Source organism: Anoplopoma fimbria, unplaced genomic scaffold (assembly GCF_027596085.1).
Source record: "Anoplopoma fimbria isolate UVic2021 breed Golden Eagle Sablefish unplaced genomic scaffold, Afim_UVic_2022 Un_contig_7523_pilon_pilon, whole genome shotgun sequence".
In the NCBI taxonomy this organism is placed as follows: domain Eukaryota; kingdom Metazoa; phylum Chordata; class Actinopteri; order Perciformes; family Anoplopomatidae; genus Anoplopoma; species Anoplopoma fimbria.
In genome coordinates this window covers 1-72,089 of record NW_026551417.1, presented here as the reverse complement: position 1 = coordinate 72,089, position 72,089 = coordinate 1, and the positions used below count along the sequence as shown (strand labels likewise).

Here is a 72,089-nt window from a genome sequence, read left to right as displayed (position 1 = left end):
GCGAAAGTGGAAGAAAGATCACCTCACTGTTTCTTTCCAAATTTTCAAGAACTCTCTAGCAACTTTCCAAACAGCAGCTAAAGCAGCTAGAGTTATACACTTTTCCAATATTATCAGTGAACACGTCCATCGTCCCAAAATCCTTTTTAGCACTTTAAACTCAATCATCAATCCACAAGCCCCCTCACAAGTCGAGCCATCCACTGACATCTGCACGACATTTATGAAATGTTTTATTGACAAAATCAATCACATTAGGCAGTCTTTCACCCCCTCATCACCAGTCACTTCCCTGCATCACTTAGGCGTTAGGCCTTCAGCTCTTTTTGACCATTTCCTACCAGTGTCACTAGAGGAACTGAGGGACATTGTTAGGGTCATGAAGCCCTCAACTTCTCCTAACGATGCTGTCCCCTCCAAAATAATAAAAGACGTCTTTGACTCCATCGGCCCAAGTATTCAGGTCATCCTCAACTCTTGCCTGACCAGGGGTTTTGTTCCTGCAAGTTTTAAGCAGGCGGTTGTCCAGCCACTGCTTAAAAACATAACCTGGATGCAAAATGTCCAAGAAACTACCGTCCAATCTCTAAATTACCTTTTATTTCAAAAATCCTGGAAAAGGTGGTTTTATCACAACTATTGCCCTTTTTAAACCATGCCGAGATTTTAGAACCCTTCCAATCAGGTTTTAGATCACGTCACAGCACTGAGACAGCCTTGTTGAAAGTAACAAATGACCTGCTCCTCACTCTAGACTCTGGAGAAAATGCCATTTTGATCTTACTAGACCTCAGTGCCGCCTTCGACACTGTCGACCACAACACCCTCTTGTCGCGCCTAGAGCAGTGGGTTGGTATTAGTAGCACAGCTCTTCAATGGTTTTCCTCCTATCTCACCAATAGATCTTTCACAGTGTCTATCGGACAGTTCTCCTCACCCTCTGCCCCTGTGTCCTGTGGGGTTCCCCAGGGGTCAATTTTAGGCCCTGTCCTCTTCTGCCTATACATGCTCCCTCTAGGGAATATAATCAGGAAGCATAACATTGCATTTCACTTTTATGCTGATGACTCGCAATTATATCTCCCTCTCAAATCTGCAGACTCGCTCCAGACCCTCCTTGACTGCCTTGAGGAGGTAAAAGTTTGGCTGGGTAGTAACTTCCTCCAAATTAATAATGACAAAACGGAAGTCATTATTTTTGGACCTTCCAAATCCAAAACCCCTCGCACGGCCGACTTAGGTATTCTCTCCCCCTACGTCAAATCCCACTCCAGAAACCTGGGTGTCATCTTTGATTCTAATTTCTGCTTTGACAAGCAAATTGCTGCTGTGGTCAAGAGCAGTTTTTACCAGCTCAGAGTCATTGCCAAGATGAAACCCCATTTATCACTTCACAATCTGGAAATAGTAATACACGCCTTCATCACATCACGGCTGGATTACTGCAACTCCCTTTACCTAGGACTCCCTCAATCACTCCTCTCTCGCCTTCAGTTGGTCCAGAGCTCCGCAGCAAGGCTGCTGACTGGATCCAGAAAGCGGGATCATATAACCCCCATCCTAGCATCCCTCCACTGGTTGCCCATCCAGCACAGAATTCATTTTAAAACCGTACTTATGGTTTTTAAAGCCCTAAATGGCCTGGCCCCGCCCTACATCACAGAGCTCATCCACCACCACTCAGCACCCAGGTCCCTTAGATCAGGTAGCTTGGGTCTCTTACACGTTCCACGCACTAGGCTAAAACAGAGGGGTGACAGGGCTTTTGCTGTGGCTGCCCCCCGCCTTTGGAACGAGCTGCCGCCTGCAGTCAGAAACGCTCCTTCCATCACCATTTTTAAATCTAGGCTTAAAACACACCTTTTTTCCCTGGCCTTTCCTCCCCTTTTGTGATATCTCGTTTATTTTATATGTTTTATCTATGTCTATGTATGTGGTATGTGTTCCTTTATATGCCTCTTTGCACCATGTACGGCACTTTGGCCAGTGAAAACTGTTTTTAAATGTGCCTTATAAATAAATTTTACTTACTTACTTACTTTAAACTATATTATTCAAAGAGTATAAATGTACAGGTACACAAAAATATAAACCACAAACAACAAATTCGATATGGACTGCGTCCAGTCACTTCCCTCAGTTCAATACCTTCGGAGCTATGCGTAGCTTAGCCTAGCCTCCCCTCAATTGACAAACCCATTCAACCCCAAGCGTAGCTTAGCCTTCCCTCAAACACATTCAAACCCATGCGTAGCTTAGCCTTCCCTCAAACACATTCAAACCCATGCGTAGCTTAGCATAGCTTAGCAACCGATTACCGTAAAACCTCAATATACTCGTTGAACTACTATTTCTAAGCCGGCATGTAAATTACCTCATATATACACAAATAAACCAAATTGTGGGTACCCAACCAGTTTTCCAGTGCACTGAGCAGGCCTGTGTTGAGGCTAGAGAGTGTTGGAGCCTTAAACAAACGGCTACTTCGCTGACGGACTGACGGTTGAAATGAATGGCCGGGCTGGCAACTCTCTCGAACAGTCTAATTTCTCCTTCCCCAGCGCAAAGCTAACTTCAGTGCTGAACTAGCTTTAGATGGATCTCACTCGGCTGCTACAGAACTCTTTATGAGTCATACAGGACAGGCAAACACAATGTAAAACTATCACTGTCACAAGGTTGATGCTACGAGTCACTATCCGTTTCTCACATTAGTTTGAGCATTTGTTTCTCTTAACTTTTTAAAACTCTAACTCTCACTCAGGACACACCGTGCTCACTCTCAGTCTCCCTCTCTCGCTCTTCCTCCCCCTCTCCCAACCGTCGTTAACCTTTTAACTATACATAAGTAGCTTTTAGTTATTAAAACTGAGTTTTATAATGATATCTCTATGACGATTCAACCATATGCAATATCAAACCTCTGCATAGTTTTAAGCATTTTAAATCCTATTTATGAATCAAGGAACTTTTGATATCTATTGCAAGTCTCAATACACATTATATCTGTTTAACCTTAGCTGATCTTAACCTCTCTGATGAAGCAGATAAATTGCCAAGTAGATTTTCACTTATAAGGGATTTGTCTTGGTGTTACTGCTCCATAGTAAATTGCCCTATATAACCCTTACAATTACCACGGTAAAAATGTATATTTGACCACATTACCTCTTAAAGTCGACACCGTGGCGGCATCAAGTTCGTCCATGCTGTTAGCGGGTGTAGCTAGCAAGTTAGCTTTATCATACGTGCTCGGCTGCAACAGTGTACACAACAAATACACGTTGAAACATGGATAATATTTAAAATGTATGTGACTAAAAAACATGAGATATTCGATACAACTTAATCTGCAATGAAATACGAATTCAAATCGTCTCGGACTAGGTGGCTTTATTACGCACCTGTAACGTTCCCTCCAGTGAGCCAGCCGTGCGTGTGTTCGGTACTGCGCATGTCCAACTTTCAACAGATACCGGTAATTTCTCCCGGGCTGGATATAACGTGTTGTCTTGCTGCACTCGCTTTAACGTTAGGAATCTTGCTCCTCCAAGATGATCTGGCGTTGTTTCATATGCTACATTTTTGTGGCATTGACTCTGAAAAAACTTTTGAGTCACATCAACTCTTTACACAGTCGCAGCCCCGACTTTCGCGTGGTTTGTGGCATTGATGGCTGTCCTAGTGAGTATAGAGTGTATAACTCTTATTACTATCACATAAAGCGTACACACGCGCGTCATCTTCTCCAAGTGGACGGGGCCGAGGAGGAAGGATCAGCGTGCCATGCCTTGTCAGGAACATGTGAGAGCAACCAAACTATTGCTAGCAGTGTGGCTGAGGTCTGTCCAACCCAACAACATTCATCAGAGACTGAAGCGGGTTCAAGCATTGTCGCTCCAACGGTATGTCTTTATTTATGGTTTTTAGCTAGGCTAATATTACATTTTGTGGTGGTGATCGCAATGCCAACATTTTACCTGTTTTAATAGAGACGTTAATCTGTTTCAGTGTGGATTTCAAGAAGGTGGAGAAGGTCGTGTCAACGTTGATTTGTCCAAATATGCAACTGCATTTCTTCTTCAAGCCAGAGAAACCCATCGACTTACACAGGTAATTTTTAGTTTAATGTATTCCGTTGTTTTCTAGCAAGCTTAATAACAATAAGCTTATGTCATTAGAACAGTAGTCATAGACTCCTGGAATGCTCTGTCTAAAAGGGCTTGTTTCAGACAGAGGATGAGGGACTGCATAAAGGACCACCATAAGATAAATAAGGATACTTTGGAATTGTGAATCTCTAGTAGACTCTCAGAATACAATTAGAGCTGGAAATGAGCATAAATGATTCTATTTATAACATCAATTCCAACTACAGCCTTGTTCACATTTCTCTCATTTGTTTGTTTATTTGCATTTTATTTTTTTTTCTCCAGAGAGCTGTTAACCAGATGGTGTCCGGAGTCCAGCAATACCAGGCAGCATTACTGGAGCACCTAAAACATCAAATGAGTAACATGATTGAGACACATTCTGGGGACCTTGGTCAACTGAAGAATGATGTAATGGGAGTATTTGACAAGTTAAATGACCCTTTCAGTCAAATTGCTACAACACATTTGCAGGATAAGACAATCAAAGAACTGTTACAGCCAGTTGAACCAGAGATGATTATATCAAAAAATACGGTATGTTATGTGAAAAGTGGAGACTCTAGAGTCCTTACCATTAAACACCATTACTTTTATTATATACCATTGTTGAAAAGTTTGGAACAGCTGTTAATGCATCCAAGAATTCTTGCAATGATTGAACAGGGGCCACAGCCATGCAAGGATGGATTTTTTCAGGATTTAATTGATGGAGACATTTTTAAATCGCACCCACTGTTTTTGAGAGTTCCCACAGCATTGCAAATAATTTTATATACAGATGAAATTGAATTGTGCAATCCTCTTGGATCTCGGGCAAACAAAAACAAATTGTTATTGGTTTATTACACCTTAGGTAACATCAACCCTAAATACAGATCAAGACTTGCTGCCATTCGTTTGCTTGCCATGGTAAAATCAAAAGATATTTCTACTTGTGGTATTGATAAGGTACTTGAGAGGATTAATTGTGACTTGATTGAGCTGTATGATGGTGTTAAAGTTGTCACTGCAAATGGTGAGAAGACAATTTTTGGGGCGCTTATGTCTGTGTTAGGAGACACTCTAGCTCAACATGAAGTGGCCGGATTTAAGGAAGGAGTAGGGTTTGCCTACAGTAAATGCAGACACTGCGAATGCAACTTTAAAGACATGCAGGAAAAATTTAATGATGATTTGTTTGTTAAAAGGACCATGACAAGTCATATCAGACAATGTAGTGACATTGAAAAAGCAAGCACTGACTTTCTGAAAGAAAATCTTAAAACGACATATGGTATTAACAGGAGAAGCAAATTAACAGAATGTCCTCACTTTGATATAATCAATCAAACTCCGCAAGACATAATGCATATTATTCTTGAAGGTGTTGCCCCATATGAAATCAAATGTGTTTTAAAGCATCTTGTGCTTTCAGGGCATATGGAGTTAGACACATTTAACAGTGCAATTATTGGTTTCCCTTACTCTCCTTTGGATGCAAGAGATAAGCCTTGCCCCATATCTGTCAATACACTGTCATCAAATGACAATAAACTGAAACAGTCAGCAGGGCAGATGCTGGTTTTGTTAAAGATCATGCCATTTCTTATTGACACAATTGGAGAGAATGAGTACACGCAAATGCTCCTTAAGTTGTTAGAGATAGTAAAAATTCTGTTTTCACCTATTATTGCTCTCTCAACTCTTTCAAGGCTGAAACTTTTAATAGAGCAACATTTGAAAGATTTCAAAGAACTGTTTCCAGATACAAATATTATACCTAAACAGCATTACCTTGTGCATCTTCCTTCTCAGATTAAGGCTCTTGGTCCTATGGTGAGGCATATGTGTATGCGTTTTGAGTCAAAGCATTGCTTTTTCAAGCAGTGGGCTTTGAAAAGTAGTTTTAAGAATATTTGTAAGTCTCTTGTGAAGCACAACCAGCTATATGAATGTAGTCAGAATGGGCATGAGACACATCCAATTTTTTCAAGTGAAGTTGAAATCGGCCCAGTCTCTGAGGTTAAAAACGTTCACTACGTAGAAGGAAAGATTAAAGACTTCTTAGGAGTAGAGCACCTTCAACATATAGTTTCGGCAAAGTGGATAATTCTACATGGAAATAAGTATACATGTGAGAAAACTTTGGTTATTTCTAATGTCATCAATGGTACTCCAGAGTTTGGACTTGTGAAAAACATCTACATAGTAAATTCTTCACTGTATTGTTTTGAATGCCAGCCTCTCTCTATAAATGAGTGGAATGATCATTATTTAGCTTATGAGGTAGAAGTTCCCTACCTAGCTCAAGCTAATATTTTTGTGGATGCTGAAAAACTTGTTGACTATACACCATATTACTATTTGAACTTCAATAATAGCAAGTACGTTCCAATGAAGTATGATATCACAGACATCAATGAACATTACTCCCTTAATACAAATACTTGAGTCTGTTTTTAGCAGAAATTATTTTTTTAACCACAAATATTTAGACTTCAGGACAGTTTAATAGATGCCACTACATATCTAGAGAAAAGTTTGATATGCTGATTTTGTTTTGTTTTTTTAAACTTGATTTTCTGGGGAGCATTTCATTTAACTTTTTTTTTTCTCCTCCCACTATTGAACCATTTAGATAAGGCCAGTGTGTATGACATACTTTAATAAGTTCATGTATTGTATTTGTGCGTGATTGGGGTTTCAGTGTAGTAACATTATGGCATTGTGGTATGATTTGAATAATGTTCAGATAGACTCATGTCTGTTAAATGAGAAATGACTCAAATTAATGTAAAATGTGGAGATGTTTATGTAACTGAACATTAAAAAAATCCTCTTTGGATTTGTGTATCATTGTATTTTATTCCATTTTGTTGGAGTTTTATTTTGAGTTCAACATTCTGGGAATTCCTAGTCTTGTGATCATGAGGCAAAGAGCAGAGACTCCAGAAAGTCACTAAACTTAAGGCTTTCCTATAAACAAGATATATTTTCTTAAATCAAGTAAGTCTCATTCTTGAAACAAGATGATTTATCTTATGCAAATAACACAGCAGCTTAAAAACCTCTTCAAATGTCAAAAAAGCTTGTTTCATATGACATATGACTCAAAACAAGATGTTTTCAAGACTTTTTTACTTAACAAGATATTCAAGATGTATTGTCTTAAAACAAGTCCCTACATCTTGCTGAAATGGTACGTGTTAGGCATTTGTGTCTTATATTAAGTTTAATGAGATATTTTGACTAGAAATGAGACAAATATACTTGGTAAGATTTAGATTTTTTTTATAGCATTCAAGACTTCCCTTCTGAAGGGAGTAGCACCCCAGACTTAGGCAGCAATGCCAGACGTGAGTTCCAACATTGCATTTAGAAATGTACCATTGTGTGGTGTTCATATTTGACACTTCTTTTGTTTGGAAGACTAATAAAGTAACTTAATTGGATTTTTAACATTTTCAGTGTCAGTCAATGTGATCTTGGCATATGTGCATGGTTCATGCATTCTGTTGCGACTCCAAAATAGAGACTAGATGCATTGAAACTAATTACTACCACATACTTTCTATAGTTACTAATTTCTATGAATTAATGTCATGTATTTAATTATGTATATTTCTGTCCTTCAGCTAACATGCCCGCAGACATCAACACTCCAGACACAGACAGTCCAGCAACTATGGCCAAGTGTAGCACCCCTGTAAAAGGGTTGAAATTATCATTAAATGAATTAATAATCAGCCGACGCTGTGTCTCTTCTTCATGACATGAGTTGATCTTTTTATATAACAAATTCACCATGGCAATAACACATTCACAATAATCAATTTCACATTCTTCCATATACATTCACAATTATTTAGCAGCATCATGTCAACAACACTACTGTAATAACCCGGTTTCCATTTTATCATCAACTATTCCAAAATAACATTCATCAGAAAATATCCGTAGCCTCAATTAAATCAACTGTACCAAGTACCATTGGTTCTATAACTCTGGCATCATACTCACGAACATTAGTAAAGGCACTAGCCCATTAAAGAAGGCACTTAAGTATAGGTTCAACACTGCAATTGTTACAATACCAGAACAAAATAATTAAGTGCAGCAAATGTTCTTAAATGCAATGCTACATCATGTATTGTTCCATTTTAACTGTAATATTATAAATGCATTACTCATCAAACTGTTTTTATCCCTTTTAACCCCAAGTTATTCTATTTATATTTTACATGACCACTTTATTCTTTAAAGAATTGCTCATTCTCTTTTAAATGCAACAGTGCTTTTAGCTTCCACTTGACAAATGTATTTAGCTTGTAGCATACTCATGACCTTCACATTGTACTTATACACAACCAAAATGGATTAAATGCATGTAAACCAGGCCTACACGCCATGCAGCGACGCACCACACTGTATTGTGAAAGATGGCGCCGGCCACCATGTGGTTCTCAAACAATCATCTTTTGAGCTGAATAAACCCTCTAACATGACCATTTCAAAATGCTGATGCCCTTCAATACATTCCCCATTATGCCCAACACATATATAATCGACCGTGAGCCATCTGTTATCAGTATTTACCTGTAAAAGGGTTGAAATTATCATTAAATGAATTAATAATCAGCCGACGCTGTGTCTCTTCTTCATGACATGAGTTGATCTGAAGAGCAAACACACTGCGCCCCCTACAGACCTGATGCAGACCAGAACAATTGGTCGCCGGCTCACCAAAATACACTGATCACAGGATGATAGATTAATCATGTATTGTTTTAGACCATAGAATCCTGTAAACTGTTAGAAAACAAAGTCACAATGATACACAAAATAGGGAAATAATGAGAATGGCTTATGACCAAAATAAACACATTAAATAAATACCTTTGACTCAAAATAATAGCTTGTAAACCGTCAATCAATATTATTATAAAAATCAAAATATATTCAGCCTACTACACACTCCCCTTCAAAATAGATGTCGTCCTCGACATCAGAGAATGAATAACATCACCATTTTTTTTTTTTTTTTACAAACTTTTGTCTTTGAACTGTAAACAAGATATCAAAATAACTCAACCTTCTTCAGAAGCCAACAGCTTAATCAAAAGTCCACAAACGTATGAAAAGGCACTCCGTTGTTTCAACAACAGTCCACGAGTGTATGGAATGTATGTGTATGAACGCATTCGGCTTATTTCAAAGTCCAACGAATGTAAAGGAATGTATGCATGTTGTGTATTGCACTCGGCTTGACGTAAAGTCCAAGAGTGTGAGTATGTGGTGTAGCACTCGGCTTCTCGCAAAGTCCAGGAGTGTACTGTATGTATAATGTATGTGGGTGTGTGGGACATTTAGGCAAAGGATATGAGGAGAGGGGGAGTTTGGAGGTTCTCTTCATTCAGTACCCGTGGATAGCAGGCTGGTAGTCGAAGGGCTGCTCTGTAGTCCTCCCTCCACCCGTCGGTTGCATGGCTCCATACGGCAGGGGCACTGGAGGGTACCAGTACATGATGTTGCCTGGAGGTCCTGCACTGTGGCATACAGGGTGGCCCAGCTGGTCATATGTGAAGACTCTCGGAGGTCGCCTCTCTCTCACTGGTCGCTGATAGTGCTGCGCTGTTTCGCTGTTGTCACTTGGAACAGGTGACGGTGGTGCTGACATTCTTTCTTCCACGACAGGCTCCTCTTGAACATGCATTTCCTCTAGATCCAATATCTCCTCCTCCACCAGCATATCTTCTATGTCCTGAGCATCTTGCTGCTGGGGTATATTTTGCTGCTGACGTTCAGCATCATTGACATCCTCTCTTTCCGTGTTCACAGGTTGCATCACAGGCAGAGGCTCACCCATGGGCCTGTAGTAATATCCATAGTCTTCGTCATCACTCTCATCATCCTCTTGATGTATTACTTCCTTGTCTTTACTGGTCTGAGCTGTGACTTTCCTCTTCTGTTTAGCAGGTTGTAACTGGATCTCCAGGGGCAAACTATCGCATGGCAACAGAAGATTGCGGTGCAGAATCCGACTTCCTCTTCCTTTCCCTTGCTCGGGTATGACTTCATATATCGGCATGTTTTTTCCCACTTGACGGATGACTTTGTGGATACTGTCCTCCCAGTGATTGCGCAGCTTCCCAGTTCCTCCTCTGGGTGTCATATTCCTAACGAGGACTCTGTCACCCTCGTGCAACACGGAACTCCTCACTTTGTTGTTGTCATGGTTCCGCTTGTTCCTGTCACCACTCTTCTTTGCATTTTCTGTTGTTATGTCGTATGCCTCCTGCATCTGTGCTTTCCATTTCCTCATGTATTCTTTGTGGTCAGCAGTCCCTGTCTCCGGAGAGGTCAAGCCAAACAGCAAGTCCACAGGCAATCTTGGGGATCTCCCAAATAAGAGATAGAAAGGGGAGAAGCCAGTAACTTCACTTCGTGTGCTGTTGTATGCAAACATTAGTTTGTTCAGTGATTCTTTCCAGTTAGACTTCTGTCTCTCAGTGAGCGTTCTCAGCATTTGTAGAAGTGTCCTATTCATCCTCTCAACCTGGCCGTTTCCTTCTGGATGATACGCTGTTGTTCTCGAGCCCATCATTCCACTGTTCTTCTGTAGCTGTGAAAACAACTGATTTTCCCATTCACCTCCCATGTCATGGTGGATTCGCTGGGGAAAACCCCACTTAAGGGCGTAATCATTGAATATTTTGTCAGCAACACACTTAGCAGATTTCGTTGTTGTGGCGTAGGCCTGGGCAAAGCGGGTGTAATGGTCAACTATGACCAGGATGTATTCATAGCCACCTTTACATTTGTCCAAATGCATAAAGTCAATGGATACTAATTCGAATGGCTGTGTTGTGACAATGGGGATGAGAGGGGCTCTTGTTTCTCTACAGGGCTTTTTCTGTTTGAGGCAGGCACAGCATCGGGACAGGTAGGTCTCCACCTCTCGCTGCATGTGTGGCCAGAAGAAACGGTCTTGCACAAGTGATGTGGTACGGTCCACACCCTGATGTCCCATGTCGTCATGGAGTTGTCTCAGGACTGTTGCCTTATACTTGTCTGGTAAGACAAGTTGTGTTCTTGTGACAGTCTTTCGGTGTAGTATGCCATCGTCATCCAAACTGAGTTTGTTCCACTCTCTGAGTAGACGCTTGCTCTGTGCACTGGATGACTTTAATTGCCGTCCCACAGGTCTCTGATCTGACTGTTTGTAGTTTATTATGGGGCCAATGTTCGGGTCATCCCTCTGTGCCTGACAGATCTCTGCTCTTGAGAAGGGTGTGGGTAGCTCCTCTTCTGTCCCTACACACCCTAGGGCCATCATCCAACATGCTGTTTGAGAGTCTCTGGTTTCTATAGCTTGCACTGTGGCTTGTACCGAGTGGGAGGACATTTCCTCTGTACAGTTCCCCATCATCTCTTCGATGTCACAGGGCATTCTGGACAGCCCATCAGCATCACCGTTCTCTCTGCCTGGACGATACTTGATGATGAGATGAAAGTCTGCTAGTTCAGCAACCCACCTACTCCCTGTAGCGTTCAGCTTGGCTGTGGACAACACGTAGGTAAGTGGATTGTTGTCCGTGTACACAGTGCAAGAACAAGTCATCAAATAATCTCTGAAGCGCTCGGTCACAGCCCACTTCAAGGCTAGGAACTCTAGTTTCCCAGAGTGGAGGTGGTAATTCTTTTCCGCCTTGGTCAGTGTTCTTGATGCATACGCTATGACACGTAGCTTTTCCTCTTGTTCTTGATACAACACTGCACCTAGGCCTTGGTTTGAGGCATCTGTATGCAAGATGAATGACTTATTGAAGTCAGGGAACCCGAGGATGGGAGGGTTAACCAGACAATCAATTAATCTCTCCAATACCTGTTGGTGCACATCAGTCCAGGTGATCGGCTTATTCGAAGGTACCCCTCTGTTCTTCACTTTTCCTCTCGTCATCCTTGTGTTGCTGCTCTTCTGTGTCGCTGCTCCTGGTTCCGCTTCAAGCAGGGCATACAGGGGTCCAGCAATACGGGAGAAGTCTCTGATGTACTGGCGGTAATAACTGAGGAGACCCATTACTGCCCTGCACTCTCCCACAGTTCTTGGTCTCTTCTCCTTTAATGCCCGCACAGCCAGCGTGTCAGCAGGGTCCATTTTACTGCCATCAGCGGACACAATTCGCCCCAAGTAGCGGACCTCACGCCTGAATATCTCACATTTACTGGGCTTCAGCTTAATGCCGTACTGCCGGAGTCGCCGCAGTACTGTTCTGACATCTTCCACGTGACTCTGAAATGATCTACTAAATACCAGGGTGTCATCTAAATACGGGATGCAGATTTCATCTCTCAGTCCTTCCAGACATTCCTCCATGCAACGCTGGAAGGCGGCGGGGGCGTTCATCAGGCCAAAGGGAATTCTGATCCATTCATAGAGACCCCAGGGAGTAACAAAGGCTGTCACAGGTCTGCTCTCTTTGGCCATGAAGCCCTGATGATATGCTTTCCCTTGATCTAGAAGTGAGAACCAGGAGTTTCCTCCTAGGCCATCCATGATGTCCTGCACTCTCGGAATAGGCTTAGTTTATTAAAGATCCCCATTAGTCTACACACCATAGTGGAGACTATTCTTCCTGGGGTCCAGGCAAAAGATATTACAATACAGATTAAAAGAAAAAAGTGCAGTACAGCATGATCATTGTTGGTGACCAAAACACAAACTTAGTAACCAACATTTACATTACATGTAAATAATGCAAAAAACAAAAAACAGAGAATTAAAAACAAATTATTTTTGTCAGTCCAAAAATACCTTAAATAATAACCTAATCTACTCTAATTTCCTTTCTGATTATTGCTGCCTTAAGTTTCCTTTTGAATTCACCTTTATTCCTGGTTAGAGTCAAATATGAGGGGAGCAGATTCCAGTATGCAATGGCTCTGTACATTACTGTTTTTTTGAGTGCATTGGTTTTGGGTAGAGGACAAGTAAAGTGACCACTTAGTGCCTGTCTGGTATTATATCCATGTCTCTCATCTACAGGCGATAGCTGTAAAGACAAACTGACGGGTTTCTGTGAGGAGTACACATTATTTAGAAACAGAATAAGGCTGCATGCCAGTCTTTCATCCACCCTCATCCATGACAGCCTGGTGTGCATATCATCCACACTACTCCTAACAGAGCAACGAAGTGCTAGTCTTGCCGCTCTGTTCTGAGCAAGCTGCAGTTTGCTAATTTCTTGTTTTGATGCACTAGACCAGATAACAGGACAGTAGTCTAAATTTGACAGAACTAGAGATTGTATGACTAGTCTAATTGATGTATTCGTAAGCAGATGAGCACTCCTTCTTATGGCATAGATACCATTTATCATTCTCACCACTGTCTTTTTAATTTGAGTGGCCCATGACAGTGATTCGTCAATTGTGACACCCAACAGTTTGACTTCTTTAACCTGTTCTACCGTAGCACCCTTTAAAGAGAGGCTTAATTTCTGATCTGTTCTGAGAGCATATTTAGAACCTAATGCCATACATTTAGTTTTTAAGACATTCAACTTCAGCTTATTTTCTGTGATCCATTCAGAAACCAGCTTTAACTCTTGTTGAAGCACCTCATTAACATGTTCAATGCTGTCTGACGATACATAAATAGTTGTGTCATCTGCATAAATCCCCATTCCTGCATTTTCCAATACATATGGCATGTCATTTACAAAAATAGAATAGAGAAGGGGGCCAAGGCAGCTTCCCTGAGGAACTCCACACTGGAGTGTCTCAATATTTGACAGAGAGCCATTGAACTTAACACATTGTTGCCTATTCACTAAATAGCCCTTCAATAACTCAATAGCAGAATCTTTGAATCCATACGCCGATAGTTTCATGAGTAGTAGCTCATGATCTATGATGTCAAAGGCTGCGCTGAAATCCAAGAGCACCACCCCAACAACTGACTTCATGTCAATCTGTTTGAACCACTCGTCAGTAAGACATGTCAGTGCAGTGCTTGTAGAGTAGCTTGCTTTGTATGCATGCTGTAGATCTGAGTTAATGTTGTTTTCTGCAAGATACTGCTGGATCTGCTTAAATATAATTCCCTCCAAAAGTTTACTCAAGACAGGTAGGATGCTGATAGGCCTACTGTTTGGACCTGTAAATGGCTCCCTACTGTTTTTTGACAGAGGAGTAACCTTTGCAATTTTCCACAAATCAGGATAAGCGCATTCCTTAAAACATAAATTGAAAATATGGCCTACAGGCTTCGCAATTGATTTGGCTGATAGCTGAAGCAGCCTGCCGTCAATATTATCAACCCCACAAGGTCTGTCACACTTAATTGTTTGAAGTATCTTAACCAAACAATCAACACTGATTGGCTTGAAATCAAACTCACAATCCTTACCACACATAATATGATTTTGTATTATAGCTCTGGACAGCCCACCACTAACAGGCAGCATTTGATTTCGTAGTGTGTTTACTTTACTGAGGAAGTAATTATTGAAATAATTTGCTATGTCAGAAGGTTTGGTAATAAATTCTCCATTCAGCTCAATAAATGAAGGAGTTTTGGCCATTTTACTTCTACCCATAGCCTCATTAAGTACTCTCCAAAGTTTTTTACTGTCCCCATGGCACTCCTCAAATATAGAATGATAGTAATATTTTTTCTTTTGTCTATTTAGTTTAGTTATTATATTTCTTAGTGAGCGGTACTCTTGCCAATCTGCTGCATTACCTGACATGATGGCAGATCTTTTCAGTAGGTCCCTTTCTCTCATCAATTTTCTCAATTCCTCATCCAGCCAAGGCGCTTTAAGTGAACGGACAGTGAATTTCTTAATTGGAGCATGTTTATCACACACTGCAGAAAATAAATTCATAAAGAAGTCAAGTGCAGCATTTACATGCCTCTTCTCAAGCACAGTATCCCACTCAATATTTTCTACATCAGCAATAAAATCCTTTTCTAGAAAGGTTTTATATGTTCTTCTATGAATCACTGTAGGCCCTGCTTTAGGAACCTTTATTTTCACAGTTAAAGCAACAATATTGTGGTCACTGAAGCCCACAGGCACCGACACAGCTTTAGAACATTTTTCAGAACAGTTTGTAAAAAAGTGATCAATGCAGGTTGACGTGACCCTTCCGTCCCTATTGACATTAATTCTTGTGGGTACACCTATGACTTGAGATAAGTTGCATAATGTGGCTGCATTGCTCAACTTCTTTTTCAATGTACAATTACTGGACAACCAGTCTATATTCATATCACCAAGCATGTAAATATCATTGCCATTATCAGTTACATTCTCCAGCATCATGCATATGTTATCCAGATATTCAGCATTAGAGCATGGTGGCCTATAACAACAGCATGTCAATATAGGTTTCAGATGTGGGATATGAACTTGGAGCCATAAGGCTTCTACTCCAGCCATACCTAGATCTTTCCTTATTTTAGCTGGAATATGATTTTGAATGTAGAAAGCAGTACCTCCCCCATACCTGTCTCTGTCCAATCTAAATATATTGTAACCTTGAATTGAAACAGCTGCATCCTCTATGGCTTCTTCCAAATGAGTCTCTGACACAGCCATAATATGAATATCATTTTCGTGTAGAATAGTAAATAGCTCTTGGACCTTGTTCTTTAAACTACAGACATTTAAATGAGCAAACCTCAAACCTTTTTTCGGTAGTTTGATAGACATTAGAGAATTTAAATACAAGTTAAAAGACAGAAGGTCCTCATCTCTGAGTCCTACATACCACTCTTCAGGATCGGGTGGAGGACAAGTGCTGGGGCGACACAGCCCCTCGCTCCCTAGGTGGGTGTGTCACAAGGCGATCATATCTTAAGTAGGCAATGTCCCCTCTATCCCATACCTCCTTAAGTTTAGGCAGAAGATCTCTTCGTCTCTGCCGTACAGCCTCGGAAAAGTCCTCATTGATGTAAATCCCAGGGGCGGTCTTCTTCAGTTCCTTTCTACTCCTCAAGATTAGCTCTCTGTCCTTACAGTTTAAGAATCTTACTACAATGGGACGCTTCCCGTCAGTTCTGTGATCTGGCTTCCCACTGCGGTGAGCCCTTTCAATCTGCATGGCTCCAACATCCAGCTTTAGTTTTTCAGATATTAGGTTGCGGACTTTACCTTCAGTATCAGCCCAGCTCTCCCGTGGTGATTCCTCAATCCCTTCAAAAATTAAATTGTTTCTTCTTGACTGATTTTCGAGATAGTCAGCCTTGTTTTCCAACGTGGTGAGACTGTCACAAATGGTGCGCATACCATTTTCAACGGTGTTGTGTTCACCAGAGACTTTGGATACATTAGCTTTAATCTCATCAACTTCTCGCTGGGTGAAATGAATGCTGTCCTTGATCTCCTGTACATTCCTGTTCATAGAGTCAAGACGCTCGTTGGTTGAGTCCAGAATCACCCGGACAAACTTATTAAAGGTGTCAGTTTGTCTGTCCAGTATCTCCATGAAGTGGGCTTTCTGCTGTGTCAGCATTTGGTTGATTAGCTTTCTGACAGAGACCATGGTGACCAGCTCAGTCTCCTCTTCAGCCGGAGAGGAGGCCTCTCCCTCATAATCACTGGCTTGTTCATCACTCTTGTTGTTCTTGCCCTGCTTCTTTCTTGTTCCTCCAGCCATCTTAGAGGGCTAACCCTGGTAGCTGCTAGCTGCTGCTAGCTGCTGCTGGAGCCAGGTGGATGCTAGCTGCTAGCTACAATCGAGATAATGTCTGAAATGAATGTCTAGTGCTAGTGTGAGAGGCGGAGAGGAGTGGAGACAAGGCTGGTGGTTCAACTTGGTGTCTTTGATGCACCGTTGTTCCACTGGCCGCCCTCTCCTCTCTAGGTAGCCTCGCGGTTTTGGCCTTGGCTCCACGACCCTCTTCACAGCCCTCTGGTCTGGTGAAGCATATGGTGAGTTCGACTTCTTGACCCAGCCCTGTGCGATGAGGTCATGTAAGTAATCTTTCATTTCCCTGTACAGGGGCTTGGGCACAGACATGTAGGTTTTTGCCACAGGTTCACAGTCTTTCAGGGAAATGCCGAGTTGCAGTTTTTCAATGAATCCAATATCATCATCTGTTTTTGAAAATGAGGCAGACTCCTCTCTCAGCATCTGGTGAGCTATCTCTCTCTCTGGTTCACTCAGGTGGCTCAGACTGACAGGCGGGTCCCATAGGTCAGTCGTTTTGTTCCCTTCAACCCTGATGTGGCTCATACTGACTGGAGGTGGAGGGCGGAACCCCTCTAGAATGGAAGCGGGGTATAGGGTCTGAATACTTTGTACAGTTCCAATCACAGTTCTTCCTGTCAACACTATGTCATGGGCTGTGGGGTTTTGCACACTTACAGTAATGTAGGGTCTGTTACCTTTACTCAGTTGGACGACGGTGTCACAGAGTTCAAGTCCCTCTGCCCAGTGGGGGTTGACATCGGGCTCAAAGATCAGTGGAGCATCTCCATATGGGGGAGGCATCTGTACATGACACTCCACTTTGACAGACATGTGTTTAGGTATATTGATCCGCTCCTTTGTTGTCTTCACAGTATATTCCCTTCCCTGTCCAACGCTCACTTGATGTACAAAGGCTTGGGCTTGCTCTGGTTCAAGAGTGGGGAATACTGTTCTCACTGTATAACTCAGGAGTTCCATGTTAGTAGCATTGGACTTTTTCAATTCACTGTTTAGAATTAGCTCAATGACATTGGACCCAATGATTGGTCTGCCCAGCTTGTTACCTTTCATTACAAGAGTGGGGACAGTAACTGAGGTGGTGGGTGTTCCTGAAGCTAAACTAAAAGTTATCTCCACCCATCCAACATAGGGCATGTTCTCTCCGTTCGCTGCCACAATATCCAACGGGCCTGCTCTGTCCAATATTTCAGAAATGTCTCTTAGCCTTGTGTGTGGCAGGTGCACTTCTTTCCATAGCTCATCAATTATTGTCACTTGAGACCCTGAGTCCCACAAAGCTTGAACCCCTTGGCCTTGGATGTGACAGTCAATCAGACACTTTTTGCCTACCAGCGGGGCTATCTGGGCCTGTTTCTCTCTTCGGGGGGGCAGTGTTCACAGTCATACATGAGGGGGGGAAACATTCTTCTCTGTGCACAGTCCAATCATTAACTTGACATTGTTTAGAACAGTAGAGGGCTTTTTTTACATTTTGCACATTGTCTCATCTCTTCGCCCTGTTTTCCACAGTGTGCACAGTTGTGGGACATTGGTATGTCACTGGTCACTCCCTGCCCCGTGCGAGTGACCCGTCCTCGTTTAAAGGCTCACCTCCAAACTGTTCTTGTTGTCCTCTTACTCGACAGCCCGCCAGGTAATGCTCACTGCTGCCACACCGAAAACAGTGTGTGCAGTACTCCTCAGTCCCGCGCTGTTGACAACCAAAACACTTCTTCATCCGTCGAAGATTTGGGGGGGGAAAGCTACGTTGTGGAGCGAACCTCTGTTGATATTGAGCGGTTCCTCCTCTCTGTCCTGGACCAGGAGGGAGCCAGTATCCCTGCGGCTGGTTCTGTGTCTGTTGGAAGTTGTACTGGGGCTGTGACTGACTTGGTGACAGGTTGTACTGGGGCTGATGCTGGGGGGTATATTGGGGCTGTGATCGGTGTTGTGGGCTAGTGTACTGGGGCTGTCGGGGGTGTATTGGGGCTGCAATTGACGTTGTGGGGGTTGGTATGGGACCTGCTGTTGGAGGGGATACTGAGGCTGCTGCATAGACTCTCTGATCTGGCACATTTCAGCTTTAAGATCTCTCAGTACAGCCATCTCGGACCTCATCTCTTCGAGCTGTAAGGCAACTGTAGGGGGCAATTTAACGTTTGAGTTTTGTTGACCAGGTGACTTGTCACTCTTTTCCACAGGAGTGTCGCTCGACTGGACTGCGTGGATAGTAGCAGGCCGTGGTTGTCCCAATAATTTCTTCTTATTCTGCCTCTCTGTCTCATAGGCACACGCTGTGTTCATCCTCTCCAGTAACAGTTCATCAGAGATGTCAGTCTGTTCAAGATAGGGCTGGAGATCACGTTTTATATTGTCATTTTGCAGACCGGTTAATACAGTGTGCAGGAACATGTTTTGTACTAGACCTGGGTCATATTTGAGGCCTGACTCATCTTCCTGTGAGGCAAACAAGATCTTCTGTCTCAGGTCGAAGGTACGAATGAGGAAGTTCTGTGGCGTTTCTTTGATACCCTGCACTTCAGAGGTCAGCTGCTTATAGAGCTCAGTCGCACTTTTCTCTTGATAGTGGGAACGGAGTATTCTCCTTAGAGTGGGGAGGGTCAGGTTAGCTTTCCCCTCTAAATAACTACGAAGCCCCATGCCAGGAATGATTGACCTTATTACTGCATCTACTATCTCGAGTTCTGGTACCCCTTTATTTCGACCATGTTCAATTTGGTGGGCCAGACTTGAAAAGGTCAGACGGTCTTTCTGCCCAGGCTCTCCGATCTGGCCAGATATTTTAAAATCCTTGTGCCATGGGGTAGGGGGATAACTGTGGGGTGTGCTCTGAGTTAACACGCTGTTAGGGGCTGGGGTTTGTATTTCTCTGGTGTCTGACTTTTCTTTCTCACTCTGTTTCTGTGTGGCAGCCAACTGTAGCTGCAAGGCCTCAATCTCTTTCCGTATCCTATCCTCTTCTCGCTCCTTTTTCCTCTGTTCCTCTTGTAAATCTGCTTCCTGTGTCTGTTGCTGTGTTAGGTTGGCAGCTGCCAGGAGCTCAGTCATTTTGTCTTTACAGAGGAGTAAGTCAGTCATTCCGTCATCCTCTTGCTTTTCAAGCTCCTCTCTCTGCATGTGATCTGAAACTAACTTAATGAGAGCTCTTCGACTTTTACCAGTAACATGCTCAAGTGCTCCTCCTGCTATACATAAAAAGTCACATAGCTCTACCAGAGCATCTCGGGGTAGCTCACATAGCTCTCTGAATATTTCTACCTGTAGTTGTTCCACTTCCGATGACGCCATCTCTGTGCCAGGTGGTTGTGAACGATGTGGAGTGATACCTCTTCACCCGTTGAACGTAGCAGCAGCTCTCCTGGTATGTAGCAATACCTCAGATTGACTGCCCACTGCTCACTGATGATCGGGTTACCACTGTAGCAGTTCACCACGGTGCTCAGGATGACTGGGTTGGTTAAAAGAGACGTGTGACGGCAGGGGACTTCTGTAGCTAGAAGTGGAACCACGCTGCACACATCCCGGACGAGCCCCCTCTCCGGCCGGAGAAATGGCGCTGCTCTGCTGGCGACATGCTAGGCAAGGGCTCTTGCTGCAACTCGTTTGTTTGTTCGTCTACTCGTTTGTCGTGGCGTCCTTTAAGTCCGTGTTCTATGTCTTCCATGTGTGGACTAAGTGTGCAAACTCGTTGGACATAATTGGTGCTGTGAACTGTGTGCTACGTGTGGGCAAACTAAACTGGAGAAGATCAGAGCTTGTGTTGGCATGGCTAATCCTGTCGGGCCAAGTCGTCCGGTGTTTAGCAGACGGGTCCATCAACAGCGGCCTGCAAAACTACAGCTGGGCAGAGCTGCTAGCACTGCGGGACAGTGGAGTACTACCGTCACCTGCACTGCTGCAGGAGGTTCCGGGAGAGCTACAACGCCTTGGACCGGGCCACCCGCGGGGCAGCAAGGCCAGGAAACGGGGTAAAAGAGGCGGCGTTAGACATCGCATCAGGGGAGCCACCAAGCTACCACTACCTCCTATGCTTCTCTGCAACCCCCGCTCGCTGAAAAACAAGCTGGATGATCTGCGTCAACAGGTGGGAGCCTGCTACGAGTATCGTGAGTCGGGTTTAATGGCCTTTACGGAAACATGGTTTAACGAAGATGTGACGGACAGCTACATTCAAATTGAAGGTTTTTCCCACATACGCCTAGACAGAGACACTAACTCGGGGAAGACACGGGGAGGCGGGGTGTGTGTGTACATCAAGGACAGTTGGTGTCGTAACTTTGCGGTGAGAGACAAAATTTGCAACCCTGATCTGGAGCTGCTGTGTGTTACCCTGCGGCCATATTATCTCCCGAGGGAATTTACTAACATTTTTGTGTGTGTTGTGTACATCCCGCCAAGCGGCAACGCTGGCAGAGCAGCTAATGCAATCACGGACTGTGTGCACCGCCATCTACAAGCTAAACCGGACGCCCCCATGTTTATACTGGGAGATTTTAACCACTGCAGCCTTAACAAATCATTACCTGGCTTTCACCAATATGTTAAGTGTAGCACCAGAAACAACAACATTCTTGATAAATGCTATGGCAATATCAAAGACGCCTACACAGCCAGAGCTAGACCCCCCCTGAGTAACTCTGACCACAATGCCATTCAGCTGCTCCCTACATATAGGTCAGTCTTTAAGTCCAGCAAACCAGTGACTCAGTCAGTGAAGGTATGGTCCACTGACAAAGTGGAGGAGCTGAAGGGATGTTTTCTCTGTACGGACTGGGATCTCTTTTTCAGGGATACAGACATTGACAATATCACGGAGCTTATCACTGCCTACATATGTTTTTGTATAGATTCTGTCATACCCCAGAAAATTGTTAAACGATATCCTAACAACAAACCATACATCACAAAAGACATTAAGGATTGCATCAACAGAAAAAGAGCAGCCTTTAAATCTAGGGATAAAGCAGGAGTCCGGGCCGCTCAAAAAGAACTCAATGCTCTAATAAAGGCAGCCCGGCAGCAACACAGGGAGAGGGCAGAACAAAATCTATCAGAAGCCAACACAAAGAAACTTTGGGACTCCATCAGACAAATGACAAACATGGACACAAAGAAGAAGCCTCTTTTTGCCCAGAACGAGGCGGCAAGGGCCAACGAACTGAATGAATTTTATATGCGTTTTAACTCTGATAACGGCAGTGAGTGTGCAGCAGTTTTGGACAATGTCATTTGTGATGTGAACCGGGATAGAATTGTGCTAGAGCCACATTCTGTAACTAAGATATTTAAAGGCATACAGACTAACAAAGCGACAGGTCCGGACAATCTGTCGGCTTTCTTTCTCAAAAATTTTGCAGATGAACTCTCTCCAGTATGGCACAAATTATTTCAGCTCTCCATAGACACATTCACAGTACCCAACTTATGGAAAAAATCAATCATAATCCCGGTACCCAAGAAAGTATGCCCTCAAGAGGACAATGACTATCGGCCGGTGGCCATTACCTCCAATGTTTTTAAATCTCTAGAGAGGCTTATGATTGAAGTACTCCATTCAGAAGTAGAACCCATGCTTGACACAAACCAATTTGCTTACACCAAAAACCGGAGCACGAGCGATGCCATATTAACAATAATGCACCTCATTCTTAAGCACCTAGAGAGTCCTAATGCGTATGCCAGATTGCTTTTTGTTGATTTTAGCTCTGCTTTCAACTTAATCCAGCCAGACATCCTTCTCAAGAAACTGGTAGAGCTAAAAGTCAACCCTTTTCTAATCCGGTGGTACCACTCATTCCTGTCAAACAGGCCTCAACAGGTGAAATTTAACGGGTCTTTGTCTGACTCTGCAGTCTGTAGCACCGGCGCCCCCCAAGGCTGCGTCAGTTCTCCGTTCTTATTTACATTATACACTAATGACTGCGTCAGTACTGCACCTAACCAACACATAGTAAAGTTTTCTGATGACACTGTCATTCTCAGTCTTCTCACTAAAAACACAGACATCAGTGTTCACAAAGCTGCTGTGGACACGTTTGTTAATTGGTGTGACTCACACCAACTTCATATCAACACAAAAAAGACATTAGAAATGTTGGTGGATCCCAGATCAGTTGGTGACAAAAGCACTGTGACCATACATGGTTCTGGCATTGCACAGGTGTCCTCCTTCAAGTACCTAGGGGTACATATCGACTGTGACTTGAGCTGGCGCACACATGTGGCAGATGTGTGTGCCAGAACTCACCAACGCCTCCATTTCATGCGCAGACTTAGGGTTTTTGGGGTCAGTAAAAATATCATGATCATATTCTACAGGGCAACAATTGAGTCCATTCTCCGATACGGTATTACCAGCTGGTTTGGGAACCTAACTGTCAAGTCAAAAACACAGATTTTCAACCTAGTTAAGACAGTAGGCAAAATCATTGGAACACCAGTACCTCTCAACCCACAGGAGCTCTTTGAACAAACTACAATAAGACAGGCTCAGACTATCCTATCTGACAGCTCCCATCCTCTGCACTCTGAATATACACTGTTAAACTCAGGTAGGAGGTATAGGGTTTCTCTGTGCAAACACAACAGGTACAAACACTCATTCATCCCTCTCTCAGTCAAGCTCATCAATGAAAAACGGTGAAAATGACTGTATGACAACATGTGAGAAGCAATGTCTTTTTGACAGTGGAATGTATGTTATGAGATGGAGTAATGTATAGGTAGCTAGGACTATATGGGGAGTGGGGGAGGGATAACTGTATGCACAGGGAACAAGATCTGGTAGATGAGTATGCAAGAATGAATGAATGAGACCAGAATTAATGTTGATCGTATGCCTGGTTGGATTGCTATTGCTATTGTTGCACAGGTATGGATGTATGAATGGAGGAGCAGTTTTGGTCAGGATGAATGCTGAGTGTATGGTGTGATTGCTATTTGCACAGGAGTGTGGGAATTTACAGATTGCTATTTTTGCACATGAATGCTTGTTTGCACAATACTATGTACAACAGTTTTTGAGCCTGTTTGTCCAATAGTTTTTACTGATCGTTTTCGTATCTGTGATTTGCCAATACTATGTACAACAATTTTGCACTTGCCCATGTGATGAACTGATTGTATGTTGTATGTTGTATGTTGTTTCATACTGATGTGATGCAGCTATTGCCCAGATCCAAACAAATTTCTCCCCTGGGAGACACAATAAATTGACTTGACTTGACTTGAAAATGTAGCACCCCTGTAAAAGGGTTGAAATTATCATTAAATGAATTAATAATCAGCCGACGCTGTGTCTCTTCTTCATGACATGAGTTGATCTTTTTATATAACAAATTCACCATGGCAATAACACATTCACAATAATCAATTTCACATTCTTCCATATACATTCACAATTATTTAGCAGCATCATGTCAACAACACTACTGTAATAACCCGGTTTCCATTTTATCATCAACTATTCCAAAATAACATTCATCAGAAAATATCCGTAGCCTCAATTAAATCAACTGTACCAAGTACCATTGGTTCTATAACTCTGGCATCATACTCACGAACATTAGTAAAGGCACTAGCCCATTAAAGAAGGCACTTAAGTATAGGTTCAACACTGCAATTGTTACAATACCAGAACAAAATAATTAAGTGCAGCAAATGTTCTTAAATGCAATGCTACATCATGTATTGTTCCATTTTAACTGTAATATTATAAATGCATTACTCATCAAACTGTTTTTATCCCTTTTAACCCCAAGTTATTCTATTTATATTTTACATGACCACTTTATTCTTTAAAGAATTGCTCATTCTCTTTTAAATGCAACAGTGCTTTTAGCTTCCACTTGACAAATGTATTTAGCTTGTAGCATACTCATGACCTTCACATTGTACTTATACACAACCAAAATGGATTAAATGCATGTAAACCAGGCCTACACGCCATGCAGCGACGCACCACACTGTATTGTGAAAGATGGCGCCGGCCACCATGTGGTTCTCAAACAATCATCTTTTGAGCTGAATAAACCCTCTAACATGACCATTTCAAAATGCTGATGCCCTTCAATACATTCCCCATTATGCCCAACACATATATAATCGACCGTGAGCCATCTGTTATCAGTATTTACCTGTAAAAGGGTTGAAATTATCATTAAATGAATTAATAATCAGCCGACGCTGTGTCTCTTCTTCATGACATGAGTTGATCTGAAGAGCAAACACACTGCGCCCCCTACAGACCTGATGCAGACCAGAACAATTGGTCGCCGGCTCACCAAAATACACTGATCACAGGATGATAGATTAATCATGTATTGTTTTAGACCATAGAATCCTGTAAACTGTTAGAAAACAAAGTCACAATGATACACAAAATAGGGAAATAATGAGAATGGCTTATGACCAAAATAAACACATTAAATAAATACCTTTGACTCAAAATAATAGCTTGTAAACCGTCAATCAATATTATTATAAAAATCTAAATATATTCAGCCTACTACACAAGCTCTACAGAACCCTACAATCTTTGTTTAAGAAGAACAATCCCAACCGTGCGTCCGTCTCTCAGCTCCTGGATTTGGAATTTGCAGCCAGAAGAGCATTCATTGACTCTGATTCTTTTTCGCGAGGAGGACAGACACAATAAAATTCTAGAGGCGTATCCTTGTTTCAAGGACATTGGACATGTGAGTCATTATTGACTGAGCATAATTGAAAACATGGCACCACACAAAACAATGTCTTGTATGCCAATTTCGTCCTCCTACCTAATGCAGTCAAATGTCTTTATTTGTATATTGGATAGGTGATGGAGGAGCTTCAACGCATTCTGGACAAAAATAACATCCACTACATTAACGAGCTGAAGGGAAGATGGGACAACATCTGCCAGAAGGTGCAGTTTTTTGGTGTGTGGAAAAAGCTGCTGAAACCCCCAATAGGAATGGACAAAGGTAAGCAATGATGTTTTGATGTTATTAGGGTGGACATTAGGCAAGTTTATGTGCTAGTGTCTTGTCTTCCTTCTTTTCATCTGTGGTGGCTATCCCATTATTTGTGTAACTTTTTGGTATTTAAGCAGATGTTGTAAACTGTTCAGATTTGACCTTGTATTATCTAAGTGAAAAAGTAACACATACATGGCTGCCGCGGGTTTTTAAAAGGTAGTAAAAGGTAGTAAATTAAATTAGGCCAAATTAAAGCCAGTAAAAATTAGTAAAAAGTAGTAAACGTCATCTGACGAGGTAGTAAATCCATAGATATATATAGAACACTAGATACGCCACGCCCCTCTCAGCCGCGGCACACGGAGCCGCCATCTTGTGTGGGTCTTGAGTAAGTATTCTCACACTGTCAGACAGCCAAAGATACATATGGTCACAGCTAATTTCTCAGCTCAAAAAAAAATGCCAGTTCATTGTGCTGCTTTCGGGTGTGTACACCGACGTTCAGTACACACCAGACGAGAGGGAATCACTTTCCACAGGTGAGATACATTTTTTAAGTACATTTTTTAGTCATCATTAGCTAGCTTACATTGTGGAGGACTACGGTGAAAGTGAATCGTTTGCGCTAGTAACACTATCGCTGGTTAAACGTCTGCTTACTCTACTATTTACACAATTAAATTTCCCCTGTAACTTAAGTTTGGTAACCTTATTCCAATTTAACTATTTATGGTTTAGGGGTGTGAACGTTTACAAACTCGTCTAACGGTTACACGACTGCAATGTTTTCATATAGGCCTACACGTTCAACCGTTTCGTATGGCGGGGGCGATGTTTTTTTTCGTCTGACAGACAGTCAGACTTATAGACAGAGTTAGACCGAGAGATCTTTATTTATTAATTTTACTGTTTGACTTCAAAGTGATCATCTGACTTTAGACTCCCGCTTTCACGGAGACAAAAGTAGCCAATAGTGAGAGTGAAATGATTTGCTCCCCCTTAACCCTAGCTTGAGTTTAAATGTAAATTGGTTTTGGTAAATGCCATCACCTAAATGGTAACTTCTCTTGCCTTTTTTCTTATTCCTTAAGGTTTCCCAAAGCCGGTGACCAGCGAAGAAAATGGGAAGTCGCTCTTAAAAGACAGGGTTTTGCTGCCAATGACGATACCATGCTCTGCAGTAAACATTTCAAGCCAGAGCATTTTGACCGGACTGGTCAAACTGTCAGGATCAGACTTGGTGTTGTTCCATCCATCTTTGCCTTCCCCGCTCATCTTCTAAAAGTAGGTATACTATTTAGGCTTTCTTGTATGTCAGTGAAACTTATTGATTTATTATGTTATTTCACTAAAGTCAACAGCCAGCACTGACCGGACCACCTCGAATTCAAGGCGAGCCAAGGAGAGCCTTCCAATGGACATCCCTCAATATGCCCCTGTTGAACCTGCAGCTCTGCCTCAGTCTCAGCTTGTTGTGAGTAGGGTTCGAACGATTATTTACGCCCCCTACATGCACTGTGCATTCCTTCATCACATGGGGTTGGGGGGTTGACATTTTACTAGATGTTTAATAGATGGGATCAGGCAGATGAGTAATACTTTCCTCAACATTCATCTTTTTGTTGTTCAGTGACATTATTCATTGTTCATAAAATAATCAAAACTTGATAAAGCTCTACTTACAAATAAATCTGTCTGTTTTTAATTGTATTATTGTGCTTTGATGTCTGCCTATGACAACATTGTTAAAATTTCAGGGTTAAACATTTCCCAGTTGAATTCAACTCCAAAAGTATTATTTTAACATGTGTTGGGGTAGTAGTAATAAATACTTTCACATACAATGGGGAGTTTTCGAGCCAACAGAATAACACTTGGAGTATGACAGCAGGTGTTTTTTCCTCCCTTTTACTAGGACCACACTTATGCTCTGTCCAGTTGCCCTTTTGCTCTTAAGGAGGGGTACATTAAGGCAAAGGACAATGTAAGCAGACTGCAGAGGGAAAAGACGAATACAAGGAAGCGTGAATTGAGGGCAAAGAGTTCCTTGCAGGATGTGCTGATGGAGCTGAGGGAGAAAAACTTGATGACTGAAGAACTAAGTCAGAGGGTTGGATTGTATGCAGGTAAAATGACGTATGGGTCTGATTCCTTAGATACATGTCTACAGTATGTCCCGGAAACATGTCCCTGTTATATTAATGCGTAATCTATGTGTTCAAAGTAGAATTTGTGCTCATGTGGCCGATTTGTTTGGAAATTGTATTTGTTCATTTTAAACTGCTCTACACTTTGGGCGAGATGACATCTACACTAGGCTATGAATATCCACACCAATCATAATATATATTGGTAATTTATTTGATAACCGGTGGAAATAATTCTTTATTCATTGTTAGATCTCCCACTGCACCTTTTCGAGAAAAAGGCCAGTGAATACAGCAAAGAACAGAGGGAGTTTGCCATCACATTACACCTGCATGGACCCAAGGCATACCGCTACCTCAGAAGCACGCTGCAACTTCCTCTCCCTCATCCACGCTCATTGCAAAGGTATCGTATGTTTTCTTCGAGAATGAAATAAAACCAACCTCTATTAGTTGTAAACAACAATTTTATATGGTCCGGGCTAGAGAGGTTAAAATGAATTGCCAAGTGGTCAAAATCTAAAATCATAATGAATTGCTTGAGGAAAATGAGTGATGATTCCTTGGCCTGATAATATGATAGGTACTTTACTTTTTAATTTTTTTAAAGGTGGTTGTCATCATTGGATGAGAGGCCGGGCCTGAATATAATGATGCTCAACATGTTGGGGCGTAAATTGGAAGAAGACCCTGACAAGCATGGCCATGTGACATTAATGCTGGATGCCATGTCCATAAAGAAGCATCTGCAGTACAATCCTCGGACTAAACGGATGTCAGGATATGTGGACCTAGGCAACGGCTGTAACGAAACGGATCCTGCCACAGAGGCTCTAGTGTTGATGGTCGTTGGCCTTAAAGGCCATTGGAAGGCACCGATAGGCTACTTCTTTACTGCAACACTCACAGCAGACACACAAAAAGAGCTTGTTGTCCACGCTTTGGAGGCACTACATGACCGTTCCATCAAAGTAGTGAGTGTTACCATGGATGGACATGCCACCAACCTGGGTATGTGCAACTTGCTTGGAACTAATCTTAAGGGAAACCCGAAAGACCCCCTGAAGACCAGCTTTACTCATCCCTCTTCAGGTGATGAGGTATTTGTCATAATGGATGCGTGCCACATGCTCAAGCTCGCACGCAATATGCTTGAGGTAATACATTTCTCTTGGTATTTGTGGTGGTCTTTATATTCCCATCCTCTGTATGCACCATCATCATATATCATATACTATTCTTTCGCATATCTTCATGCAGTTGCTGATGGGCGTATCCCTCTGTAGCTGCCAAAACCACGTTTACATCGTGGTTGTACTCGTGCGACTAATAATAAATAATAATTCAGATTCAATTTCTGTAGTCATACCGGACTATCAACAGTGGCAGTGGCAGGATCGAGTGGAAGCACATTGTTGAGCTCAACAATGTTCAAAAAAAGGCAGGGCTGCATGCAGCCAACAAACTGACAGATACTCATGTCAGTTTCAACAACCAAAAAATGAAGGTGTGTTTGTGTTTGTCTGTGTGTTGGGGGGGGGTAATATACTGAGATTTGTTTTAAATGTAATATGCAATACAAATTAAAATACATTTCTTATTATTAAGGTTTCCCTGGCGGCACAGACATTAAGCAACTCGGTTGCAGTGGCCCTCCGGACACTGAAAGATCTTGGCTACGAACAATTTAATGACTGTGAAGCCACAGTGGAATTCCTTCAGGTACTGCAACACTAGGTTATGAATCCCTTGAACCCAATTGTCACTCCGTGCTATACTTGCATGGCAGTATAGCATGTCAATGTTTTTTCAGTATACAAAACGTAATTAGTGTATTGACAAGCAGGCCTCTCCCACTCACTTCCTACTTTCAGCCTCATATGCTCACCACATTTAAGCCAATATGTATTGAATTTTGACTGAAAGGCAATTAAGTTGGATATCTGATACCTATGGATCATCTGATTTTTCCCTCTAGTTGCCAAAGCTCTAGCATCGAATAACTTGTTACAGTGATTAAGATATATGAATAAACCCAAACATTTCTTTAGATGATTGACAGGCTCTTTGACGTATTGAATAGCCGAAACCCTCATGCTAGAGGATACAAAGCACCGATTGGGAACCTCAATTGGTGTTACAAGTTTGAGTTCCTGTCAAAGGCTAGGAAGTACTTGCTAGATTTGGTGATGATGGATGGTAAACCCCTTCACCAGTCAAAGAGGTTAATTTTTAAATACTTATTGCATGTTGTTCTGAATGGAGTTCATGATATGCTATTATGCACAGAGTTCACAATGTGCTGTTTTGCACGGAGTTCATGATATGCTGTTCTGCATCAGGTTTAAAAGAAGTTCTGTATTTTTGTAGGTGGAGTTGGTAATATAATGAGCAATGTTGATAATTTAAAGTTAATGTAGTCTCCAGCATGTCTGCTATGATCAGTTCTACAAAACATTTTGGAAATTTAAGGTACCTGTCTGTCATGGGGTTCGTTATAAACATTGACACTCTGATGGGGATGATTCCTCAACTCCTGGAAGAGCAACAATATGTCCTGACCTACCGCTTCAGCCAGGATCATTTGGAGCTTCTCTTCAATTCTATCAGAGCATCAGGTTTGATATATAAGATAAGATAAGATAAGATAAGATATTATCTTATTCATCCCAGCAGGGAAATGTAGGTGTTCCAGCAGCTAGCATACATACATACACGCAACACATACACTCGTACAGCGGTTCAATTTCTTGTTATCTCTTATTTCACTCACAACCATCTCTAGGGTTTACAGAGAATGGTAAAATCTAAATATTAAAAAAATAAAAGGGAGCAAGACAATAGGTCATATCCCTTTGTGGCGTTTTTGTGTGTGGTCTACTATAACTATGGAATAAGTTAATTGCCTCAATGTTAAGTAGCCCTGTGTTGGGTTTGATATCCTTCCTACTCTACCACTCATGTCTCCTCTATTCATATAAGGAAAACACGATTTACACGACACGATTTAAATATCTTAAAGGGTTGTATGTTGCTGTTTGTTTCTCATTAGGAGGCTGGAATAACAACCCAACTGCTGGACAGTTCCAGGGTATCTTCCGCAAGCTCATGTATAGATGTGGTGTCAAGCCTGTGGATTCTGGCAACGTGAGAGGACAGGATGCCACTGTCACCCTGTCAGCTGAGCACTACACCAGAGTCTCCCTTTCCGCTGCTGAGATGTCCTCTGCAGATGCCGCCACTGCTGAAGAGCTGGTTTCTCCATTCCTGAACATTTCGGCCCTTGTAGGGGACCACAGCTACCTCCCGACTCGCTTTGGTGGTCTAGTAGACAACGCACTGGTCTACATTGCTGGGTTCGTTGTCCGGTGTATTTTTCGCAGCCTGTCCTGTGATGTGTGCCGTGCCAGCCTGGTGACAGATGCTGTAGCTGTCCCATTTGACCAGAGCTACCATCTGCTGGAACTTCGTAACAACGGTGGGCTGATGATTCCTTCAAAAGGAACTGTAAAGGTCAGTAAAAACATCCATCAGCTCCTCTGTACACAGCTAGCATGCTGCCCAACGATGACCAACAGCCCAACCCATCCTCATACAGTCACAGCTTTAACATTTTCTAATTCTCTTTTTGAAGGTGGTGAGAGCTGCGGAGAGGGCCATTCGTCAACACTCTCCAGGGAAAGCCCCTGATGAGGTTGTTGTAGCCCACTTTGTCAGAGAGGAAATCGGGACAGAGGACGTCTTTGCACTGGGGAGCCATGTCCAAGAAAGCCAGTTTGGCATCGACAATCACCTGTCCCTCCTCCTGTCGCTGGTTGTCTCTGTCTTTATGCGAATACGGCTGCATCATATCGCCAAATTAACCTCGCTTACCTGGCAGAGAGGAAATTCCCGAAAAAAACTCGGAAAAACCATCCTGTTTCAAGGATTTTGAAAACGACAGATATAGTTATATATATATATATATATATATATATATTATATATATATATATTATATAGTTATATATAGTTATATATAGTTATATATATATATATATATATATATATATATAGTTCTGTATATGTGTATAGTTATATATATGTGTATATATATGTGTGTGTGTGCATATATTTGTGTATATATATATATATATTGTATTAAATGTATAATTGTAAACATACTGTACCAAACTACATTAGGATTATAAATCAATAGAAATTATATATAAAGTGTAAATATAGTACATCAAATTATAAAAATAGACATGTGTATATATATGTATATATATGGATTGTATATTGTAAATTATAAAATATATAGTATTTATTTTATTTAAGTTGTATATGTATGGATTGTAAATATCAAATATAGTGTCATAAAGAAAATTGTATATAGATATATAAAAAGATGAGGAACACAGGAAGTTAATTTATTAAATATTTGTCCTTTTCTTTTTGTTTTGTATTTTTCACATGTTTAATTTGTATTTGAATGTCTGAAATAAATTCAATCAATAGTTCCAGTTGTATCTCAGTCTGGAGGGTTGCTGGTTCTAGTCCAGAGTGATGCAGTGTTAGAGTGGTTTGAGAGTTATAAGCTAAATGGATAAGATATTTACTTTTTGAGAAATAAAATGTTAATAAAGTAAGCGTAGCCTCATTCAATTCCGTTCGGGCACTGAGAGTGAAAGTCAGTACACAGCAAATACATGAGTGTTAAAATGTTAGGGACGGTGTTGAATATAGAGTGTTGGTGTTATTTTAACACCACGCAGTTATGAAATAGCACTGCTAGTGTTGCCTGTGACTTATTTGCGTTGTCAAATCAGAGTGTTAAGCTTTTTTGGTGTTAAGGCAGATCTAAGCCACGCCCTCACGTAACGGTTGTCCAGGACGTGATGAAGACGAAAAAACTTTCTCCTGCGCCATTTTCTTTCACAAGGGGAATACTCAAGACGGTAGAAGGTAAGTGCTTAATTTGACTGTCTGGGGGTATTCAAGACTTAGTCATACACCTGTTATTTTATCATAATTCATATTTGCTTCATAACTTGTGCTTATTTAAGTTGTAATTGTCTATTTTGTATTGTAACGTTAGGTAATAGCTAGGTTATAGCAAAGCTTTTAGCATGACTCAATACTCTCAGGTTAGACTATAACGTTAACTTTCGTGAAAAGTTTACTCCCTGATAATAAACCTACTGTGTAAGCGGGAATATATCGTTGGACTTGTTAAAAAGCGAAGTTATTAGGCTGTACTAGTTGCTAGCAATGTGCAGTGTTCGGCGGGAGTAAGTGTTAGGCGGGAGTAAGTTAGCACGTTACGTTATTGCTAGCAAGCTGGCTGACGTTAAGTGAACTTTAACGTAGCTCTAGCCACTGAGAGATGGTGAAAACATGTATGCTAGCCATCAGTGACAGGATTGGTCTGACTTATGACATGACCTTCTAACCATGTCCATAAATGTCCATAATTGTCTACAAAAATACATTGCAACATGGAAAAGCATTACTGGTAGAAAGACGTTGCGAACGCAGCATTAAGAACTACAGTTCCCATCAACGTTAGCGGTTTCGCGCTATTTCAGAACCTACGAAGGGCCCGCGGAACGAAAGAAGATAAAGGAAGAATGTAATGGCATTCTGAGATTGTAGAGAGAGAAGGAATGGCAGTATGTATTTGAGTAGTATGTAGTTGAGGGATTTGCTGAAATAGGCTATGCAAAATGTGCAGGGGAACAGGGGGGGAAAAAATGAACGTTAGCCTCCCGTTTTCTCCCATAAAAAATGTTGCTACGGACAACTCGACTTGCATGCATGCATGCTCATTTTCACCGAATACAATCTAAAGTACAAAACGAAAATTTGCCCACTGACCATCAGTCAGATATTTAAAATAAATATAAATATATTTGATTAGGCTATGCTGGGTTTCGTGGAAGTGAAAATGGGCAGTTTTAATAATGGGCAGTATGGAGTCAGATAGGCTCAGGTCACCATGGACGTATTTGGATTTGCCAAATTTTGCAGGACACTTGATATACAGGCTAATTGCAAATATGACATGTCTGGATGTTTAACTGTTGGCCTGAGATTTGTGTTGTATCATATTTTATTTTTTAAGAAAGAAATGCTGGTTCAAGTGGAGTGCAAGGGTGTCCTGAAATGGGTTCGAATACCAATGAAGGATGACCGCTATGATTACTTTCAGTTCATTCAAGAAGGTAAGTAAAAGGTTAACTCGACAATTTTTACATCACACCTAATATTGCATGTCATTATGAGTCAGTTATTGATTATTAACAGCAAAGTGTATAAACCTCATGATTGTTTTACATATCTAAAACAGAACTGTACCGACAGTTTATCGGAAGTTATTTCATCATGTCATAGGTTAAAACTTAATGGCATGTGGTTGTGGTGCTGTTGCCAAACAGCTTTTAAGTGCATTATCGTCACCTTCACGCTGTAGTGCATTGGTAATCCAATGGTAGTCCAATGAGATAAAAAGCCATTTCCGTGTATTGGCCGCACTGCACCCAAGTATTAGTTGCAGGGATGCAGGAATTTTACAAAATTACTATATCAACTGTGGTTAATAGTTGGGAAACAACAGTAAGTGTTTTGGATCTCAGTTTCAGCTAAATTCAACCTGCCAAATGAATCTGATGTGGACCTGAAGGACTCCTCAGGAGTTGATGTAGATGCTGACATTTTTGATGAGTTAGTGAGATCTGCTGCAGTATCTTTCAAGGTGTTCACTGAGGACTCTGGTAAGACACAGAAACGCCCCTCCCATTGCATTTACATTTAGGACATTTAGCAGATGCTTTTGTCTAGAGTGAATTAGTACATCTGTCAATAGGAACAGAAACAACAATATTGCTATTGTTACAACTGCAGATGTCAGAGAGCAAATATGCAAGATCAGGCCACTGTGGTGATGTTGCCTTATGCAAAATATATTTCCCAACTAATGTTAAATAGTATAACCCCCCCCCCCCCCCATCCCTTTTCTTCCCTTAGCTGAGAAAGAGGTCTCTGAGGCCTCCTTCTGCTCAGAAGAGGGATCATTCTCACCCATTGAGTCTGTGAGGTCATTCTCATCAGTTGAGTCTGTGAGTTCAGGCTCCACTGTTATTACAGAATGCACCAAAGCACGGAGAAGGCAACTGGTAGAAGGACCACCTGACAGTAAGGCAGCAAAAGATGTAAGTTGTTCTTAGGTTGTTGGTAGGATGTCAAAAAATGTTCAAAATGCATAGCAAGTTTACATGCAACCTCTATATTACAGATGGTCTATGTAGCTCTACATCAAAAAACCGGGGGTGAAGACATATTCAAAGAGTACAACGCAACCAAAGGCCTTTCTGATCAAACAAGAAGGAAACTCGTCAACATCCTGGTGGCAGATATGGTCGAGAGTCATGGGTAAGTGTCATATCAACTGTTGACAGAGAAAAAAGTTTCTGATGCCAGTTAACCTAATTAGTTGTGAAATGTTCCTTCTTTTGTTGTCTATTACACAACTTTTCTAGCGTTTTGTTGCCCCCGTCCCAACTTTTTTGAGATGTGTTGCTGGCATAAAATTCATAATGTGCTTATATTTCAAACTGACCCTATCTTGCTATGGTGTAGGAGGGTCCCACCAATCAATGTCCGCGTGACCTATGAAGTCCCTGGATTCACTCTGGTGCGAATGGACAGGGGAGGGGGGAGTGGCTACGGTGGTGTATGTGTGTACATCAATGATCTCTGGTGTCGTGCCTACTCAATAAAAACGAGGATATGTGACGATCCCAATGTAGAGATCCTGGGCATGACTTTAAGACCATTCTACTCGCCCCGCGAGTTTGGGTGCATCTTACTGTTTGCTGTTTATGTCCCCCCGAAAGGGCCGGGAAGAGCTGCACAGGCAGCAAGGACCATCGCTGACTGTGTGCATGAACTGCAACTGCAGTACCCAGAAGCACCAGCAGTTGTCCTCGGAGATCTGAACCAGTGTTTTCTAGACATTGTGCTGCCGGGATTTGAACAATACGTCCAGGATACCACCAGAAAAAATAATATATTGGACAAGTGCTATGTAAACATTAAAAATGCATATGTAGCCAGGGTTGGGCCACCTATTTCGACCTCTGATCATAATGTTGTGTGCATTACTCCAGTCTATAAATCAAAACTAAAAAGAGGAAAGCCTGTGAAGAAAGTAGTGAGGACATGGACAAATGAAAGCAAGGAACAACTAAAAGCATGCCTTGACTTGACAGATTGGGACACTTTTAGTTACGGCTCATTGGATGAAATTACCACAGTCACAAATGATTATATTAATTTTTGTGTAGAGCTTGTTGTTCCCACAAAGGAGATAAAAAAAAATCTATCCTAATAATAAATCCTATGTGACCAAAGATATACAAGAAATAATACATGAGAGGAAAACAGCCTTCATAAATAAAGACTTTGGAGCACTAAAATTGGCAGAGAAAAAGCTAAAAAACAGAATTAAACAAGCAAAATCGGCACATAGACAGCGTTTGGAAGACGCATTCAATTCTAATAATCACAAAAAGACATGGGACACAATGAAATCTATGACAGGAATGTCATCCCCATCCAAACCTATTTTGACAGAAAATGAAGGTGCCTTAAGCAATGACCTAAACACATTCTTTGCTAGATTTGAATCATTAGATAATTCCTCAAAGTGCACTTTGATACTTAAGGCCGTAATACCTGCCCCCTCAGACAGAATTACCATCACTAAAGAGGATGTGAGAAGGGTGTTTCGGTGTACCAATACAGGGAAAGCTAATGGGCCAGATGAGTGCAGTGCTTTCCTCCTCAAGAACTTTGCATCTGAGCTGGCTCCAGTGTGGCAACCTATATTCCAAACCTCTGTAGACACACACACAATCCCTCTGTCTTGGAAAACCTCCTACATAAAACCACTACCAAAAATCCGATGTCCAAAAGAGCATAAGGATTATAGACCCATAGCCCTCACTTCAGTGATCATGAAATCACTTGAAAGAATACTGCTACAATATCTTGTTAGTTTAACCAAAGAGAAACTTGACCCCTGTCAGTTTGCTTATAAAAAGGGCTGCGGTACAGAGGATGCGGTCGCCACACTGGTCCACCTGATTACAAAACATCTAGATCAGTCTAAAGACAACTATGCAAGGGTGTTGTTCTTGGACTTTTCTTCAGCCTTCAACACGATACAGTCTGATATATTGGTGTCAAAGATGGTCCAGTTAGAACTGAATCCATATTTGATTCACTGGTATGCATGTTTCTTAACCAACAGAGTACAGAGAGTAAAGGTGAACAGAACCCTTTCCTCAGCATTAACTACAAATGTTGGCGCTCCACAGGGTTGTGTAAGCTCAGCTGTACTCTTCACTCTTTATACTGACAGTTGTCGTACTGAAGAATGTCTGTCTGAGGGTAGGAGCAAAGGACCAGATCAGTACATTCTAAAGTACTCTGACGACACAGTTTTAATTTCTCTCTTAAATAGTTTCAGTGACCCTGGACTGCACCAGCAGAGAGTAAATAAGGTGGTTGAATGGAGTGATAACAACGCTCTCATCATAAACACAAAAAAGACAGAAGAGATTGTTTTTGGTGCACCACTGGAGATATGCAAATCTCCTATTACTATTCATAGTGAACAGATCGATCAGGTATGTTCATACACATACCTAGGAGTAGCAATAGACCATCTTCTTTCATGGAAAGATCAGATTGAATCAGTGTGTAAGAAAACAAAGCAAAGAATCTATTTCCTTCGCCGTTTAAGATCTTTTGGTGCCAGTAGAAGGATTCTTCTTTTGTTTTTCACTTCTGTCATTATGAGTGTTCTTCAGTACTGCAGTACCACCTGGTATGGATGTCTGTCTGTAGCCCTAAAGTCACAAATGTTACAACAACTAAACATTTGTTCAAAGATTGTTGGACAACCACTTCAGGAGCTGTATGCTTCCATGTATGACAACAGCATGCTGAGGTTGGCAAAAAACATCACCTCAAACACTAATCATGTTTTGTATAGTGAATACAGGTTATTGCCCTCAGGAAGGAGATACGAGGTACCACTTTTCAAGAAGGTTAGACTAAAAAAGTCTTTTGTCCATCAATCGACTTTGATGCTAAACCGGAGATAGGCGAAGTGGTGGACAATGTGCTCTCGACTATCTGTACCCATGTATGTAAATTTGTTGTGTTTCAATGTGTCATGTCAATGTGTGTGATTCATGTTTTCTGTTTAAACATGCAACGGCTGCTGGGTCGCAAGACAAATTTCAGCACCAGCTGACGAATAAAGTTCATATCATATCATATCATATGCCCTAGGAATAGTCACCCTTTTCCCCAATTTGAAGGATAAGGCTTCACCAACTGGTTATGTGAGTATTATGCAACAGGAACCTCTCATTTAGTCTTGGTCATGTATAGAGAAAAGCCTTATTTTGGGGTCCTGATACAGACATCAGCTTTGATGGATTTTAATATTGACAGTGTGTCTTGCCTGTGTTCTTGTCTGACAGGAACATTACTACGATCCTCACAGTGGCCAAGGTTACCTGGCCTACAGATTGAAAACGGTTCAGCGCAATACCACAAGTGACTTAAAGAGGAGCCCCAAGTCTGCGGATCAACATGGCCCTAAGACCCTGCGTGAGACATCAACATCTGAGCAGCTGTCAGGTGATGAATGCAGAGAAGCGATGTCCGTGATGAAGCATTCAGCAGACCAACCAGTTGTTAAGGAGAAAATGAAGGCAACCTTCAAGCACCGTCAGAGTATGCTACACGATCCAGACCAGTCTTCAGTTATCCTAGATCACTTCCCCCGATTCTTGGATACACCAGGCTTGGTAAGAATTATAGAGACTTGCTTGATGTACCAGTTATTAAATGTGTTGTGTACCATGTTTTAATATGGTTTCTGTCTGTGTTAGATTAACCAAGACTTCACAATGCTATTTGGAGAAGATGTCTCGGGCAAGTTTATTGCAAAATGGCCAACGTTCTACAAACCTAGGATTATCGCTGTCTGCAAAGGCCTTCGCCCTGGTACTCATGTGGATGACCTTCTGTCCGCTCAAGAGGAATCGAATGATTATCGTAAGTGTCCACGGATTGTGTTTGCCAGTGTTCTTCATATGCGCTTATTAACTATGACTGTGTACTGATGGGGTGTGGGTGTTGCCATACTAATCCACTAGGATGGGACAGTGACTTGGCAGCTATCCTCCTGCTCGTTCATCTCTTGCCTCCAACCGCAAAAGGAAAAAGACATGGGAAAATCAGTGCCACTGAAGCTGCTGACCATGTGGTCAAGTTCATGAAGGTATGTTCAGGACATAGATAGTGACTGAATGTTGCTTCACCTCTTTTAACACTTAATTTACCTATGATTTGTCACTTTCTTGGTCAGCTGTTTGAATTTCCCTCTCGCAGCAGTTAAAGGGACACACCAACATTTAGGGAAATTATTTATTATTTATCGTCTCCTTCTTGTCTCTGTGCGTGCAGTAACTCAATCTGACATACCCACTACTAGCCTAGTTTTGCATAGCTTATTGAGGTGGGCAGAAGCAACAAGCAGAGATAGAACATCAGACTGAGTTACTGCACACACAGTAACGAGAAGTGTATGTATCATCTTATCCAACTTTGGGGGATAATATTTAAAATATTGGCAAGTTCCTTTGAAAGACAAGATATTGTTTACATAAAATAATGCTCTTAAAATGATTTGGAGATATTTTATTCACTGCTGTGGTGGCACTGTAATCAAGGAGGCCAAGATGATGAGAGATAATTAATTATTATTTATGTACGTTGCCCTTTGTTGAATAGACATTCAGTAGATCCCAAAAAAGCTCTGCTTTTAACGTCCCATGTCATTTAGAGGTGTTTAGACGCCTATCCAGCTATAAGAAGAGGCTTATATAAGAGGCTTATATAAGAAGCCTCTTTGGTGTGTAAACAAATTACTGTTCCTAATTTCCCCTCCAACACTCTTAGGTGGGGACGAGCATGGTGACATTCCTGGACAGATTTGGATCAGCACAGCCCTTCCTCCTCTGTGTTGGAGAAAAGTTGAGTAGTATCCAAAAGTTTTACGTCATCCTCGATCAGAAGGCCATTCCCTGCGTGGCGCAGACAGCTGTGGCTGCCTTCGATGAACTGTTTAAGGCCCACTTCGTCTTTGCTGTATCCTACGATGAGGCCTTGTGCAACTTCTACACCTTCATTCAGACTACCGTATATGGGATTGACGTCGGCACTACAAAAGAGAGTCCACGGGTCAAGGAAATCCGGGCAAAAGTTGATCATATTGAGGTTTGAAAATGTTCACCTGTTGCATTTGCAAGGTTCAGCACAAAAGTTGCTCCGTTTTTTTTCAACATTTGAAGTTTGGTCATGCGTTGTACCCAGGACGTACATTGCGTTTGAAATGTGGAGAGAATGGGTGTTCTTCTGTTTTTTACACATATTGTGGATTCAAGAAACATTTATTGAGAGTACATCGAGACTGTGTAGCTTCAAATTCTATTGTTCCTTTGGACAATGTTCACAGTAATGTTTGTGTTCCTGATCCACTGCCAAGTGAAGTTTCTCTCGTAGCTACTCAGCTCCTCTTGAAAAAAGACAGTTACTGGATATGTGTAGCTCTATTGTGGCTCAAGTACAAGCATCTGGAGTCTCTGAAAGTACTATGCAGTCTTTAGTTGGTTCAATGGAGGAATTTGTAAATGACGTCCATGTCCAAGCACAGGACACTGTTCTTAAATGTATTTCATCTGAGGTAACTGAACAAACTCTCAATAAAGTTAAAGACTGTTTTGAGCAGCTTGAAAATCCATTTTCATCCCTCAATACTGAAACTAAGAGGCAAAGACATTTTGAGAAAAAATGGAAAATTGTGGAACCAGTAGAGCATGTTCTTGGTGTGCGTTATGATCTACGCAAGGATAGAACTACTGGTGTATACAGTCAAATTCCTGTTAATGACAAATTTGTTTATGTGCCTATTTTGGGAACTCTTGAGTCGATGTTTACTAATCGGGAACTCAGCAACTGTTTCCAGCAAGTGAAGCTTCATGAAGATGGCATTTTCAAAGACATTAATGATGGTTCATATTTCAGAAATCATCCATTATTTTCACAGCAAGAACATGCTCTTCAAATTCAGCTTTATTATGATGATTTTGAAACGGCCAATCCGCTAGGCTCTAAAAAGGGAATTCACAAACTTGGCTGTGTTTACTTTATTTTAAGGAATTTGCCAATGAAGCTGAATTCAGTTTTGATGAACATTCATCTTGTGGCGCTTTTTCATTCAGAGGACTTAAAGAAATATGGTTTTGATCCAATCCTACAGCCTCTTGTTCATGACTTAAAAGTTTTGGAGACGCAGGGAATCCAGGTACCCTTTTCAGATACACCATTAAAGGGGTCTGTTATTCAGGTTACTGGGGATAATTTAGCTATACATGGACTTTTTGGTATGGTTGAATCGTTCAGTGCAACTTACTGTTGTCGATTTTGTTTAACTGACAAGACACGTTTGCAGTCAGTCTTTAGTGAGGATGACCCAGACTTAATTCTTCGCACAAAGGAGCTCTACTCAGAACACTGCAATGCCATGGCACAAAATCCCACTCTAGTTCACTCATTTGGTGTTAAGAGAACCTGTCCCCTAAATGCGCTGCAATTTTTTCATTCCTCAGACAATTATGCAGTGGATATTATGCACGACCTACTAGAAGGTGTTGTACAGTACGAGTTAAAGCTTCTTTTTCAGTATTTGGTGAAGGACTACATTTCTTTAAATGCCCTCTCTCAAAGGATTCAGAGCTTTAACTATGGATACAGTGAGAGAAAGAACAGACCCAGTGGAGTCAAAGTTAATGATGATAGCAATGACCTCGGGCTCAATGCCATCCAGTCTTGGTGCCTCCTGCGAAATACTCCCTTGATTTTCGGAGACCTAGTTGAACAGAACAACAGTTATTGGAATGTGATTATGCTTTTGATTCAGATTGTCAACATTGTATTCTCACCAGTTATAACAGATGGTATGACTTATTATTTGAAGCACCTAATTTCTGACCATCACAAACTTTTCAAGTTAGTGTTTACAGATAAGAGGCTCATCCCAAAGCATCATCTGATGATACACTACCCCAGATGTATTAGGAAAATAGGTCCACTTATACACATGTGGTGCATGCGATTCGAAGGCAAGCACAACTTCTTCAAAAGGTCGGTGAAGAGTTTTAAAAACTTAACCAAAACATTAGTCAAGAAACATCAGCATCAGTTGGCTTTTCATTGGGAGAATTTTTATTTCAAAAGATTACAGTTTGGTCCTGTTAAACATGTCTCAACTAGCAATCTGGAGGGCAGTGTGGTCTTGAGGTCTTGTCAAACTTTGAATGTGTCTAGTGTCTCCACTACTTCCTGGGTTAAAGTCCATGGAACAGAGTACCAGATGGGAATGTTTGTCTGTACAAGTGTTAAAAATGAAATGCCTACTTTTAATAAGATTATCAATATCATTATCAAAGATGATGAAGTGTTTCTTTTGGCAACTAAAGTTATTACCATGTATTTCGATGATCACCTGAATGCATTCAGCATTGAGGAGGTGGATGATGTGTTCAGTGTAATTTGTGTGGCTGATCTGATGTATTATAGACCTTATGACAGGCAGTTTTCACCTGAAAATGATGAAAGAATGTATATTGTGCCCTACTGCAGTTTAGTCTGAAATGTGCATTGAATTGTCAAAAATGGATTTAATACAAAGGTACTTTTTTCTAAAATTTCTGCCATTTGTCTTTTATTTCAGGTAGTATAGTATAGTATATATGCTCTTTTGATCCCGTGAGGGAAATTTAGTCTCTGCATTTATCCCAATCCGTGAATTAGTGAAACACACTCAGCACACAGTGAACACACAGTGAAGTGAAGCACACACTAATCCCGGCGCAGTGAGCTGCCTGCAACAACAGCAGCGCTCGGGGAGCAGTGAGGGGTTATGTGCCTTGCTCAAGGGCACTTCAGCCGTGCCTACTGGTCGGGGTTCGAACCGGCAACCCTCCGGTTACAAGTCCGAAGTGCTAACCAGTAGGCCCCCTAGTGGGGCATTGGGAAATTTGACACCCGATAGTGTCATTGGTATTTACACCTAGTAGTGTTAACTATTAGTAATTTTTAACACTGAGTTTTGTTGTCTTCACACTACACTGGTGTTGGTGTTGAAGAAAGCAGTGTTCTTTTTTAACATTTTATTTTAACACCAACACCAGTGTAGTGTGAATACAACACCATAAAGTGTTGTATAGTGTTGGTGTAGTGTTGATTTATAACAATATAGAGTGTTAAATCAACTAAAATTGGGTGTTAATTATCTAACACTTTCTAAAATGTTAATTTAACACTAGAGAGAGTGGATGCATATAGACACTTTGCCGGTGTTAAAATTAACACTGTGGGTGTTAATTTGACACTGACAATTTTGCAGTGTATCGATCAGTTAGAGCTCTGACCTTCCACATCATGTGGTTTTACAGTCAGATGAACCGACGGACAATTATCTTCCGTTATTTATTTCCATTCCCTTATTAGTCAACCATGGATCATGTTTTGGTCACTGGACTTTTAATCCAACCCTGTATGTGGTATGTACATACATGGTTGTAGTTATTTAGGTGCTGTGACCTCTGACCTTCTGACCTCCACGGTAATCGGAGGCTGGTGACATTCGGGATTTAGGATTCGAAGCCTTTTTAACTGTTGAAGTCTCTGCAGCTAAAAGCCCTGATACACCAAGCCAACACAGCAAATGCCAAAGTGTTAAAATCCCAGAGTATTCATGACCAGAGTAGATTTTATACACTTTGGTGTTGAATAGGCACTAAGTACATTTTTGGGGGTGTACCAGAAACACTCTTGGGTGTTGTCTCTAAGTATAATGCTGGTGTAGAGTAATTTCAGTGTTTATTTTAGGATGATGGACTCCCTGAGTGTCCAACGGTTAGGTTTCGATTCGTCATTGGGTCGCTGCGCCTTCTCATTGGTTGAATCTAGAGACATGTGACCGTTTGTCCTCTTCCACACTACGCGGCAAACTGTTTCGGCAGAGACGGTTGGTTGACTAGAGAGGATCGAATCAACGAAGACATTTTTGAACTTCACGGGAATGTAAACAGGTAAGAAAAGTACCAAGTGAATAATGCACAGGGTTTCTATGTTTCATAGTTAGTTGTGCGTGTGTACTTCATATAGGTCAGAAATTGTATTCATAATGGGTCTTAAGAAGGTATTAAAGTCTTAAATTTAACTTGTTCAAACCTGCAGAAACCCTGAATGCAGAATATTCAGCATTTCTTCGTCTTTTAGATCTGATAACCAACTTATAAATGCTAACGATTTTAGCTAACGTCAAACTTAATGGCCAATGCTAATGAGGCACATGTCTTCAATTTAGCTAACGCCTGGAATAGAGCGCGTAGGTCGCCATTGCTCATGGGACCTATGAGACCGAAAAAAATGAATGGGAGTCAATGGAGAGAAAGTAATTATTTACTGATCCCAGTCTTTATATGCCCCGGATTACACATATGTTGTTTGTGGATTTAAATGATAATTTTTCATGCAAAGAAAACTATAATTTAGCGGGAAGGAGTTTGATACGGTTAGTTTTTGTGTGGGGCGCTTTGTGGACTACAACTCCCGCTGCTCTCGACGTGTATGATGTGCGTCACCACCACTCGCAAACAGATCCCGCAGTCGGAACATGGCTGTGTCTTTGGTGCACTTTACCACCTTCTTTCAAGGAGAGCACCAAAGCCTTGATCGAGGTGAAAGAAGGTGGTAAAGTGCACCAAAGAGACAGCCATGTTCCGACTGCGGGATCTGTGTGAGCGCGACCCCTCCCCCTCCCACTCTGTCCTTCCGAAAGGGCCGTGTGCAAAGACACCTCATTCCCGCCCCGCCACCCTCTCACAACGCAACAAGCATGGAGGATACCGGTAAATAAAATGATACGGCGGCGTGAGACGAATTTGTTTCAAAGAGGAGAAACAACGGCTCGGTTAATTAATTAAAATATACGAACAAGCGAAATTAAACCAAACATGTTCCCAAATGGAACAGAGGGGGAGGGGGATTAAAGTTAGGGCACTCTGAAACCCTCACCGTAGTACGCAGGACAATGCGACGAAGCCAATGCTCTAAATGGTAGCTAATGGTGCGTTTTAATATCCATCCGTCTCGGAGGTCCGAGGACGTTGCCTAGCGACACGCACAAACACGCCCCTTTTCCTCGGACGGCGATCTCGCCATCTCGGTTGAACTCAGTGGTGACCGAGCGAAATTCCGAGACAGAATTCAAGATCGCTGCGCCCATTGTGACTTGAAGTATGAACTGTTTTCATTGTGCTTGGACCACTTTGGTGGTTTAAATGGTAATTTCAATCACTCGTATTACTGCAATACCTTACTGCGTCCGTATCTCTGCCCAAGGGCGTAGGAACCAGGGGGGACGGAGGGGACGTGTCCCCCCCAATTTTCGAGACTGGCGCATTTGTCCCCCCCAAAAATTATACCGCAAAATATCTTTTTTTTATTTTTTATATTTTACTCACTTGCTTTTATTTTGAAAGCGCAACACAGCGTCTTGTCACCTGCCCCATGTATGGCAGCGCGCAGGGTTGTAAGGACTTCAGGCTGGAAACGCCTTCGAATCGCTGCCTAGAAGGCTAAGTTGCCTGCTTTCCATCGGGGACGTAAGCGCCGCGGAACGGCTGCGCCGCGGTCACCGCTGCTGATCGCTGCCAGCCTGCAACTATTATCGCGTGATCTCGTGATCTCGCGTGAATACGGCTGTCTCGCAAGACAGCGCTAAGCTGAGAATTTGAGATGCTGGTGTCTGCAGCTAACGCGACAGGTTAGAGCCGTTAAAATGAAAAGACAGCAGCAGCGCAGTTTAAAAGATTTCTGCAAATGACAGGAGGAGAAAACATTTTGGCTCTTTTGCCTAGGCCATTGTTTTTCAACCTTTTGTGTGTCACGGCACGTTTGACACTGTTGGATAACACTACAGTGCTATCTAGCTTTTATTTGTATCAGTTCTACACAGTAATTTATATTTATCAGTTCATTACATCCATTCTAATGTCGTTTTCGTTTGCCTTCACACACCAATCAGTTAGTGGAAATGTTCGAATAATATCACATACTCAAGATTAAAAATAAGTTCCATTTACGTTTACATTTAGGGCATTTAGCAGCCGCTTTTATCCAAAGCGACTTACAATAAGTACATTTGTCATAAGAAGTGCATCAATATATCACTGTCGGTACAGAAAGGATGTTCATAGAACCGTTGGTGTATATGTTAAAATTCTTGATGCTGTTTTTCCCTTTAACCTTAACCTTTGCCTGTGTGTTCATTGAGGCATAAGATACAACTAAGAAAAGAAAAGGTATTCAGAAAATACGAATTCAAATTTAGATCAATATTTTTCACATGTTATTTATCAGTCTACAAAACTGTATGATAAGGCCTGCAATTAAATAATTGATTTGATATGTATCAGTTCAATACTGCCATTCAAAATGTGTTTTCCTTTAGAAGAATAAAATACATTTGTGAATGTTTTGCAGTGTAGTTCATTTATGACATATCTCTATTCGAACCATTAATGGATCTGTCAGGTTTCCGATATGTGTCCCCTCCAATGTTAAACACGTTCCTACGCCCCTGTCTCTGCCTATGTACACAAATATATTGTATTTGTGTACAGCACTTTGGTCAACTACTGTTGTTTTAAATGTGCTATATAAATAAACTTGACTTGACTTGACTATGGCTTATAGCCTACTTATATTGGATCGCCTGGTCCTCTGCCAATGCTACCGCGATAACAGCTTTCCGGGTGGCGTCCATGTTTTCCTCCAACGACCGAGCGAAATAATAAAACGCTTGAAGTGTGGGCGTGGCGTCAGATCCGAGATCCGAGTCGGTTCGCAGAGAATACTCGAACGCAGCATAACCTACAGCTGTATATTATTGTTTTGCACGGGTGAATATTTGTTTAGATGAAAAACTGTTTCCCTTTTTTTTTTAAACATGTTCATGCCATGTGCCAGCCAGAGTTCCTTAATGGCACAACCAATGTTCTAACTGGCAGCTATTTGTGTAACCTTCAAAGTGTTCCATTCTGTTAAAAAATAACGATACAAAATCAAATGTTGCAGTCATACTGACCTGTGTTTTGTGATGCTAAATCAAATACTCAAATACTTTTTTTGTTGTAATAGTGGAAGGACGACAACAATGCTGTTCAAAGTGCAATACCACGGAAAGAAGAAGTACATTAAACTTAATGGAGCCTCACATTCAGAATTTCTCAAAGAGGGTAAGTTACTTGAGTACCACATTTAACACTAGAACCGGTAACATAGGTAATATATACTTGCAGCGGTTTTTTTATTGTATGTAACTTTCTTGACAATATGATCGCTTCTTGAACAAAAGAACACACTGCAGTTGGGTGTATGGATGGTATGAGATGAACTGATCATAGGTGACGTGATTTCAGAGACAAACATTGATTATGAGTGGAAATGGCCTTTAACTACTCTGGATAGCTACCACAGAGTGGCCATTGTATAGGGAATTGAGAGGGGCTTCATGGATTATGTAATATTCAGGTACACTACAATAATAAAAGAGCTTGAAAGCTCATTATTTACCTCAGTAAAATGCATTCCAGGCTTCATTAACTTTTTTCTGTATTCAAAGCTAAAGTGAAGTTCAGCATCTCCACTGAGACAGACATATATGTGCTGGATGACACTGGAACAGAGGTCGATGAAGAGGTCTTCACCGACATCCTGGAGGAAAAACGGACATCCTGTGGACGATTGTTGATGTTCTTTCAGTCTCTGGTAAATGGTCATTTGATTGTATTGTCCATCGAAGGGTTACAGTTGCAACATGTGGCCGTTGTAATCGACTTTGCCTCACAAAAAGGAGTTGTGCTTAAAATGTGGCCATATCAACCATCAAAACTCATATCTATAACTGGAAAAGAAAACACTTTCCCTGTCTACCCAGTCATCTCCTCTAAATAGAACATGTGGATCAATTAATGAAATCACAAGTGAAAAATGTTTTTAAAAAATATTGTGTGCCCTCTTTTCAGACTCTCCTGTCCCATCCTCATGCAATGACACCTTGTCACTATCGTCACCCACATCAGAGAGTGATACTTCTCTGATGTCTTCAAAAAGATGGCCCATCGATAATTCCTTTCTAATGTCTCGAAAAAGACAGTGCACAGATGAAGCCATTTTGGAGTCCACACAAAGTCAGCATATTGATGACAGTTCTTCACAGGCCAAAGAGGTGTTGTTTTCTGTAGAACATTTGTCTTTATGTTGTAAATGTTGTATGTTTTGGAATAACATTTTTTGCTATGCTGATCTACTTTTTTCTTATTCCTGTTGTCAAGCTTGTCAAGAGAGTTCTGGAACAAAAGCCTGGAGGGGAGAAGATACTTAAAGAATATGCCATGAGAGGAGAGATTAAGGACCGGACACGCCGTGAACTTGTCAACATCATTGTTGCTGATATGGTGGAAAAGTATGGGTAAGTAAAATATTTTATTGTGCATGATTTATTGAATGGTATTTTCATAGTATTTGACCATTGTAAATTGCCATACTGATTTTTTTATTTTTCCTGTCAATCCAACCTATCATTTTCCACACAGACGTGCTCCACCAAAGGACAAAAGAACACAGTATGCATGGGGGATTGTAACACTGTTTCCTTCTCTAAAAGACCCCTACTCCAAAAAAGGCTATGTGAGTATATTAAGTGTGGTTAATGTTACTCAAATGTTCATGTTATAGTTATCAAGACTTTTGCAGTTTCTTAGGAGTAATGTAGGACGGCTTCTTTATTACCAACTTTGCTAGGTGTACAAGCAGCAAGGGATCAATTAATATTCTTGATGGTAAATCTTAACAATTCTTTCTACCAGTATCCATATTGAATCATGCTGAATTTTTTTATTTTTTTTCCAACTTTATTGTTTTTAGGAACATTTCTATGATGCAGATAGCAACGAGGGCTACCTTGCATGGAAGCTTAAAAACACACAGCGGGACCTCAGCAGTGGCAGCAGTAGCAGTGGATTTAGGAGAATGAGCTCTCACACCTCAAACAGCAGTGGACCACAGTTGGAGAGAGAAGTGCCTAAAGAGCACCAGCTGGAGGGAGACCAATGTTGCGAGGCCATTTCTCTACTGAAACACAGCACGGACAAAGAACAGATATTCATGAAAATGAAAGCAACCTTCAACCACAGACAACAGCTGATCCACGATCCTGAGCAATGCAGCACAGTTCTTACACTGTTCCCAAGGTTCCTTGACACGAAAGGCCTGGTAAATTCACGTTAATTATGTTTAAAATGTATTCTGTCAAAAACAGCATCACAAAGATGAGGATATTTCCCGCCCACTGCTACCACCATCAAATAAACCTACACATGATTTCTCCCCTTTAGGTCTTGCAGGACTTTGACCTGTTGTTTAGAGCTGAGACTTCTTCAAAACTTCTTGAGAAATGGGGAACACTCCTGAAGGTAAAAGTAATACAGCAAGCCAAAAACCTCAGCAAGACACCCCTTCTTGACTACCTCATTCAGTCTGCAGAGGAGAACCCTGATGAGGATGATGAAGTGCCAGGTAAGTGATATAAAATAGCCTGTTTGTATTTGGCCACCTTTTTAGATGCTGACTATTTATTGACAAGAACTTTTTGAACCTTTTATGTTGTGTCATGTGCTTTCATCAGGTGTATTTCATGCTCAAAGTATGTGCTCTCCCTTCCTCTTCAGGTTGGGATAGTGACATGGCTTCACTTCTCCTGCTGGTCTACCTCCTGCCACCACCTCCAAGTGGAAAGAAGGGAGCTGTCAAAATCAGCATCCGGGAAGCTGTGGATCGTGTTGTGAAGTTTCACAAGGTAATTGTATCCTGATAATATTATTTTTTTTAAAGGTCCCATGGCATGCCGCCAGGTGTGGCGTGATTAGCCGCTACAAGCCGTTTTGGAAATCTGGCCCTTATGACATCACAGGTGGGCGTGTCCACCTAATATGTGTGACAGATAGATGAGCAACGTTTGGTACAGTCCACTGAGTAGGCTGGTAGACTGATCTATCCAGCACACATCTTGGTGGACACGCCCACCTGTGATGTCATAAGGGGAAGATTTCCAAAACGGCTTGTACCAGCTAATCACACCACACCTGGTGGCATGCCATGGGACCTTTAAACCATCTAATATGCAGTAGTGTAACCAAACAAAACAGACATGTTTTGGCTAATTATTGTACCTTTCACTTGATGCAAGGGAATTTTCTCACAGGTAGAGAGAAATGCGTTAGCATGACTGTTCAACATGCATACTGGATAGAACAATCCTCAGTTAGGAAATATCTGAAATTAAATGTCTTCAAAACCTCCAGCACTTAGACGTGATGTCCCACAAATACCAGAATGAATTGCAAGTGATGATATGTAAACACAACAGTTAGCGACTTCTTCTCATAGGATAGAGTTCAGTTGAAGTTCCTTTTTTAATTCTTCAGAATGAATGGTGTGGAGGTAATTATTTTTGCAATGCACCAGTTTCTTTTCAGTGCATCTCCATGTCGAGGCCTTGTGAAAATAAAATCAATAAAAAGGTTGTACTTTTTGTCATCTTACAGTCAAGTCGCAGCCTTCAGGAACACTCTGGTCCAGACCAGCGGAGGCAGCCCTACATCCTGGCAGTTGGGACGGCAAGAAACAGCATCCATCAGTACTACATTGCGATGGATAATGGGCTCCTTCCCTGCAATGCCAGGTCTTCCCTCTCAGCCTTTGATGAACTTTTCAAGGCACATTATGTGTTTGGTGTCTCCTATGACCAGGCCTTAAACAGCATGTTTACATTTGTGCAGACCACCATCTACAACATTGACATCGGGCTCTCTCACGAAACTCCCAGAGTCAAGGACCTCAGGGCAAAGCTCCTCAACTGAACTTATGATGTTTGGATGCTTTGTGTGCAAATCCGCTTTTCACAGCATTCAGCTGTTGGTCCGCCATCTCAAACTTTCCCATGCGTTTTTTCCTGGTAAGCAGTTTCAATTGGTGTGTGACCAGAATGGATGCCGTCACAGATTTTGTAGTTTTTCAGGCTTCAGAAAACATCTTCAGTGCAAGCATAATGCTGAAATTCTAGATCCAGCTATTAATGAACCAGTTACTCCTTCAGTTGTTGTACATGATCAGCGAACAGTATCAACTTTAATTTCAGAGCAACCAGTGAATTCTCAAAGTTGTATTGAGAACAGGCAACATACCCAAGAAATGTGTGCATCCCTTATTGCAAAACTCCAAAGCAGTGGTGTGGCTACTAATGTTGTAAAGACTGTTGTTGCAAATATGGAGGAGCTTGTAGAGGAATTGCATTCAACTGTTAAAGAAGATGTGATAAAATTACTACCCGATGAGGGCATGAGAGCAAAATTTGATGAATACTTTGACAGTCTTGAAAATCCATTTAGCAAACTAAACACTGAGACAAAATTGAAAAAATATTTCAGTGAGAAATGTGGTCTTGTAGAACCTGTTGAGGTCGCTCTAGGAGTGAGGTATGACACCAGAAGGAATCGAGACACTGGCACATACGAACAAGTTCCTGTTACAGACAAATTTGTGTACATTCCTCTATTGGAAACACTGAAATTCATATTCAACAACAAGGATATTTGTGATCATATTTTGCAGCCTTGTGAGAAAACAGGCGTTTATAAAGATTTCTGTGATGGGAACTATCTTAAAGATCACCCCCTTTTCTCTAAAAAACCAAACTCTCTCCAAATACAGATATTCTACGACGATTTTGAAATGGCAAACCCACTTGGATCCAAGCATGGTATCCATAAGATTGGAAGTATATACTTTGTTTTACGAAATCTGTCTCCAAAGATAAACTCAGCTCTAATGAATATTCATCTTCTGGCACTTTTTCACACTGCTGATATAAAGAAGTATGGATTTGATAGCATCTTGGAGCCTCTTGTACATGATCTGAAAGTCCTTGAGTGCACAGGAGTGGAACTTCCTTTCTCTGATGAACCAGTTTGCGGCACAATTGCTCAAGTAACTGGGGACAATTTGGGATTGCACACACTTCTTGGGTATGTTGAATCATTCAATGCCAACTATTTTTGCCATTATTGTCTGATAGACAAACAGACCGCGCAGACAGTTTTTAGTGATGATGATCCAAGAATAACGTTCCGCAATAAAGCACTCCATGCTCAGCATTGCAATGACCTCATGGCAGATCCTACACTGGCTTCAACATTTGGAGTGAAGCGAACGTGTTTACTCAATGATCTACAGTACTTTCATGTTTCTGACAACTATGCTGTAGACATTATGCATGACATATTGGAAGGAGTGGGGCAATTTGAGCTAAAGTTGCTCTTTGGTTACCTCACAGACAACATCATATCCAAGACAGATGTTTGTAACCGGATATATTCATACAATTATGGCTTTGTTGAGCGAAAAAAACCGACCAACCAGAATCAACTTGGAGCAGACTGGAAACGGCATTGGTCTTAATGCCATTCAGACATTTTGCTTGATCCGGAATATGCCCTTGATATTTGGAGATGTTGTACAAGAAGGAAATGCACACTGGAGACTCTTGCTGCTTCTGTTGCAAATTATGAACATCATATTTTCTCCAGTCGTTACTGATGGCATGACTGTATGTCTGAAGCATCTCATTGTTGAACATCATCAACTTTTCAAACAGCTTTATCCACATCGCAAACTGATTCCTAAACATCATTTCATGACTCATTATCCCAGGTCCATTCGAAAAATAGGTCCAATTCTTCATGTTTGGACAATGCGATATGAAGCCAAGCATAGGTTTTTCAAGAACACAATCAAAAATTTCAAAAATATAACAAAGTCGTTGGCTAAAAAACATCAGATGTCTATAGCATTTCATTGGGAATCAACACCTTTCAAAAGTATTGACTGTGGGCCAGTGAAAACCGTTAAGCTCAATGCCATAGAAAATGGTGAGATAATTGCTGAAGAACTACAGGTTGACTTGGACTGTGAAGTTGATGTGACATCTTGGATCACTTCTTTTGGGACAGAATATCGCCCAGGCCTTCTGGTTTGCTCAAACATAGAGGATTTGCCAGTATTTAGCCTGATAAGAGAACATTTTTTACTTAATGGAGACTATTTTCTTCTAGCAGAGGACTTTGAAACACTTTGTTTTGCAGAACATTTTCATTCTTTTAATGTGAGACAGGGAAATGACAAAAATATTTCAGTTCTAAAAGTTGATGAGTTGTGCTTGTTTAAGCCATTTGATTTGCAAACAACTTATGGGTTTGACAGAGATGACCAGTATGTGGTGCCTGTGCATGTGTTGCTGTAAGCAACTTGTTGATTGGTTGCCAGGCACACCTTTATTTTCTTTATTTTCAAAACTTTCAAGTTCAAGTTGTTAGTTACATCATCTAAATGTTAAACTAATTTTCATTCTTTTCATGTGAGAGAGGGATATGACAAAAATGTTTCTTATTTATTTATTTTCAAGTTGTCGGTTACATCATATAAATGTACAACTAAATATGGTTCTTGATTGAAAATAATTAAAGTTTAACTATAATGTTAACTATATATGTATGCACTGTAACAACAGCAGCATCAATAAAAATGTTTTCAAGAATCTAATGTGTAGACTATTCATTCATGAAGTGTTGATAATTCACCTCAAAGGTGTTGGTTGTACACCAGTCAGAGTACATTCTCACTCTAGAAGTATTAAATAATCAGCTCTGCGAAGTGCTACAAAGCACTGACTTGGAGTACATATTCTTTCTCTCTGGGGTTCTAGGTTTACACTGCAGGTGTAAGGAAGCACTGAATGAGTGCCCAAAAGTACCACTAATAGAGTACATTTGCACTCTCAAAGTGTTCAAATGTAACTCTAAATTTGGAGTACATATTTTGCTCTTCTAACAGTGTTCAGTGAACACTGAACTCTTGGACCTATATATACCCCGAAATGAGTGTTAAATGTACACCCATAGAGTACAATGTACACTGTGATTTTTGCTGTGAACCTTTGGTTTTTGGGGACTCTTATCGGGCCGTGGGTGGTCATTTATGGCTGACCACCGTGGTTGTGTGTAAAGTTGATATTTTATAGCATTTAATCCAGTGGTATTGTGCGCTGGCAGAGTGGTATGAATTTGTGGGGGGAATTTTTTTTTTAATTGAATTGGATTCTCAATGGTTAAACATGCCTCCAAGCTTTAGGCTTATAGAGAGGAAAGAGAGTGAATGCCTCCATCCAGACTATTTTTGCTTAAAAACGCAGCTTTCCCTAAACAGTGTTCTAGGTTAAATCTAAAAACTCTGTGTTAGTGTATCAGTGTGGGAAAAAAATATAAACTGCCAAGTGTGAATTGTGTGACAGGAAAGTTAGAAAGAACTTTACATCACAAACAACTCTTGGGTTCAATCAATTCTAAACTGTTGTCATTAATCTGGAATTATGTTGGTTTTGTCGCTGTGATTATAAAATGATGACTTGCAGCACAGCAACTTGTAAATTATGATTATTTTGAATTAATTCTGTTGTCTGACAAATACGTATATTGGGGAAACTACATTGTGAATTCGAAGAAGAGATTTAGCCGTTCTTCTCTGTGGACAGTGGTGTCTCCTAAAGCGACCTGGTAAAGCTGTGTGGACGCAAAAGAGTCAGTCGTTCCTTGGCGGCATCAGCTCTTTGAGGTCAGCTTGGTGTATCAGGGCACTGATTCTAGACAAGAACATTAGCTAATGAGAACATTAAACCAGCTCTTCAAGTGAAAAGACTATCCGGTTGAGCTCCAAACCAGAGCTGCACCATTACAACCAGACTAGATCTCGCAAACTTCCGTTACGGCTGCAAGATCCAAGTCTGGAAAATGTGATTCTGCAACAGCACAGCCTATTCCTAGCCTCTGATTTATTCAGATGCTGGCTTTGCTGGATCGTTTGGGAGAAATGTGGTGGCTCCATGAGTGCAGCCACGTTCTTCCAGTATCAACACTGTAAGCCAAGACTGACTTGGCTTACAGTGTATTTTGAAAAAATCAAGAGTGTATTTTGATAAACGTCTGATGAGCACGTGGTCCCAACGGACTGGAGGGTTGAAAATGTAACACACTTCCATAGGAGCAGTCTGATCATTGAGCTAAATGATTAAAACTACTCGGAAACGTGACTTTCATCAACTAGCACTAAAAATATTAATAGCTGTTGACTCACACATTATAATGCGCACATCACAGTTTTACTTAAAATGCCATTGGCCAGGGTAAAACCTAGAGAGATGGGGAAGTTGGTGAAAGTTTGTGAACAACGATTGAGTGTTTTTCAATGAACATTACACATTGTCACTGTCACCTACTATAAAGACAAGAATAAGTCTTTGAGTATATCTCTAGATCATATTCTAATACTTAATCCATTAATGCTTATCCATTTTAACTCATTTAACTTTATTTAAATTGCTAAAAACGGCTTGCTGGACTGGCTCATATTTGATGAGGTCTATAGCTAACCCCTAACCCTAGCCTCCCTCGCTCCCCCCCTTCACACAAAATTGTTTAAGATATCAAAGCTAAAAATTTTTGAGTCAAAAGGATAAATTCATTGATAACAGAAAATACAAATGGCCTAAAATTTCTGATCTTGTAGAAGGTTGGGTGTGTGGGTTTTTCAGTAGTGCTGTAGATTATACATGCACTTTGAAAACTGATGTTTTTGTAGCCATGTGGAACTTGTTTTTTGGTTGTTAATAACATGCTGTAACTGACTTATTGTTCTTTGTATTCATTCACAGGTGCTGTGTTATGTGGCCATGCAGATTGTGTGACAGTATATTATCTTCAAGGTATGAGTTAATAAAACACTTCAGACTAAGACATTTCCACCATGCCCGCACATGCAAATATCCCTGTATTTATGTAGAGTGTCCTTGCACATTCACAACCTGGAAGAAACTTTTGACTCACATATATCGAGAACACAGAAAGCTAGAAACAGCAGTTGCTCAGTCAACTACATTCAAATGTCAGACGTGTGGGTGTGAAGAACTTTCAACTGAGAAAGATTACTTTAGTCATACTTATCAACATCTTAGACAGTATGAAAATGTAACTTGTATGTTTGAGGGATGTGCATTTCAGACACATGTATATGGTACTTTTAAGTCACATAAAAATCGTAAACATAATCCCCACAGTCTATCAGATTTTAAGGCAGGTGTAGTTAAGGTCACTGTTCAGTCTGCTAGTCCTGATGATAGGCCCACATCTTCTGCAAACATAGATGATAGTCAGTCAGATGCAGATAGTGATATTGATTATTCAGAGGACCTTCCTGAAGTAGTAGAAAAAAACTTGCCTCTGTTCTATTGAAATTAGAGAACATTTTTCATGTTCCATCTATAGCAGTAGATGACTTGGTTGAAGAGCTACACTACCTGCTGAGTACAGTGTCTGTGCCGATAACTAGTAGCAGGCTCTCAGATTTTTTCAAAAACAAAGACATTGAGGTTGATGGTGTTGTTGTTAATGAATTAGCTGATTTACTATGTAAATCTAATCCTTTGGTTAATGCACTGGGGAAAGGTGGTGCACTTTCTACAGCGTATAAGAGAAAAGAATACTTAAAAAAAGTGTTTAATGTTGTTGAGCCTGTAGAGTTTGTTCTAGATCAAAAAAATTGCAGGTCCTTTCAATATATCCCATTACTGCGATCGTTGCAGCAGATACTTGATTCTACTGAAGTGTTGAATAGAGTTATTGATACCCACAGAACACAGAGCAGTAACACTGACCAGCCTGAAAACCAGCAGTATCGCTCCATAAGAGATGGTGTGTACTTCAAGGAAAACCTGTTCCTCTCAAGTGATGATTTAAAACTTTGTTTAACCTTATACATTGATGACTTTGAATTGTGTAATCCTTTGGGCACGTCACAGAAGAAGCACAAGTTGTGTAGTGTATATTGGATTCTGAATAACTTGGCACCAGGCTCTCACTCAGCACTCACCTCAATTTATTTGGCAGTTTTGTGTAAGAGTGACGATGTAAAGCAGTGATCCTCACTATTTTTTTGACAAGAGCCACATTGGCATTGCAAAATCAAAAGGAGAGCCACTTTTATGACAACATGCTAAGTCACCTTTGCAAATGTGCATTTCTTCATATAAATTGGTGTTACGTCCCAGACTTAAGGGGATGAGGGGAGTAATACAATTATGTTATTCCCAGGACTGGTCAGCGAAAGAGAGGACAAAGAGACATGTGCCTTGTTAAAAAACAGGAGTTTATTTTATTTAACAAAAATAAACAACAACACCGTCAGGTTGAACTCAAAACGCTGGCCTGCAAAAAGGTACCAGGATAGTCAGTCATGCAATCGGTTAACACAAAATACCGGTCTCCAAAAAAGAACCAGGAAACCAACAGAACAATGTTAAAAGATTCCCTGGCCACAGTCACCTTTCCACTGAAAGGGAGACATCAAGGCTTAAAACACACAGCTCACCCTTACCACTGCAAGGAAGTGACACACTGAACCAACCGAACTGCAGGCATCGGCCCACAGGCCGTAACAACAAAACAACAAAAAAGTAATAACAATGGATTTTCATTTAAGACCAGATTTAAGTTAATACTGTGATGAGCGGAAGCTGGCATGCATGTCCTTGACTTTCTTCATGTTGTATTTGTATTTGGTTGTTGCAATCACAGTGAGGCATTCAAGATGACCATGGGTCAGTCGGTTTCTCTGTTTTCTCTTGATAGTGTTCATGGTCGAAAATGTTGACTCACAGGTGTATGTGCTCATGAAGAAAGACATCACTTTCTGTGCAAGTGGTTTCAAAGTGGGAAAGTCTGCTTCAGAAACCAAACTCCAGAAGTGGCCAACACCTGCTCTGAGTTCAACTTGGAGAATGTTGTTTGTTTGCAGCTCAATTATTTCACTCTCCAGAGCAGCACGATCACCAGGGCAGAGCTGTGTGATGTTTGACGTGAGGGAGGACACATCCACATGGAAGGGGTTTTCAATAAAATTGAAAATCTCCTTATATTCAGTCACATCACTGAATCTGGATTCAAACTCACCCTTCAGCTCCTCCAAAACTTCAACAAATCTGCTGTAGCTGAAATGCTGCTGCAGAGATGGGTCACTTGTGGTTGTTGCTCTGAGTTTAGGGAAGTGGATGAGTTCTCTGTCAGGTATCCACAGAGCAGTTATTTTGTTTTGGAATGCTCTGACTGCCCTCAGCATGTCACTTGGAAGCTTGTCTCTTCCTTGGAGCTGCAAGTTGAGAGTGTTCAGGTGACAGGTAATGTCAGTAAGGAGGGCCAGCTGTATGATCCAGTGTGGGTCTTTCAGCTCTGGCTGGTGTTTCCCCTTGCTGTCCAAGAAACTGTTGATTTCAGGAAGGAGGCTCAGAAATCGCTCCAGCACCCTTCCACGGGACAACCATCTTACTTCACTGTGCAACACTAAATCGCTGTACTCTGTGTCATAGTCCTGGATTAACTGTCTGAATTGTCTGTGGTTTAGTGCTCTTGAAACAATGTAATTGACCACATGCACAACCCTTTGCATCACATTTTGGAATTCACTGTTTCTGAGCTTTGATACCAGTGCCTCCTGATGAATGATGCAATGGAAGCTGATGAAATTGGGAATTTCATCTCTTTTTTTCATGAGGCCAACAAGACCCTTCTCTTTGCCTCTCATGCTTGGAGCACCATCAGTACACACACTTGCAAGTTTGGACCAGCTGAGATTATTTTCCTCAAAAAATACTAAAAGTGCATTCAGAATATCCTCACCTCTTGTTTGGCCATGGAGTGGTAGTAAGCACAACATTTCCTCTTGAAAACAGTTTTCTTTTGGGAACCTCACCCAAGTGCACAGCTGAGCAACGTCAGTGACGTCTGTGCTTTCGTCCACTGCGATGCTGAAACACGATGCAGCGCGCAGATCAGCCAACAACTGGTCACTTATGTCCTTTCCGATGTCTTCCATCCGCCTCATTATTGTTGAATCTGACAGCTGTAACCCTTTTATTTGTTTAAGGATGGCGTCCTTGTTGTCAAAGTCTGTGAACAGTATTTCTGCTGAAGCCAAAAAACAGTCTTTCACTATTTCTGAGTCGGAGAAAGGTTTTTTAGCCCGCGCCAGAATCCACGCTATCTCATAAGACGCCTCTGTTAAGCGCTCTGCAGTGGAGGTTGTGCGGTGGATTAGATTTTGCTGCTCACACAGTGAAGCAGTGAGCTGTGCAGTTTTCTTAATTCTTAGTTCACTGCCAGGCGGGTAAATTTCATTGAATTTTGGATGCGCCGTTTTGAAATGGCGCTCCAGATTGCTTCGTTTGAAACCGGCACGGGTTTGTTTGCAAATCAAACATAGAGGGTTCATACCGTGCAAAACAAACAGGAATTCGTCCGTCCACTTCTCTTGAAATTTTCTGTGCTCATCTTGTATGCTTCTTATTTTTCGTTTTTTAATTACACCTGCCGTTTCTCTGCCCGTCCCCTCTCCGATGTCTTCCTGCTGATTTTTGTCCTCAGACTTATTTCCCTCATCCACTCCACTAGCAACACTGTCTGTCTGTTCGTCTGGTTTTTGAGTTCTTTTCTGTCCCTTTTTTATTAAAAACCGGTCCATTTCGTATTTCAGCTGGCAAGCGGAGCGTGCGGAGCTAGCGGAGCTTACGTAGCCCGCCTTTACATTTTGAGCGGTCACGTGTTGTAAACAATGCCACACGCTTGCGGGCTGCGTTGCCAGGTTTGACAGGTTGACAATTCCCCCTTTAGGGATCACCATTAAGGCTTAATACTTTTAATTTCTCCTTCATTATTTGGGTGAAGGGACAAGTATAATTCAGATGTTTGCGTTTTTGTAGTGCAATGTTGTACGTTTATGAAGCACATTTGAAAAAATGTATTGGCTGTGTTACCACATAGGAAGCTACCATGCGAGCCACCAATTATAGCTTGACGAGCCGCATGTGACTCGTGAGCCGCGCAATGAGTAACGCTGATGTAAAGGCATATGGATATGGAAAAATTTTGGAGCCACTTTTACATGATCTTGTTACACTAGAAGAGCATGGTGTGTTCATTCCAAAGCTTGGAGCTTTTGTCAAAGGAACAGTGCATAGTGTAATTGCTGATAATTTGGGCGCCCACGGTTTGGCTGGTTTCATAGAGAGCTTTTCTGGGCAATATATTTGCCGATTTTGTACTGCTCAGAAAGTAGAAATACAGTCAAAGGATGTTCATTCAGGTGCTTTTTGTCTACGAACCAAAGAAATACATGAAGCACATCTGAAGATTGCACAGGATACTCAAACGAATTGCTTTGGAGTGAAGAGAGCTTGCCCTTTAACTAAACATCTTCAACATTTTCACGTCAGCACAGGCTACCCCCCAGATATAGTACACGATTTGTTTGAGGGCATTGTCCCATTTGAACTAGCACTGTGTTTGAGCATTCTGATCTCGAAGAAGTTCTTCAGTTTGGATTCTCTTAACACGCGTATACTCAAATTTCCTTATAAGTGGAGTGACAAAAAAAATCGGCCTCACATCATACCACTTGCCTATTCCAGTAGGAAAACGATAGGTGGCAACTCCCATGAAAATTGGTGCCTAATACGTTTCCTTCCATTTCTCATAGGGGACCTTATACCAGAGGGTGAGCTGGCTTGGCAAGTGATACTAGACCTGAAGGAAATCGTAGAGTTGGTTGTGGCACCTGTTCACACGCACGAGACCATTGCGTACCTTGATGTCAAAGTGTCTGAGCACAGACACAGGTTGCTTGAGCTTATCCCAGGTGTGACGCTGAAACCTAAACACCATTATATCGAGCATTACTCACACTTGATCAGGTGCTTTGGGCCTCTTGTGGGTGTATGGACTATAAGGTTTGAGGCCAAACACAGTTTTTTTAAACAAGTAGCTCGACACACAAATAATTTCAGGAATATTGCACTTACTCTGGCAAGCAAACACCAGCAATTGATCAGTTATCACTTGCATTCATCCAGTCTCAGTGCATCAAATGTGGAAGTTACAAATGTCTCCATAGTCCCAGTTGATGTTTTGAATGAGGAGGTTGTATTGGCTCTCAGACTGAAGTATCCAGACATCAGTCAAGTGAATCTCACAAAGAATGTCACCACTAAAGGGATCAACTACAGAAATGGGATGTTTTTGGCATGTGGGTCAACGGCTGGAATGCCTGAATTTGCAGAGATCATACAAATATGTATAGTGAGAGATGAGTTGAGCTTCATAGTTCGTTTATACTTTGCTTGGTATCAGCACCATTTTGGGGCGTTCCAGTTGACATTGTCACCAGGAAGAGAGGTTGCCCTTGTTCAGCTTGAGGAGCTGACGGATTACTGTCCACTTGTGGCCTACACAGTCGGATCCAGACGTATGGTGACCCTGAAGAGACACATCGTCATTACAGGTTTGATTTTGATAATTTACAGTGCCGTGTAAAAATCTTCAGTAACAAATTTGGTTTTAGTCCACCACATAAACTTTGTGGGTACCTCTCTGTACTCATGTCTGCTCTCTACTGACCTTCTCACTCTCCTAGTCTCCACTCTCTACTGACCTTCTCACTCTCCTAGTCTCCACTCTCTACTGACCTTCTCACTCTCCTAGTCTCCACTCCCTACTGACCTTCTCACTCTCCTAGTCTCCACTCTCTACTGACCTTCTCACTCTCCTAGTCTCTCCTAGTCTCCTCTTTACTAACTTCCTTTGTTACCCTCCTCGCTGTCCTAGCCTCATCACATCTAGGCAATGACTGTGTCCTGACCATGTATTCTGCCTGAGTGATTGAATATTTGAATAACAAGACTAATACCTGTCTACTCTGTATTTCTGTATCCACCTTAGATTAGCAAAGCAGGATGGCAGCACGAGTAACCTTCAGAGTCCTCTTTGGAGGTGAAGAGGATGCAAGAAAACTCTCCATTGAATCCGGAATACCAAGAACTGTGGAGGACTTGGCTCTTAAAATCAAGACTTTCTTTGAAGTGACTGAGAAGTTCAGACTTCAGTACAAAGACAAAGACATGGATAATCAGTTCATGAATCTCTTGTCAACATCAGAACTTGAAGATAAAGGGACTTTGAAAGTGGTGTACATGCTTTGTGAGACAACCAGGTCCGCTCCACTCACGGAAGATTGCTGCACAATCCCAGGTACTCCTTCCAAAGCCAGCTCTTCATCACAAGAACCAAGTGATTCAGACTCCCACTCCAGCAATGATACCATCGTCTTGTCATCGCCTGAGACCCGGTCCTGCCCCTGGCCTAGACCCTTTGTCGTGCCCCGCTTCTCATCCTGTGCTGAGATTATGCTCCAGAAAGGAAATGATGAGTTCAAGGCACAGGGAACTGTTCTGTGTCCTACGCCAAAAGTACGCTCAGATATCCTTGAAGGCCTAGCTGAGGAAATAATAAAGTACACAGCTTACCCAAGGGATGAGCAATTAGAGGAAGTGGCAAAGGCTCTGATACAGTCACATCCATGTTTACTGGAAAAAGTAACACGAACTGGATACTGTGGCTGGAAGCATTACCTGAAGATAAAAATGATGAACTTCCGCACCAAGCTGAGGTTTGTGTTTTATTTAATGGGTTCTTTTTTTGTTGCTGTCCTAAGTACCAAGGCTTATGCTTTATATTTGTGCCAGCAGAGGGTGGAGCAAGATAGTAAATGCCAGTCCGACAGATTAGAAGTCTTGCATTTAAGGTCTTGTGCCACTTTGCACCAGCATAAATGTATGAAAGACATGGCGCTAAGGACAAAACTAAAATGGAGCCCATTGTGTTTAAATTGTGAAGCAATTTTTGATCGTCAGTGAAAGGTGCTGAAAAAATATCATTGTTCTTCTCCTCAGCCGAGCTGGACACCCCGAGGTTGCCATGAACTCTCTGAAAAACAAGCGAAGTGGCCAGCAGTCTCCAGCAGCCAACATCAAGAAGCCCAGGAAGGGAGATGTAAATTTCTGTCCGAACATCCCTAGTGGTGAAACAAAACACAGTTTGGAGATGGAAAGGGTGGCTCTACTGATGGAGGTATAATGTGCAATACATATCTTACCTATCCATGATTACACCATGTTCACGGCATGGCCAGTATAAGAGCTTTTCACCCGTCATGTTTTTTGCACTATACTTCCTGTCCAGCTCAGCTCAAGCAGCCCAACAGTTCATTTTGCACAGCACTGGACACTTAAGCTCTTTTGTGGTTACTTTGCACAGTTCATTTTTCTTTATCTATTACGCTCAGTTTGGAAAATATTCTTACTCCCTAATCATATTGTTAATATTTCTGTTTCCAATTGTATTGTGTACCATTGCTGAGAGTTTCTCATCATATCTCGTTATACAAGTATCTTTACTGTATAATGACAATGACGTTTCATTCCATTTCAGGTAAAAAAGAAGAAAAGGGATGAGGCCCTCATCAAGGAAAAGATGCAGCGTACATTCTCCCTCAGGAGACAGGAGGTTCTCCAGGAGCCAAAGATTCCAGAGTTTTTCAATAAATGGCCAGCACTCTTTGACGTCATTGAGGCAAGTGTGAATCTGAAGTTTAGTAACTTGTGTATTCAATGTCACACATTGTCACACATGTGGTAATTGGTCTGCACTTCAATAGCGCTTTTGTGCACCCAACAGGGCTCGACAGTGCGACTGTTTTGCTCGCATTTGCGAGTTGATAATTTCCAGTGCGAATAGCAAATTACATTCAGTCGCATCAGTGCGACTCCAACAGAAACTGTAGTACATGCAGTCCTTCCGTGACATAAATATTCTATTTTCTCACACACATTTGCATTGTTTGTCTTTCCTGATTTTTGTTAAGGCAAAGAGCCAGTTATAACATTAAAAATTAGCAGGGTTAGGATTAGGCTAAAGTACTTTATTTGTTTCAAAATGACATCTTTACCAAAATTGCTGAATTTTCATTGTGCTGCTAAAAAATGTTGTGTGCTACTACATTTTTCAGCATGGTAGCACAAGTGCTACTTGGAAAAAAGCTTAGCGTCGAGCCCAACCCAAACCTAAGTGCTTTACAATGGCTTTCTCTCATTCACCCAGTTAACAATTCAATGGCGGCAGCCAGCTGCTGTGCAGTGCTCTAGCCTTGCTCAAGGACACTTTGACATGTGGACAGTCAGAGCCGGGATTTGAACCACTGACCTTCGGTCTATGATTGACCCCTTTACCAACTGAGCAACAGCTGCCCCTGTTTAAGTCTGTGTCCTGTCTCTGCTGTCTTTTACAGATCAACTTGGAGTTTATGCGGCTGACAACTGTACCACTGACCTCAACATTTTTGAGGGAACTGGACCGCCTGACCGGCGACCTGATCAGGGTTTTCAACACTAAAGGGGGAGCTGCAGGGGAAAAAATCGGAGCCATGATGGCAAAGATGGAGAATGTAAGTATTTTTTTGGTCTAACCCAGGGGTGTCAACCTCATACGCCATGGGCCAAAATTAAAAAATGTGTACAAGTCAAGGGCCGGACTGGTTGTTTATTGAGAACTTATTGAAATTACATTTTGCTTTAATGGAGTGTAGTGAAACCAGTTGAGTTCAGGATGGTCAAGGAGGGAAATGTTAGTGGCTTGACATGCGTGTTAGTGTGTATCTGACACTGACCAGCATGGAATCATGCAATGTTTGTTTCAGAATCAAGACATCAACGTGAGGCGTGATTGCGTTTTGAGATGTCTCAGCATCTACCTCTGTGAAGACCTGGACACATTGGTCAAAGAATACGTGGTAAGTATGTCATCTTTCTGTCCTTTGTGCCAGATGTAATTAATTTCCCTCTAGGTGCGCCTGATAACATGTGGTGTTCATGAGAATGGGATGGGGATTAGGTCACATTGACCTTGACCACCAGTAGTTCGTCATTGGGTCCAATGGGTTGTTTGTTTTGAGTAAGAAATTCCCTCAAGGCAATGGTGGTAGTGCTGTCACTTGTAGGAAGTAAATCCAAATGGTCCGGAGGGGCCTGAGGTGAAGGGACGGGTCCTGGCACCTAAGCGTCTCCAATCTGCCAGCAACAATTCTGCCCCAAACAAGAAGGTGAGTACACAGAAACTTGATAGTTCTCATAAAGCAGCAGTTATGTAATTGACACCCGTTTTGGAAATGTTATTTAGTAAGAAATGCCTTTCAGATTATGTTAGTTCGGTTTTAATTCTTGATTCTGATCAGCTTGATTCTCGTGTGTGTGTGTGTGTGTGTGTGTGTGTGTGGGGGGGGGGTCAACAGGATGCATGTTGTGGACTCTCAGCTTATGAGCTCCAACGCCTGAAGAACATCGGGGAGAGGGAAGCCTTCTTGTCGTCCTTGATGTTATTGCAAGTAAGTGGACATGTTGACTGGAACTCTAACCAACACAAGATTGATCGACTTGTCTCTCTCCCCCCCCCCCCCCTCTTTTATCCTACCACACTTTGTCTGTCTCCCCCTACTCTCTCTTTTCTGTCTCCCTCCCCCTTTCTGTGTCTGACTATCTCCCTCTGTCTCCCTCTTCTCTCCGTCTCTCCGTCCTTCCTTTTCTCTCTTCCCCTAGGTCTTCTCCCTCTCGGTCTGTCTCTCTCTCTCTCTGTCTCCCACACACTTCACACATATAGCTTTATTGTGTGTTACCTCCTATCACAGTGTAACTTCACACATACATAAAGCATGGGATTTTAAAAAGGTGTAAAAGTAGGGCGAAATTGTTACTTCTCAATTTTTTCTACAATGAGGTTTACAAAGATAATGCAATTCCTGTCTTCATCCTTTACCATACCTTGTATTGTATTTAGGGCTGATATCTGTGGAGAGAAATAATGGGATAATTTTTTCTGTCAAAAGGCAGCTGAGGATCTGAGGCAGACTATAAAGCCAAAGCCGGATGTGAAGAGGTAAGTCATAAAACAGTGTAGTAGTAAGGATACTTTGTTTTGTTTTGGCTGTTGGGGCTGATTCTATTTAGTAGAATGGGGCATTTGCAAGGGTTGATGGGTTAGGGAAGAGAAGGTCAGGATAGGAAGAGATTAGTTCCTTCTATTTGCTAACAGGAAACAGAAGGAGGTTAGGAGAGAGGGAGGACGGCATGAGAGAGGGTTGGATAGGAGGGAGGAGTAAACCTTACCCTATGAGAGGAGATTAGGAGAGATGGTGGAGGGTAGGAGTGAGGGAGCAGTAGGTTTGCCTCTTTCCTACTGTCCTTTCACCCTACTTTGGCTCTTTTTGGTATTGGTTACTTATGAGAATATTTTCATAAACCTCACAGATTTTTTACATTTTTAAGGGATGTTTTGTTGACTCCATTTTTATTGTGGCAGGTCAAAGGCTTCGTTGGATAAAGTGCAGTCTCTTCTGTCTTCCCGGAAATCCTTGCGTCTTAAGGAAGCACAAAACCTTAGCCTCAGAGTAGGACGAACCTATGAACATGTAAGTTAGTCTCTTATGTTTCATGTGCACCATTAAATATTCACTAAATTAAAGGATTACCGTAAGAGTATTAATTTTAAGCAATGAGACACGACATGCCATTCTTTATGGCACAGAGTTACCACAAACACGGTAAGGAATGGCATCTAGATTCTTTGACACAACCCTCATTGTGATCAACAATGCTCAAACACCACTTTTTTTTTTAATCATATTTAAATAGTTGATGATCATTGAATGTACAACTCCATTTATACATAACGTGACTTTTTGTTTTGTTTTCCAGGCTTTTAGGGAGTCAAAGATCTTGAGGTCATTGTAACCTTGAACTCCATCCCATTCTCATGAACGCTATATCTACAGTGCCTTAAGGGAATTTTTTCAAATTAACACGCACTTGGCCTCAATGATGAGCTGCTTAGAATTTGGTGGTCAAAGGTGAGGGTGACACAGCTCATTGTTCTCTGTTCCCTCCATCTTTCAGGACATCGAATGCAGTGAGGCCGAGGCAGATGTCGCAGGGACAACCATGGCAATCTACACCGTTCAAGCTGAGGGTGATGATCATGATGGTCCTGGTGGACTCTTTGCAGATGTCGGTATGGTCCTGGAAGGGGTCAAAGTTCTCAACAACCTCAAAAGTATCAACCATGCATGCGTAATGCTTTATGGGTTGATCTATGCTCTTAATTTAAGCTATCCAAAAAACTTGAAGTATACATTCGAAGCTTACCAGAAGATCCTGATGGACCTGGAATCGTCCAAGCCTTCCCCCAAAGTACGAGCACTGAAACTCAAATTGCTCAGGTGACTCTTTTTTTGGGGTGGGGTGGTGATGGGAGGAGGAAGTACAGGAAGAGACCGCCCATACATGCTGATAACCATGTGTTTTATAGTGTTCCAGTACGTTCACAACCTTGAAGATTCACACATCGAACACACAGAAAGATAGAAACGGAAGGTGCTCAGTTAACTATGTTCTACTACTATATGTTTAATGTTGTTGAGCCTGTAGAGTTTGTTCTGTCCTTTCAATATATCCCATTACTGCGATCGTTCCAGCAGATACAGATGTAAGGAATGTTGTTGAGCCTGTAGTTTGTTTGTTTGTTCTAGATCTAGAAAAAAGAGCAGGTCCTTTACTGCCATTGTTGGAGCAGATACTAACTTGCCTCTGTTCTATTGAAATTACAAAACATGTTTCATGTTCCATCTATAGCAGTAGATGACTTGGTTGAAGAGCTACACTACCTGCTGAGTACAGTGTCTGTGTGAAGAGAAGCATTAATAAATTAGTTGAATCAACAAGGTGGTCTGATTGTATGCATCATTGAGATATTGTTGAATTTCAAACAAATACACAATCATCTTGAATAGGTAACCTAATAGAAAAAATGCATTGAATATGAATCATAAAAATAATGCATTATGATTAAATTTAAGCTTAATTGTTATGTATTTCAAAAACATACACATTAATCATCTTGAATAGGTAACCTAATAGAAAAATATTAATGGATATTAATCATAAAAATACATAAATCTAATGCATTTTGATTGAATTTAAGCTTAATTGTTATGTATCTTAAACACATACACTTTATTCATCTTGAATAGGTAACCTAATTACTATGTAATTCAAACAAATATACTTAATGTATTCTAAATGTATAACCTGAATAATATGCATTTAAATTCAATAAATTATATTAATACTGAATACATAAACCTGAGGAATATGCATTTCAAATGAATAGGCTTTATTACACTGATGCATATGGATCATGTAAAGTTTATTAGGTAGGTTTATGTTCAAAATATTTAAAAAAATCAAATGGAACTTTGTTATTAATTAAATTACATAAATCTTAAAAGTTAGGGTTAAATATTTCTGTGAGTGTAAGGCTGACAGGGCCATCCTGGTCTTTCCACAGAGAGCAGGCTGACCACTGAAGCTCATTAACAATACGAAGAAAAACGGAAAAATGTAGTTACACGCAATTAAGAGGGAAAATCGGGCTTCAAAAGCACCATTTAAAACTTTTTTTTTTATTATTCTGGTATGTTTCTATGAGCATCTGTAAAAACAGCTTTGTTGTCTCTCTTTGGGCTTTAAGTTTAAAGTTTAAAACTCTCCTAAAACTATCATTTTAAATATCTTATTACTTATATTTAAGTAATAAGGTATATAACTTCAGATATAATATATATATTATAAATATCCCATTACAAATATTTCTATTTAATATTTTTTGCATGTGTAACACTTAGGTTGTTTATTTCTATTTAATATTGCTTTACTAGACTTGAAGGCACTTGTATGAATAACAAAAAAATAACATCATCATTATTATTATTATTATAAAGAACAGTGGCTACATTTAATCTAGAGATAGTCAGTTTTCATCCTTGTTCAGCCACTGTTGTTTTGTACCATATCAGCTCCCAACATATGTCTTTATGTTGACCTCTGTCATCTCCTCTTGCTCCATGTTATTTTGCTGATTTGCAGGAATGTACGAAGCTCCCATGGTTGCACATATTCTTCTTCTGCATTTGGGATGCAGAACCACAAGGACACCGACTACAAGAAGAATGATACCGATGACACCAAGTGCAAAAATCAGCTGAGTCAGACACCAAGTCTTGGTGATGCAAATCAACGTAGAGTTCACTGAAAGGAGACAGACGAGGGAAATAGGTCATATGTTAGTATTTCAAAAACATTGTCAATGAGTTATTAGCCATGTTAGCAACGTGGCTCTATGGATGACCGTCTGTCGGTCCGCCACTTTGGTCTGGACTGAATTATCTCAATTATATGTTGTATTATTAATCTGAATCTGCAAAGGAACTAAAGTTATCAAATAAATGTCGGGTGTAAAAGGTTAAACATCTGCTTTTGTATATTAGCGGAGTAGAAGTATGAAGTGGAATTAGTAGTAGTAAAAGTTTCTCTTCAGTTTGGTTTAATAAAAAAACATTTTTTTATTTACTACTTGTTGTGTTTTCTCCCCTGTTTGTTAAACCTGTTTGGAGTAAAAAGGTGGTACATTCAACTGACTGAGTAAATAAGGTAAGAAATGTAGTCCCACTGCCTTCCCCATGCACTTTATTATCTGCTCATATAATGTCAAAGAGACTTAAGTAAATATAAGCCAAAATAAAGAATAAAAAAAACAGCTAGAGTTCAAGAAGTTTCATTTATATTTGTTATCTTCATATTCAAAGTTGTTAACATTTGATAGAACTAACTATTGCTAAAAACTGTAAATCCATCTCTTGAAATACATGATGTGACAAAACCCCTGTATGGCAAACTATCTCTTTTCTAATATTTACAAGAAACAAACTAGGGTGTGCCCTTTTTAATTATCTGTCTCTGCTCTTCTTCCATTTTCCACTTTCTAATTGATGCACAGTGCTAGATGGGTAAACCACAAAGTGAACGACTCTTGTATTGTACAAAGGAGTGGGTGTTGCTATATTAGTGTATCTGGTTTTCCCCCCAGCTCCTTATTCAAGCTGTATGATGTTCAGTGTTTCAAGATGTGACTGACACCAAGTAACAAAAAAGGACAGTAGTTGTTTTTTTTTTCTTCTGCTGGTCTTTTCTACTCTACTGACTTTACTTGAGACAGGGCTGTTGCACATGTTTATGCGGATAATAAACGGCTCTTTATACACTTTAGGTGAAGATCTAAAAAAACCACACCCTGCAGTGAATTTATTGAGGAAACATGTGAAGACTCACCAGTGGTTGTGGGATCAGCATTGGGATCCAAGATGGGGTTGCATTTAACTAAAGGACAGAACAAAAGGAGAGAACAAATCAGTAAATGTGTTGAAGAAAAAAAAGTCAGATGAGAAAATGGAGTCATTTTTTCCCAATAGCAGGTTTTTTGATACATTAACAGAAGATTTACATAAAAACAGGTGGATTGAAACGTATTTATTGACATCTGATATTATTAGTGAAACCATTTATTATGAGAAGTTTGTCATATGTTTCTTTAATCTGTAAAATAATTACACAACCATTGGCAAGTACTCAGCTGTTATATTGATGCTATGCTTCATTCCTTTTTATAATGACTATTTTCACTGAGATAAAAACTGTATAATTTAGACACAAAAGGTTTTGGTGACATTTTGGCTCCAAAAGAAAAATAATTTAATGATTCAAATTTCCCCAAAGTATTGCATAACAACGGACTATCCTGTTGGAACTTTTGAATTTAATTGAATTTTATAGACTAGAAAAGCGTCAGTGGCCCTCGATCATTATTGAACTATAACGATGCATTTAAAAAAAAAAAAAATCAGCCCTCTGCATTCTACTCAGTGGTTAAATTAAAGAGGTTTAGGCTGTGTTTTGTCAATCCATAGTTTGATAATCTATTTTATTTCTACATTGATGGGAACACATATGAAGCAGAGGTCTTGTGAACCTCCCCTGGAAATGTGGAGCGTCAAACACTTAATGAATGTAAAGGAAAACACAAGATTCAGGCGCCAGGTTCCAATTTAAAATATAAAAATGTAATACAGTAAGGATCCGAGGCATTCTGTACTGCTATCAAATATTTATTCTTCAGATCATTTTTTTTTCACTAAATGTTATCTTTGCTGAGTTCTTCCCTTCTCTGTGACAGTAGCACAGAATGAATAAATCGTTTGCTGGGCACTTCAGGTTTTTGACTTTCTTTTAAACCTCCCACATCAGGAGTAGAGCGTTTGAAGACAACAAGTACGTACCTCTACAGTGGGCTTCCTCCCAGCCCTACAGGATCAAAGAGATTTACAGAAATCAGTGAGAGGAAAGTTCCCAAATTACATTTTAACCTTGCAACAATCAAAAATGTGAACACGATTCTAATACCAGATGTTTGCAAAGATCTGTAGGTGAAATAGTCAGCTAGTTAACACTTTAAGTGATTAAATTATTTTAAGATGCTTTCAGGATTTGTGTTTTTGCAGATACAGGAAGTGCAGCCTGAGTTTTTAGAGTAAACATGTCCGGACTTGTTTCAGGTTTGGGTAGTAGGAAGTTCAAATAATGTGGTCGTTGTTATGTGGTCTTAATGCAGGAGGGTTGCTGCTTTTATTTCATAATAGTTACCTGGATTTTTTTTTCCACTTATATAGATGATAATTGTAAAGGTAAAAAGATTAATAAAAATGAAAAAACATTATTAGTTTATGCTAAAATACCTGCTAAACTAATGTTGTTCCCCATCAGCTTCAGCTGTGCTTTGTGTTTACTGATAATTAACAAATGTTAGCATTCTAACACGTTTCTCATCTGGCTGATTACAACCAAATGTGGGGAATCCCAACCTGTTTTACCAGGTTTTACCAAATTTCATATGTCTAGGCATGTCCTGTTGAATTGTTAGTGTCTGATGTTGGAACTGAATCTGG

General features: G+C 41.0%; 3 protein-coding genes across 4 annotated transcripts; all 3 read left to right on the top strand.

The window, feature by feature from the left end:
• Nucleotides 1-26,138: 26,138 nt before the first annotated feature.
• LOC129115522 (THAP domain-containing protein 2-like) lies at nucleotides 26,139-28,921 on the top strand. Its single transcript, XM_054626945.1, has 7 exons — nucleotides 26,139-26,355; nucleotides 26,908-27,100; nucleotides 27,171-27,290; nucleotides 27,732-27,942; nucleotides 28,216-28,369; nucleotides 28,574-28,767; nucleotides 28,911-28,921. Exons 1-7 carry the CDS (start codon nucleotides 26,243-26,245, stop codon nucleotides 28,919-28,921), a joined length of 996 nt encoding a protein of 331 aa, XP_054482920.1. The 5' UTR covers nucleotides 26,139-26,242.
• A 1,523-nt stretch (nucleotides 28,922-30,444) lies between these two features.
• LOC129115526 (uncharacterized) lies at nucleotides 30,445-31,898 on the top strand. 2 transcript variants are annotated; one of them, XM_054626947.1, is made up of 3 exons: nucleotides 30,445-30,581; nucleotides 31,016-31,476; nucleotides 31,598-31,898. In XM_054626947.1, exons 1-3 carry the CDS (start codon nucleotides 30,449-30,451, stop codon nucleotides 31,895-31,897), a joined length of 894 nt encoding a protein of 297 aa, XP_054482922.1. In that variant the 5' UTR covers nucleotides 30,445-30,448; the 3' UTR covers nucleotide 31,898. The 2 variants fall into 2 exon arrangements, with proteins under 2 accessions (XP_054482922.1, XP_054482921.1); XM_054626946.1 differs by lacking the exon at nucleotides 30,445-30,581 and having other exon boundaries at nucleotides 30,816-31,476.
• A 15,415-nt stretch (nucleotides 31,899-47,313) lies between these two features.
• LOC129115521 (uncharacterized) lies at nucleotides 47,314-51,079 on the top strand. The gene is made up of 7 exons (XM_054626944.1): nucleotides 47,314-47,395; nucleotides 47,782-47,927; nucleotides 48,494-48,630; nucleotides 48,755-48,848; nucleotides 49,556-49,736; nucleotides 49,889-50,016; nucleotides 50,765-51,079. Exons 1-7 carry the CDS (start codon nucleotides 47,314-47,316, stop codon nucleotides 51,077-51,079), a joined length of 1,083 nt encoding a protein of 360 aa, XP_054482919.1.
• The last annotated feature ends 21,010 nt before the right edge of the window (nucleotides 51,080-72,089 follow it).

Bases quoted from the DNA above. Each gene is read 5' to 3' on its own strand.
- LOC129115522 (XM_054626945.1), top strand. From the start codon at position 26,243: ATGGTCACAGCTAATTTCTCAGCTCAAAAAAAAATGCCAGTTCATTGT. The intron at 27,291-27,731 runs GTGAGTAGGGTT...CCCTTTTACTAG, and splicing joins TGCCTCAGTCTCAGCTTGTT to GACCACACTTATGCTCTGTC. The intron at 28,370-28,573 runs GTATCGTATGTT...ATTTTTTTAAAG, and splicing joins CATCCACGCTCATTGCAAAG to GTGGTTGTCATCATTGGATG.
- LOC129115526 (XM_054626946.1), top strand. From the start codon at position 30,874: ATGTTAAGTAGCCCTGTGTTGGGTTTGATATCCTTCCTACTCTACCAC. The intron at 31,477-31,597 runs GTCAGTAAAAAC...CTCTTTTTGAAG, and splicing joins CTTCAAAAGGAACTGTAAAG to GTGGTGAGAGCTGCGGAGAG.
- LOC129115521 (XM_054626944.1), top strand. From the start codon at position 47,314: ATGCTGTTCAAAGTGCAATACCACGGAAAGAAGAAGTACATTAAACTT. The intron at 47,396-47,781 runs GTAAGTTACTTG...CTGTATTCAAAG, and splicing joins TTCAGAATTTCTCAAAGAGG to CTAAAGTGAAGTTCAGCATC. The intron at 50,017-50,764 runs GTAATTGTATCC...GTCATCTTACAG, and splicing joins GTGTTGTGAAGTTTCACAAG to TCAAGTCGCAGCCTTCAGGA.